Raw genomic sequence first — 60948 nt, 5'->3', positions numbered from 1 at the left:
ATGGAGATGACCTCCACCCATTGTCAAGAGGATGAAAACAGAAGAACACATAAGCCATAGGCACTCAATGAATTCTCCCACAAGGTGATGCCTGATATGCTCCCCGGTGACCTGGCCAAGCTCATCTTCCATCAGTGCCTCCCTTGCTCACTCTGCTCCAACCACATGCACCTCCTCTCTGTTCCTCCATGATACAAATATCATAAGTTCAATCTAACCCTTCACTTGGTTCTGACATCTGCCTGGACCATTCCTCCCCAAACTTCTCTTGCTTATGACTTTGCTTTCCGCCTCTGCTCATTGCCAAAATAGGCACTCAGTAATATTATTGAATTCATGAATAAATGGGTGGGTGATGGGAGGATGGATGGGTGGGGGTATGGATGATGAATGATGAGCAGATGGTAGGAGAGAGATGGGTGAACGGACGGATGGATGGATGGGTAGACGGATGGATGGATGGGTGGGGTGGGTAGGTGGATGAATGGATGGATGGGTGGGTAAAAGGATCAAAGGATGGGTAGATAGATGAATGGATGGATGGATGGATGGGTGGATGAGTGGATGAATGGGTCATTTGTGGGTAAGGGAACTGATTCAGTGCTGGAACTGAGACATCATAGACACCCAAATCTCTGGCCAGATCCCCATGCTCAGGGCTTCAGATTAAGATCATGTCAGGGAAGAGCCATCTCATCTCTGAGTCTGACTAGCACTGCCCTCTGCTGGCTGACTTTGAGTTTGCAAGCAACCCACCATCTCCCTGTAATGTAAAAACAAAGGCTGTTTGTTGTTGCTTAGGGGCTAAGTCAGGACACTCACCATCTCCTGAAACTTGCTCAAACTTACGACCATTGAGTTGATAATACCATCCAACCATCTTGTCCTCTGTCATTCCCTTCTTCTCCTGCCCTCAATCTTTCCCAGCATCAGGGTCTTTTCTAATAAGTCAGTTCTTCACATTAGGTGGCCAAAGTGTTGGAGCTTCAGCTTCAGCATCAGTCCTTCCAATGAATATTCAAGGTTGATTTCCTTTAGGATTGACTGGTTTGATCTCGTTGCGATCCAAGGGACTCTCAAGAGTCTTCTCCAACACCACAATTCAAAAGCATCAATTCTTTGATGCTCAGACTTCTTTATGGTCCAACTCTCACATCCGTACATGACTACTGGAAAAACCATAGCTTTGACCACACGGACCTTTGTTGGCAAAGTGATGACACTGTCTAGGTTTATCATAGCTTTTCTTTCAAGGAGCAATTGGCTTTTCATTTCATGGCTACAGTCACCACCTGAAATGATTTTGGAGCCCAAGAAAATAGTCTGTCACTGTTTCCATAGTTTCCCCATCTATTTGCCATGAAGTGATGGGACTGGATGCCAGGATCTTCGTTTTCTTAATGTTGAGTTTTAAGCTAGCTTTTTCACTCTCTTTCACCTTCATCAAGAGGCTCTTTAGTTCCTCTTCACTTTCTACCATAAGGGTGGTGTCGTCTGCATATCTGAGGTTATTGATCTCTCTCTCAGCAATCTTGATTTCAGTTTGTGCTTCATCCAGCTAGGCATTTTGCATGATATACTCTGCATATAAGTTACATAAGCAGGGTGACAATATACAACCTTGACATACTCCTTTCCCAATTTGGAAGCAGTCCATTGTTCCATGTCCGGTTCTTACTATTGCTTCTTGATCTGCATACAGGTTTCTCAGGAGGCAGGTAAGGTGGACTGGTATTCCCATGTGTTTAAGAATTTTCCCCAGTTGGTTGTGATTCAACAGTCAAAGCCTTTAACATAAGCAATGAAGCAGAAGTAGATGTTTTTCTGTAATTCTCTTGCTTTTTCTACGATTCAATGGATGTTGGCAATTTAATCTCTGGTTCCTCTGCCTTTTCTAGATCCAGCTTGAGCAAAAAAATAGGCTGTAATCAAAATTAATCTTTACCATCTTAACAAACATTTATGAAGCACCTCTTCACACAGCAAACAAAAAAACAAAGATCTCTATATCATAGAACTTGAGATCAGGATGGGAGAGGTGGTCAATACTGACTATAAACACAATGATAAAGTGAGAAAACTTCAGTGTTAGAAGATGATAAACTTTGTAGAGAAAAATTCAGCAGGAAAGGGAGCAGATATCATGGGGACTTCATTAAAAAAAAAACAAAACAGCTTTATTGAGGTATAACTGACATATGCACATTTAAATGCACAACTTTAAATTCCAGAATCTTATAAGTTTTGATGTAAATATACCCTGTGAAGGGCTTCCTTGGTGGCTCAGCAATAAAGAATCCAACTGCCAATGCAGGAGACGTGGGTTCAATCCCTGGATTGGGAAGATCCCCTGGAAAAGGAAATGGCAGCCCACTCCAGTTTTCTTGCCTGGGAAGTTCCATGGATAGAGGAGCCCGGCCAGCTAGAGTCCATGGGAGGGCGGTAATAAAGAGTCAGATGTAACTTAGCATCTAAACAACGAAAACACACTCTGTAAAAGTACGAGCACAATCAAACAGTGACTCTTCCTATTACTCTCAAAAGGTCCTTCGTGCCCTTCTGTGACCTCTCCTTCCCTCTCTCCCTGCTTCTGGGCCCCAGACAACCCCTGATCTACCTTCTGTTATTACAGGTCAGCATGCATGTTCTATGGCAGAGTTTTTCCATCTTGGTGCTTTTGACATTGGGGTTGAAAAGGTGAAACCAACTTAAGAAACTGGATTTTGGGGACTTCCCTGGTGGTCCAGTGGCTAAGACTCTGTGCTCCCAACGCAGGGGCCCAGGTTCGATTCCTGGTCAGGGAACTAGATCCTGCATGCTGCAACTGAGAGTTCATATGCCACCACGATGATCAAAGATCCTGCCAGCTGCAACTAAGACCTGGTGCAGCCAAATCAATGAATTTTTAAAATAGTGAAGGAAAAAAAAAAAGGTCACAGACTTATTGCAGAAGCGCTAAGGAAACTTGGAATGCTCTTCCTGAGCTACATATTTTGAAATTTGTGAAAGGACATGATGTCTGTAATGGTAGGTCTGTGGTTCTCAGCTGTGGGTGGGGATTCTGCCCCAAGGGGCCACCAGGCCACAACTGTGAGTGTCACCACTGGGGTGGGGGCTCCTGGCATTGAGTGGATGGGGCCAGCAATGCTGCTGAGCCCCTCACAGTGCTCAGGACGAACCCCTATAGAGAAGGACTCAGTCCCCATGTCAGCAGTGCTAGGGGAGAGACCTTGTTTAATTTAAACTGTCAAGACACATGAAACAATATAAACAGCCTTGTTGGTTTGTCCACATAATGTACTTTTAGCACACATGGGTCATCATAGGCGTTACCCATGGAAGCAGCTCTTGGGACTTCCCTGACCCAGTGGCTAAGACTCCATGTTCCCAAAGCAGGGGGCCTGGGTTCAATCCTTGGTCAGGGAACTAGATCCCATATGCCACAACTAAGAGTTCATATGCTGCAACTAAAGATCCTGAGGGCCGCAACTAAGACCAATCAAATAAATAAACAAAAATGGCTAAGACCAGCTGTGGTATGGGGGCTTCACTGGCGGCTCAGCAGTAAAGAGGCCGCTTACAGTGCAGGAGTTGTTCAATCGCTCAGCTGCATCTGACTCTCTGCGGCCCCATGGACTACAGCACGCCAGGCTTCTCTTTCCTTCACCACCTCCCGGAGTTTGCTCAAACTCATGTCCATTGAGTCAGTGATATTATCCAACCATCCCATCCTCTGTTGCCCCCTTCTCCTCTCAGTCTTTCCCAGAATCAGTCTTTTCCAACGAGTCGGCTCTTCGCATCAGGAGGGCAAAGTACTGAAACTTCAGCTTCAACATCAGTTCTTTCGATGAATATTCAGGGTTGATTTCCTTCAGGATTGACTGGATTGATCTTCCTGCTGTCCAAGGGACTCTCGAGAGTCTTCTCCAGCATCACAGTTTGAAAGCACCAGTCCTTCTGTGCTCAGCCTTCTTTATGGTCCAGAGGGAATGGCAACCCACTCCAGTATTCTTGCCTAGAGAATTCCATGGACAGAGGAGACTGGTGGGCTACAGTCTATGGGGTTGCAAAAAGTCGGACACAACACAACTGAGCGACTGAGCACATTTGGTTTTTAAAGAGAACAAATTATTATGGACTGAAGCCCACCAGTATGCAGACACCTGTTAGAGCAGCTGTGAAAAATTCAGTCCCCGAATATCCACACCCCTCACCCCATCTGATGATGTAAAGAAACCAGCTGCCCTGTGCTGGAGGGCAGGGGGGCTCAGCCTTCAAAGGCACATTCTAAAACCTGCAGCCAGCTGTTTGCAGCTGGAAATTGTGAGCCACTTCAGGATCCCTGAGAAGCAATGGGAAGTGGATTTTGTCAGTGACTCACCACCAGTGAAAGTCCTGAACACGTAAGCCCCCCTCCTACCCCAGGAGGTACTAGGAGACCTTCAGGGTGGAGGCTGGCACCCTCCTGCCCCTCCCACCTCCTTCAAAAACAACTCCTATTTCTATGCCTCGTGAAGCAGGAGAAACCGGACGTTTAGCAACATAGACAAGTTCAAAGAGCACAGTGTTTAAAACACCCACCTGCTCTTATTCAAAAACAGACATGGTTTAATATTCAAGGGTTCTTTCCTCGGATGTTTTTGCAACCTCATATTTCAATATTATTTACAGATTTATTTTCACAAGACTGGCATCATTAGTGAAGGTCTGAACATCTTATTTTGGAACTTACATTTTTTTTTCTTTTAAGAGTATATTATGGCTTGGCAGTTCCTCAAAAAGCTAAACATAGAGTCACCATATGACAGTGATTCCACTCCTACGTGTACACCCGAAGGAATAGAAAGCGAGGACTAGAATAGATATTTGTGAACGTATGTCCAGAGCAGTGTGATTCACAAAAGCCAAAAGATACAAATGACACAAACGTCCTTCGATAGATTAATGAGGAGATAAACACAGGTGTCCCTCCACACACTGGAGCATCACTCAGCCACAAAAATGGGAGAAACTCTGATGCTCGCTATCACATGGACCAACCCTAAGAACACGATGCTCAGTGGGAGAAGCAGGCACAGAAGGACACACAGGGTGTGGTTCTACCCATGGGAAACGTCCAGAACAGGCCAATCCATAGACACAGAGAGTGGGTTCATTTTTAACATCCTACTTTGAAATAATTCTAGGCTTGTAGAAGAAGGCAAAGACAGTCTCCAGAGTGGCTGTGTACCTTTCACCACCAGTTCCTAAGTATTGCTTTGAAACTTTTCATTGTGGGAAAATACATATCCTGTGAAATTTACCATCCTGTCCATTCTGGGATCATATCCAGGCGGGGGCCGTAGGCTGCTGCCTGATTCCTTCCAGGGTCACAGTGAAATCCAACAGGGTGGGGTGCTTGGATCACTCCAGGGAGGAGCACCCCTTGTGGGCCCCAGAAGGCCATCAGGCAAGAGGAAGAAATACACCTGGATTGTGGGAGTGGGATGCCATTAAATATTTCTATTGTAAAATACACATACCACAATCTGCTGTCTTGACCATTTCTAAGTCCACAGCTCAGTGGCATTAAGTACATTCACACTGTCCTGCAACCATCCCCACCATCATCTCCAGAACTTTCTCACCTTCCCAAACTGAAACTCTGTCCCCATGAAACTCTGACTCCTCATCCCTGGGGCTTGTCTGATGGCTCAGACAGGGAAATAATCTGCCTTCAATGCAGGAGACCTGGGTTCAATCCCTAGGTCAAGAAGATCCCCTGGAGAAGGGAATGGCTACCCACTCTAGTATCCTTGCCTGGAGAATCCCATGGACAGAGGAACCTGGCAGGCTACAGTCCACAGGGTTGCAAAGAGTTGGACACAACTGAGCAACTAAGACTTTCACTACTACTACTTTCCCCATCTCCTCCCCCCAGCCCCTGGCCCCACCATATACTTCCTGTCTCTGGATCTGATTCCTCTAGGACCTCTTGTGAATGGGATCAGACAGTGTGTATTCTTCTGTATCTGGCTTCTCTTACTGAGCATCACGTCCTCAAAGTTCATCCATGTAGTCAAAATCTCCTTCCTTTTTAAGGCTGAGTAATACTCCACTTACATGTGGATGGACCTCACTGTGTTCATCCATCATCCATCCATGGACACTTGGGGTGTCTCCATCTTTTGGGTGGCATGCATCAAGCTGCTGTGAACACGGAGGTACAAATATCTCTTCCAGTCCCTGTGCTCAGTTCTTTCCCGGAGGCACCCAGGTCATATGGTGATTCTGTGTTCAGCCATCCAGACTTTCCCACAGCAGCTGCACCATTTTCCGTCCTTCGCAGCAGCCATGCTCAAGCTTCCAGTTTCTCTGCGTCCTCGCTGCCTCTTGCCATTTTACATCTTTTTAATAACAGTCAGCTTAGTGGGTATGACGTGGCGTCTTACTGTGGTGAGCCCTTCCTGCTTTTTTGAAGACAAAAATTTTTTTAATTATGTACTTATTTATATTAAATTTTTTTGTTTTTCTTGGCTGCACCTCTCAGCATGAGGGACCTTAGTTCCCCAGGCCAGGGATAGAACCCACACCACCTACAGTGGAAGCCAACAGTCTTAACTGCTGGACCACCAGGAAGTCCTGAGCCCCTCCTGCCTTAAGCCGTTTTGTTTCTGCAGCAGACCCCAGTCTTCCTGACTAACATAAACACAGCAGAAAGAAAATCTCCCCCAGGAGGAGACTTCCCAACCCCACATGCAAGCATTCGCATGCAGATCAAGGCAACAAGTGTTGCAAGACCTTTTTTTTATGATAATACTTCCTATCAGTGAGGCTGTGGCAAAGCAGGCCTTCGCCTCTGCCGCTAGTGGGAGAGTAAATTCTTACAGCATTTCTAGAAGGTCTTAGGTAACAGCTGTTTGTTGCCCTAGAAATGCCACTTCTAGGAACTGATCCTAAGAAAATTATCTAGAATGCCACAAATATGTATACACTGAGGACCTTTGTGTAATCACCACAAAACTGGAAACTCTGAGCTTCCCTGGTGGTACAGGAGACAGGAATCTGCCTGACAATGCAGGGGACACAGGTTCGATCCCTGGTCCGGGACAATTCCACACGCCTTAGAGCAACTAAGCCCCTGTGCCACAGCCACTGAGCCTGCCCTCCAGAGCCTGGGAGCCACAACTGCTGAAACCCGTGCGCTCTGGAGCCCATGCTCTGCAGCATGAGAAGCGCTGCAACGAGAAGACTGAGCACTGTAACTCGAGAGTAGCCCCCGCTCACCACAACCAGAGGAAGCCCACGCACAGCAGCAGACTCGGTGCAGCCAAAAGTAAACACATAAGCAACTGGAAATTCCAAAACAGACAAATACCAAGGAACTATTGTATAGCACTGGACTTCTCCAATGGCTCACGTGGTAAAGAACCTGCCTGCAGTACAGGAGACCCAGGTTCAATCCCTGGGTCAGGAAGAGCCCCTGGAGAAGGGTATGGCTACCCACTTCAGTATTCTTGCCTGGAGAATCCCATGGACAGAGGAGCTAGAGGGCTATAGTGCATGGAGTCACAAAGAGTCAGTCATGACCGAGTGACTTCCACTTCAGCCTTCACTGTATAGCATAGGGAGCTATATTCAATATCCTGTAATAACCTATATGGGAAAAGAATCTGAAAAAGAATGTATATAAGTATGTGCGTGTGTGTGTGTAAAACTGATTCACTTTACTATACACTTGAAATTAACACAACATGGTAAATTAACTATACTTCAACTATATATATATATATATATATATATATATATATATGAGATAAAAAGTAGCCCAGAGTCTGAGATAAGCCTGCTCATCTCTGCCATCCCCCTCCAGCCCTCCAGTCCCTGGTGAGGGTGTTTTTATGGAGCTGGCATAATGCCAGGGTGCCTTGAGTTTTATCGCCAGTGACAGACGTGTGTGCGTGCGGATTTGTGGCCAAATCCAGCCTCTTCAGGCCTGTGCGAGGCGTAGGGAAAAGTGGTTGTTTTTTGTTTACTTCCCTTTTCTGGCTGTTTGTTCAAGAGTCCAGAGGACTCTGAATGGTTCTGTGTGGAGCGTAAGCTCAGGAGAGTGGGCGGGGCTTGAACAGGCCACTGAACGAGGAGAAAGGCATTTAGCTTCTTTTCCGCTGACTTTTCAGCATTTGATGAAGAAACTTTTCCAACGGAGGGAACTTGACAGGGAAGGCCCTTATTGCCACTGCCCAGAGGCTATACAAGTTGTATTTTGCTGTGTTTGCTTTGTCCAGTTACCCATCTTGTTTAGTTGCTCGGTCGTGTCTGACTCTCTTCGATCATATAGTCTGGGGCCTGCCAGGTTCCTCCATCTATGGGATTTCCCAGACAAGAATACCAGAGTGGGCTGCCTTTTCCTTCTCTGGGGTGGGGGTGGGCGGGGGGAGAGGCGATCTTCCTGAGGGATCCAATGCCAGTCTCCCGCATTGCAGGTGGATTCTTTATCACAGAGCCACCAGGGAAGCCCCTTACCCATCTTACTTTTTAAATTTTTTGGCCACACCATGCAGCTTTTGGGATCTTAGTTCCCCGAGTGATGGTTGACCGGTGCCAGTGAGTGTGGAAACCTAACCACTGGACTCGCCATACTGATTCTAGTGGGACCCTGGGCATGGGGCCTCCAACATCCATGTCTTCTCCTTTCCGTTCCTAGCAGCTCTGCTCTCACCACCTTCAGGAAGCCCTCCCTGATGCCCCTCTTTTCCTCCCTGCAGTCCAAGGGCCTTCACCTCTCACAGACTCCCTACCCCCAGTGAGGCACCTCCCCTCTGATTTCTTGCTTTTTCTTTTTTTGTCCTTTTAAAAAATTGTTTTGATTTTATTTTATTGAATTAGAGGACCCTGGAGGTCTACAGTCCATAGCATCGCAAAGTCAGACATGACTGAAATGACTTAGCAGGCACACACACATAGTTGATTTACAATATTGTGTTAATTTCCTCTGTACAGCAAAATGACTCAGTTATACTTACATGTACATTCTTCTTCATATTCATCTTCTCCCACTGTGTATATGTATTTATTTTTGGTGGTGCTGGGCCTTTCTTGCTGTGCAGGGCCTTTCTCTAGTTGTGGTGAGCGGAGGCTACCCTCTAGTTACTCGGTGCGTGGCCTTCTCATTGTGGCGGCTTCTCTTGTTGCTGAGCACGGGCTCTAGAGCACAGACTCAGTAGCTGTGGTGCACGGGCTTAGCTTTCCTCCACATGTGGGATCTTCCTGGACCAGGGATTAAACCCATGTCCCCTGCATTGGAAGGCGGATTCTTTACCACTGAGCCACCAGGGAAGCCCTCTTTTTCATATTCTTTTCCATTACGGCTTATCATAGAACATTGAATATACTTTCCTGTGCTATATAGTAAGACCCTGTTGTTTATCCATTCTATGTATAAGATATAGGGACTTCCCTGGTAGTTCAGTGGTTAAGAATTCACTGGGCAACGTAGGAGATGTGGGTTTGATTGCTGGTCAGAGAACTAAAATCCCACATGCCTTGGGGCAACTAAGCCTGCTCACCACAAGCAGAGAATCTGTGAGCCTTGAAGAAAGATCTTGCATGCCACAACTAAGACCAGATAAAGCCAAATAAATAATACATTGAGCTAATATGTAGGCTGCATCTGCCAATCCTACACTGTCACTCCTTCCCTTCCCCACCTGGGTGTCCCCAGATTACATGAAGAAAGAAGGAGAAAGTGACAGTGGAGGAAGACTGGATGAGTCGGGGGAGTCCTGTGATTGTCATGCTGGTGCCTGTCACTCCTGGCATCCAGTGGGTGGGGCCTGGGAGGCTGCTCCACAGCCCACAGCGCCCAGGATGCCCCGAAAGTGGAGAGTGGGAATTCATTTCTCCCTCAAGAACTCCACCCTGGGACTTCCCTGGTGGTGCAGTGGCTAAGAATCTGCCTGCTGATGCAGGGGACGCAGATCTGGTCCCTGGTCCAGGAAGGTTCAACATGCTGAGGAGCAACTAAAGCCATGTGCCACAACTCCTAAAGCCTGCGCTCCAGGACCTGTGCTCTGCAACAAGAGAACTCACCGCAGGGAGAAGCCTGAGCAGCACAACTAGAGAGTAGCCCCCACTCGCTGCAACTAGAGAAAAGCCTGCATGCAGCAAGAAAGACCCAGCTCAGACCAAACTTAAGTAATGATAATAATAGAACACCCAACCCTGACTGAGTTTCAAGAGGGAGATGTGACAGCAAGCAACGTTTCTGGTGCTGGAAGAATCTGGGGGAGAGTTTGGTCCTATTCCATGTTTACCATCTTAGTGGCAGGTGCCTTGGTGCCCCTGATGGGCACCCACAGTGATAGAACAGAGGTATCATCTTGTACATCACTTCCACCTCCCCCACAGCAGGCTGAGGGAGCTGCCTCCAGAACCGGAGTACACTCTCCCCACCAGGATGACAGGACACTGCTCACATCTCTGCCCAGAGTTAGGAGCCCTCTGACACCCGGCTCCTCCATGGCCACTTTCCCAGACACATCCCACTGTAACCCTACAAGCACCCATTTTCCCCTCCACCCCTGCTTTTCTCCAAGCTGCTGCAGTTTTTCGTTTGTTTTTTTGCCAGTGTGTGCTCAGTCGCTCTGTCATGTCTGACTCTCTGTGATTTCATGGACTCCAGGTTCCTCTGTCCATGGGATTCTCCAGGCCAGAATGCTAGAGTGGGCTGCCATTTTCTCCTCCAGGGAATCTTCCTGACCCAGGGATCGAAACTTCGTCTCGAATCTCCTGCATTGCAGGCAGATTATTTTACCACTAGTACCACCTAGGAAGCCCAAACCAGGCTGTATTTTCGCCCCTTTCCATCCACGGTGATTCCAAATTAAAGCGTGCTTTGGCCTGCAAAGGCTTGGGGCCAGCCACTGAGGAAGGAAACTCCTGACCCCGAGTTTTGAATCCAGAGGCTCCTGATGGCTCCTTGTGGACAGCAGAGACCTGGACGACATCCCCTAGACCCTGGCCTGGCAGGTGAGAACTTCTTGGAGACACCTCCCTGACCAGGTTCTGTATGCTGGGGGCTCAGCTCGGAGCCTGGTTGCTGTCTGCCCTCAGTCATGGGGGGTAAACACAGCTCAACCCAACTGCCCACTGCCATGGGCAGTTCTGGGTCCTGGCATTCTTAGCCCAGAATCGCTCATCTGTGTAACACATTAGAGAGTTGCCACGTGGCAAAGACCCAGATTTGGAAACCCAGAGGCTCTTCTGCCGCTGCTGCTGCTGCTAAGTCGCTTCAGTAGTGTCTGTCTCTGTGCGACCCCATGGACTGCAGCCCACCAGGCTCCTCCATCCATGGGTTTTTCCAGGCAAGAGTACTGGAGTGGGATGCCATTGCCTTCTCCGAGAGGCTCTTCTAGCCTCAAGAAATCAGAGTCTAGGACTTCCCTGGTAGTCTAGTGGTTAAGAATCTGCCTGTCAATGCAGGGGACACCAGTTTGATCTCTGGTCTGGGAAGATCCCACACAGTGCGGGGCAACTAAGCCCATGAGCTACAACAACTGAATCTGCACACCCCAGAGCTCGTCTTGGCCACAAGAGAAGCCACCATAAATGAGAAGCCTGAGCATGGCAACTAGAGAAAGCCCTTGATAGCAACAAAGACCCAGTGCAGCCATAAATAAATAAATGACATTTTTTAAAAAAAGAAAACTCTTTAAAAAAAGTTTAAATAATGACATACTGGCCCCACAAATAGTGAGGACCCTTAAGTGGTACCCTAAGATGGGTGATTTTCGTTTCTTGAATGTTGAGTTTTAAGCTAGCGTTTTCTCTCCTCTTTCACCTTCATCAAGAGGCTCTTTAGTTCTTCTTCGCTTTCTGCCATAAGGGTGGTGTCATCCTGCTTATCTGAAGTTATTGATATTTCTCCCAGCAATCTTGATTCCAGCTTGTGCTTCATCCAGCCCAGCATTTCACACGATGTACTCTGCATATAAGTTAAATAAGCAGGGTGACAATATACAGCCTTGACCTACTCTTTTCCCAATTTGGAACCAGCCCATTGTTCCATGTCCAGTTCTAACTGTTGCTTCTTGACCTGCATACAGGTTTCTCAGGAGGCAGATAAGGTGGTCAGACATTCCCATGTGTTTAAAAATTTTCTGCAGTTTGTTGTGATCCACACAAAGGCTTTGCTGTAGTCCATGAAGCAGAAGTGGATGTTTTTCTGGAACTCTCTTGCTTTTTCGATGTTGGCTTAAAACTCAACATTCAGAAAATAAAGATCATGACTGACATCCGGTCCCATCACTTCATGGCAAATAGATGGGGAAACAATGGAAACAGTGACAGACTTTATTTTGGGGGGCTCCCAAATCACTGCAGATGGTGACTGTAGCCATGAAATCAAAAGATGCTCGCTCCTTGGGAGAAAGCTATGACCAACCTAGACAGCATATTAAAAAGAAGAGACATTACTTTGCCAACAAAGGTCCATCTACTCAAAGCTATGGCTTTTCCAGTGGTCATGTATGGATATGAGAGTTGGACTATAAAGCAAGCTGAGTACCAAAGAACTGACACTTTTGAATTGTGGTGTTGGAGAAGACTCTTGAGAGTCCCTTGGATTGCAAGGAGATCAAACCAATCAATCCTCAAGGAAATCAACCTTGAATATTCATTGGAAGGACTGATGCTGAAGCTGAAGCTCCAATACTTTGGCCACCTGATACGAAGAACTGACTCACGGGAAAAGACCCTGATGCTGGGAAAGATTGAAGGTAGAAGGAGAAGACGACAACAGGGGGGAGATGGTTAGATCAATGACTTGATCACTGACTTGATGGACATGAGTTTGAGCAAGCTCCGGGAGTTGGTTATGGACAGGGAAGTCTGGTGTGCTGCAGTCCGTGGGGTTGCAAAGAGTTGGGCATGACTGAGTGACTGAACTGAACTAAGATGGGTGAGTGACAGCAAACCCTGGAAATAAAAGAAATATTGAAAGCAATTATAAAGTTAAGTACAAATTCATCTGCTTTTTGTCTTCACAATGTGACAATTCTAAACAATATCATTGATTAAATATTCTTCCCCTGAGAAATCTCTTCGGTTGGCCTAACACTTGTTATTATTACAGTCTTTGTTGAGTTTTACTTAAAAAAAAAAAGATTTTAAAAGAATTTATTTATTTATTTTTGGCTGTGCTGCGATTCATGGGGTTGCAGAGAGTCGGACATGACTGAGCAACTGAACTGAACTGAATTGAGGTCTTCATTGCTGCAAGCAGGCTTTTAAAAGATTCGGCAAGCCCGAGACTACTCTTTAGTTGAGGTGCACAGACTTCTCATTGTGGTGGCTTTTTTGTTTCGGAGCACAGGCTCTAGGGTGCACAGGCTTCAGTAGTTTTGGAGAGTAGGCTCAGTAGTTATAACACATGGGCTTAGTTGCCCTGTGGCATGTGGAATCTTTCCTGACTAGGGGTCAAACCCATGTCCCCTGCACTGGCAGGTGAATTCTTACCCAGTGGACCATCAGGGAAGTCCTAAGTAATTTTCGATGTGGACCACTTTTTAAAAGTCTTTATTGAGTTTATCCTTACATTGCTTCTGTTCTATGTGTTGGTTGTTTGGCCCTGAGGCATGTGGGCTCTTAACTACATGACCGGGGTTGGAACCTGTACCCTGTGCATTGGAAGGTGAAGCCTTAAGCACTGAACTGCCAGGGCAATTCCTCTGTTCAGTCTTAATAATTGTACATAGGGATGCTGAAAATTAGATGTTTGTATTACAAATGCTGTGTAAGTAAATAATAAAGTCTTCATTCAACAGAAAAGGGAATTTGAAAACACACAGGGACTCAGCCATATGCTTTGAAGAGTAAATTTCTATCAGTTTTGTATATTTCAAGATCCCTTTGTGGAAAGTTTTTGTCTCTAACCCCAGTGGACACAGCACTGTAGATTGGAAATAAAAACGAGATAAAACTGAGAGTCAAGGATTGTAAAGACAAAGAAGCAAGTAGCTACTTCATTCCGTGTAACTCTTTGGAGACTCTATGTGTGCCTAAAACATAAAAACATGAAACAAAGTGGGGCCTGAAAGAATAATACTTTTGCTTGGGGCAAAATTTAATTCAAACGTGAAATATCTCTGTCATTTTATCCACAAGCAAAAGCATTTTTGCTGAAGTCCAAATGGTACATGAAATATTTTACTAAATTTGAATATTACCTTTACCATTTAAATTTCTTTTTTAACTGTAAATTGTTTCAACATGTGAAAGATAGGATCCAGGTAATCATTATTAAGATCGATAAATATCAGGTTACTAAAAATTATTCTTTCCTATAAGAGGACGGGGTGCTAGGACGCCTCCTCTAAATATCCGTGGCCTTTGTCGCCCAGAGCCGGCTCCAGGAGAAGGGACCCTGACTAGGGCGACGTGGACCACGGTGGAGACGTGGCCCGCGTAAGATTCCGACCCCCCCCCACCTCCACCCTAAAAGCCGGCGCAGAGGTGGGCCGCTGGTCGCTAGGCCCTGCTGCGGGGGGCGGGGCGAGGTGCGCGCGCCGCGCGTTCCCGACGCCACGGCTGCCCCGCCCCCTCCGCGCGTCCGCAGAGCTTGGCAACGGAACGGGGCGGGACCCGAAGCATTCTTCCAATCCAAGGCGCGGCCCCAACTCGTGTACCTCGCCGCTTGCCAATCAGACGCCGAGAGGGGCGGGCGCGCCTGGGTTTCCCTGTGGCTCCGCACCCTCGTGCGGCCGCGTTCCCGCGGCGTGGGGGCGTGGCCTGAGCGCGTGTCTATAAAGGTGGGCGGCGACGGCGGCGCCATTTTGCGAACGGCGAGCAGCGGCGGCGGCGCGGAGAAGCGCAGCGGAGGTTTTGCTGGTTTCGGACCCCAGCGGCCGGATGGTGAAATCCTCCCTGCAGCGGATCCTCAACAGCCACTGCTTCGCCAGAGAGAAGGAAGGGGATAAACCCAGCGCCACCGTCCACGCCACCCGCACCATGCCGCTCCTTAGCCTGCACAGCCGCGGAGGCCGCAGCAGCGAGAGGTAAGCGCCCCGCCCCCGCCCGAAGCTTCCAGAAGCGGCGCCGCGCAGGCCCGCAGGGGGCAGGCCTCGGGGCGCCGCGGAAGTCCGGGGAGCGCGAGGTCCGCCCCTTTGTCGAGGCCACAATCGCACCGGGCGCGGGGTGGGGGCGGGTTGGGCCCGAAGCGGGCGGAGGGGCCTCTGATTGGATTGAGGGGCTTCCAGGGTACCTGGTCGAATTGAGGTGTGGGGCGGGGGGAAACACGGCGGTTTCCGTTTGGATTGGGGGAAGCTTCCAGGGTCCCTGGTTGGGTTTGGGAGACACCAGAGTTCACGGCCCGTTTTAGAGGCGCGGGGGTCGGGTTTGGGAGGCGGCTAAACTCGAGGGGCGAGGTCAGGCCCACGGGTCCGGGGAATGTAGACTTTGTGGGCGGACGAGCCCAGCGGAGTAGCCTTTCCCACGGGACGGCGGCCGCCCTGGCGATTTCTTTATAGCCCCGAGGACGCGCGGAGTCGGACAGCGCCACGTAGACGGCGCCCGGGGCCCTTATCAGGGTGAATGCCGGATCGCCCTTTCCACGGAGGACTGCTGTGCCAGGAGTGGTCGTAGCCAGGGACGGGGGTCCAGGGGGTCCGCGCTTGGCGCGGAGCGCGAGCTCTTTGATGAAGGGGACCCCGGATGGGAGCCGAGGAAAATGGAGGCGACTTTGGGGCTTGTTTACAATGCTCAGCAAATGGCTGCTGGCATTGCCGGCTGCGCGATTGTGAAAATCTCCCCCGGGGCCGAGGGCCCTTTGCCGAGATGACGCAACCGGAGGCCGCGGGGAGCGCGCGGGAGGGCGTCTCCGCGGGCCGGGCCTCGCAGCACCGGCGGGGGCGCTGATCGGGCCGCACGTCTCTGGGCGAGCGAAGGGACCGCCGCAGGGACAGTGTCTGCGGACGGACTGGTCAGATCCCTAAGGAAAGCCTGCTGGAGCTTCAGGTCGGCTGCAGACCGCACAGTGGGAAAGGGGAAGCTGGAGCGCTGGGCTTAGAAATGGGAAGTAGAACTTGACGCAGAATTGGGTGGGGCGGCACTTAGTGCCAGTCATGAGATGGGTAAAGGGCAAAAGCGCCCCCGCCCCCGGGGACGGGTGGGTCTTTAAGCAGCGTATCACCCGAGGCGTCTGGTTTGAATGGCCACTTGTTTCTGTGATTGTTTAGCTGCCCCGCCGCCCGATGTTGATTTTTGCGCTCAGTGTGAACATCGCCCTTGGAAAAGGGAGGCAGGGTCCCTGGTGGACTTGAGCTCTGGAAGGCCTTGACCTTCAGTTTGTCCATATTGGGACCCCAGGCCCTGTTGGCAAAGGCCGCGGGGTCTCCTCCCAGTGCTGCTCACCTGCTGTCTCCTCCAGTTCCAGGGTCTCCATCAACTGCTGTAGTAACCTGGGTCCAGGGCCTCGGTGGTGCTCCTGATGTCCCTCACCCACCCCTGAAGATCCCAGGTGGGCGAGGGAATAGTCAGAGGGATCACAATCTTTCAGCTAATTTATTTTACTCTGTAAGTATGCTCCTTCCTCTGGACTCCTGGGGACCTGAGCTGGGGGGGATGTGGTCAGACCCACAGTGCCTGCCTCTCAGCAGACAGCAATCATCTGTGCACTTGTCGTGTGCTGGGAGCGCTCCTCCTGGTTTTACCCAGTGCTCTGAGCCCCAGATACAAGGAACAAAGGTGCGAGCCACTGCCCAGGCTTTGCCTGAACCTCTAGTCGTCGTTGGCAGCTCCTGATAGCACTTTAGCCTGGGGCGCTCTGTGGTCTTGGGCAGAGCTGCTCAGAGGCCTCAGTAGCCAACATCAGCAGTGGGTGGTGGTGTGTGAGAGGTCATTTTGGTGCTTTTCTGGGTTGTCAGGGTAGCCAAAGGAAAGATCCCCAACCTGTGAAGGTTGGTGTTTATGGTTGAATGTGATTTTTTTCCCCTGCAGGATAATCGGCTGAATGTAACAGAGGAACTAACGTCTAATAACAAGACGAGGATTTTTAATGTCCAGTCCAGGCTCACAGAGGCCAAACATATTAACTGGAGAGCGGTGCTGAGCAACAGCTGCCTCTACATCGAGATCCCTGGCGGCGCTCTGCCCGAGGGGAGCAAGGACAGGTGAGGGCCCGCCTGTGTGCAAGGAGGAAGGAAGCCTGAGTCAGAAGACAGATGGGTTGTTCATGTTCTGGAATGGGGGTTCCCCTTTGAGGCTGTGGACCAGCAGTTACCACCCAAGGGATGAGGGGAGGGGGTGTTACTGTTGGTCTCAGGTAGGTGGGGCCAGGGGCACCCCACAGTGTCTAGGAATGTCCCCTTGAGTGACCTGGCTCCAGTGTCAGCAGTGCTGGAGGTGACCCTGGATTAGACCTGGGAGAAATTGGGGTTCAGACAGAAGTGGAAGAATCAGGCTGGGGCCCCGGTGGGATATGGGCGGGCAGCTCCTGATGTTGGAACTTCAGCTTCGCAGTTCTTCTTGAGTTTGCTGAAGAGCAACTCCATGTTGACCACGTCTTCATTTGCTTCCACAAGAACCGCGATGATCGAGGTAGGTTGACTGCCTTCCCCAGATTCTCCAGGGGTGGGGGGCAGGCAAGGAGGTGGAGCTCATGGAGTCCAGGACTCAGGCCTTGGTCTCCAGACCTGAGCCCGGATTGTGGACAGGAGTTCTGACTTGTCTCTCTTCGTGTCTCTCCTGCAGCCGCCTTGCTCCGTACCTTCAGCTTTTTGGGCTTTGAGATTGTGAGACCGGGGCATCCCCTTGTCCCCAAGAGACCTGACGCTTGCTTCATGGCCTACACGTTTGAGAGAGAGTCCTCGGGTGAGGAGGAGTAGTGTGACGACCCTGGGGCCACTCGGGCCTCAGTTGCAGTCCCTTGCGTGTGTGCTTTGCGCCGTGCCTGGTGCGGGTGGTGTGATCAACTGCGCTGACCAGCGTCAGCCTGCTCACCTGCTGGTTTGTCCGCATGTTGTAATTGTGCAAATAAACGCTCACTCCAAATTAGCCGTGTATTTCTTGAAGTTTAATATTGTGTTTGTGATACTGAAGTATTTGCTTTAATTCTAAATAAAAGTTTATATTTTACTTTTTTATTGCTGGTTTAAGATGATTCAGATTATCCTTGTACTTTGAGGAGTTTCTTATTTGAAAGTCTTTTTGGAACAGTCTTAGGTCTCTTAACTTGGAAAGATAGGTATTAATCTACCGTTCTATTGCTCTCAGAAATCCAAATAAAAGTGATTATCCCTCTTAAGACCTGTGTTGGCTTGATGGTGTTGATGGGCTCTGGGGCCAAGGGAATAGGGGCCTTGGGCTTGCCAGGGGCTGAGGGAGCTGCGCCAGCAAGAGTCGTGAGCCAAGTAAGGGCCTGGTGTCACCTTTGGCCACAGCCAGCTCAACCTGGAGCTCCACCTGGCTACCTCCATACCTCATCTTCCTGCTACCTGTGGGCAGGTGGTAGCCCTTCCCACCCTACCTGCCACTCCCCTTTCCCCAGATCCCTTCCCTGGGGTGACTGAGGCAGGCTGGAGTGGCCTGGTTCCAGGCTGAAGCTATTTACTGGGCCTTGAGAAGTGGAGCAGGGCCTGAGTGGGGCTTTCCTGGGGGGGAAGGGGAAGGAAGGGGTGGGTGTTTGGCCGTGGGCATCCTCAGCCCTCTTATGTTGTCTTGCTGGGGAGGGAGCTTTGCTGGTGGGTGTTCTGGCCAGAGCAGAGGTGGAGTCTGAAGCAGTCAGAAGGCAGACTTCATTGGTTGGGGTGCTGTGCTTAGTTGCCCAGTTGTCATGGGGTACATCTCTGTGACCCCATGGGAGACTCTCTGTTAGGCTTTTCTGTCCATAGGGATTCTCCAGGCAAGAATACTGGAGTAGGTTGCCATGCCCTTCTCCAAGGGATTTTCCCCACCCAGGGACTGAACCGAGGTTCCCCACATTGTGGGCAGATTCTTTACCATCTGAGCCACCAGAGAAGAGTGGAGGTAAGTGGGTGGCTGAAGGCCGAAGACAGCAGTCCTGCAGTGCCACCTGCTGGCTGCATCTGGGGTTGTGCCCTGCAGATTGACAAATAGGTTGCAAAGCAGGTATCTTAAAGGAGTTCAGAGAGATTCAAGTATATCTGGGGGTTGGGTGGGATATTTGGTTACCTGATTGACGATGGAGTCGGCTTTCAAAGGTCTGGAGAGAGGGCTGGACATACTCCAGTCTGTGTGGGTAGGGCATGGGCAGAGAAAGGGCTTTGGGATTGGGGTGCTGGAGGATGTACAGGAGTCTGAAGCAGAGCATAGTGGGGAGGTATATCAGCATAATAATGGGTAAGGTCTGGAGGCTAGATAGCGCCTACATAGAAAGGTGATGTGGCAGGAGAGGGCCGGACAACATGCAGAGCCTCTAGATGAACCCCTTGTGTTTTGAAGGTACTAGGGAGCCATGGGGGAGGTTTGAGCAGGAGAGGGACGGAGTCATACCTGGGGGTTAGAAAGTTCCCCCCAGCATCGCCATGGCTGGTGAAGGGGCATGACTGGAGATCCCAGACAAGGGCATTGACACCCCTCAGGGCTCCTGTATCTACTTTTCAGAGGTATAAACTGAGACTTCCTCCTCATCCTCTCCCTCAGGTTCCTGATGAGTCTGTAAACAACTTTGTTTATTCTATCATTCTGTGCTATTAAACACTTGCTGTGTGTTAAGTATGGGCAGGGCCTCAGAACTCAACCTGATGGGTGAGATGAACAGGTGACAAAGAGATAAACAAATGCAGGTGGTTCAAGTGCTTTGGTGGGAAGCAGGGCCAGGAGCTGGAGAGGGCCCAGGAGGGTCAACTTTATTTGCTTAAAAGAGGTGAGATTCAGCAAGTCCGGCAGAGGAAACAGCCAGTGCAAAGACTTGGTGGCTGGACAGAATTTAGTGTCACAGAGGGGAGCAAGGAGGCCACAGTGGGTGGAGGGAGTTGGGGGGTGGGCATGGGAACCAGGGGAGCATGTGGGCAGGTGAGCTCAGACCCTGCTGGGGTGGGCTGGCTGTCTCAGGTTCCAGAAACCTCTCTCCCCATGGAAGCCCCCAGCAGTTCTTGACAAGTTGTTGACAGTTCACACCACCAGCCTCAGCGCAAGGGCAGGCTCCAGGGCCTTTGGGAGGAGTGTCCCCATTGCCATGGACACAGTGACCATGAGACCATAGTACCGCAAGGGCACCTGGTTTCTACTGGAAGGTGGTGGGAGGGGTTCCAATCACTGGGAGAGGCATGAACTGGCAGTGGTTGCACACCCGGATGGGCTGCTCTGAAAGCGTCTACGAGCACTGGCCATTAGGTTCCAGCCCTGGAAGGGGGCAACTGCATTCTTGGGGGTAGTAGGGGGGATTGGGCCTAATTTTCCAACTGCATTCTCTGCTGTCCTGTTGGTCCCTTCTGAAAAGGGGCATCCACCCTATGATGGATTCACCAGCCACCAGTTCCAGCCCTGGGAGGTTGAGGGGGGCCTGCCACTTGGAGGGGCCCTGGAACAGGTGCGTCACTCACGGGCAGGGTCAGTCCCACAGCAGACTGAGGGCGAGGTCCACTGAGGCTGCTGTGGCCTCCGTCAGGTATTCACAGCAGAGCCAGTCCTCCAGACCGGGTACCTCCCCACCCACGGCCCGCTCAGCCAGGTGCAGGACCAGCATGGTTCGGCGCACCCGCAGCCAGGACCCCAGTGGGGCTCCGTGGCTGCGCAGCTCTGGTCCAGGCCCCCAGAGCAGCGCCTGCAGTGCGCTGCGTGTCCGGGCCGCTGACGGCCACACACGGGTCAGCTGGGCCGCCAGGCGCTCCAGGCCTGTGGCCACGGGTGTGGCCAAGGGCACTCCCGGGCCAAGCAGCTCTCGGAACAGGCGGCCCAGCTGCCGTGCGTGGATGCCAGGGGTGCCGGGAGGCCGCGGGCGAACGTGTCCGAAGTCCGCCAGCAGCAGGCGTGGGGGCCCAGTGGCCATGCAGCCCCGAGGCGCCACCAGCAGTAGGTTCTCCAGCCGAAGCTCGGCCAGGGCCGCGCCCTGTGCCTCCAGGCGCTCTAGGGCGGCGCTCAGCTGCAGCAGCAGCAGGGCCACGGTCTTCGTGAACTCCTCCGGTGGCTGAGCACCTGCCTCCACAAGCCACTGGGCCACAGTGAGCTCTGGCACCTCAGCCACCAGCGCCACGCAGCCACTCCAGGGCGCCTCAGGCAGTGCACCCTCGGGCAACAGGCCACACAGCCCCTGGAGGTTGAAATGTGGGAGCAGAGAGACCTGTAGCTCCAGGCCCCAGGGGTGGGGCTCCTCAGCTCCTGGCTTGGGCACCTGTGGGACAGAGGGGGCCTTCAGAGCCTGACCACTGAGCCCCTCCACCCTGAAAACCAGCATAGCTTGCCTAGAGGCTCTACCTGTTCTGAAACCTTCCCACCCACCACAACTTGCCCCACTATCACTGATCACTCCAGAAGCAAGGTTCTTGTTAATTCAGATATTATTCACCAACATGATTTAAGGAAAACCACCTGGGAGGATGGTGCTATGGGTCCTCCCTGGTAGCTCAGATGGTAAAGAATCTGCCTGCAATGCGGGAGACTCAGGTTTGATACCTGGGTCAGGGAAGATTCCCTGGAGAATGGAATGGCTACCCACTCCAGTATTCTTGTCTGGAGATTCCCATGGACAGAGGAGCCTGGTGGGCTACAGTCCATGGGTTTTCAAAGAGTCAAACACGACTGAGTGACTAACACTAACAGTACACCAGGGAGGAGGTGTTTAAGGGTTAAAGTTTCCAGCCTGCCAAAGGGTGTCCATCATTTGTGCTTGCCACTTGGTAAAGAGGAAGATGACAGCAAAGGTGCTGGAGCACAGACCACAGTGTAATTCAAAATTTCCAGTAGCCACGTTTTAAAAAGTGAAAAGAAACAGGTGAAAGTAACTTTCTTTCTTCTTCCTCTTCTTTTTAATATTCACTAGTTTAATTTTTTAGATTCTACATATAATTGAAAACATACAGGATTTGTCTTTTGTTTCACTAAGTATAATACCCTCTTGTGGTATTGGAGAAGACTCTTGAGAGTCCCTTGGACAGCAAGATCAAACCAGTCAATCCTAAAGGAAATCAATCCTGAATATTCATTGAAAGGATTGATGCTGATGCTGAAGCTCCAATACCTTGGCCAACCTGATTCGAAGAACTGACTCATGAAAAAGACCCTGATGCTGGGAAAGATTAAAGGCAGGAGGAGAAGGAGACGACAGAGGATGAGATGGTTGGATGGCATCACTGACTTGGTGGATATGAGTGTGAGCAAGCTCCAGGAGTTGGTGACGAACAGGGAAGTCTGGCATGATGTAGTTCACGGATGGGGTCACAAAGAGTCAGACACAACTGAGCGACTGAACTGAACTGATAATACCCTCCAGGTTCATCTATGTTGCAAATGGCAAAATTATATTCTTTTTTATGGCAGATTAGTAGTTGTCCATTGTTTTATCTATTCCACATCTTCTGTTGATAGACAGTTAGGTTGCTTCCATGTCTTGGCTATTGTAAACAATGTTGCTGTGAACATTGGGGGCACATATATATTTTCTAATGAGTGTGTTTTTTTTCAGGATTAGAGTTGTTGGATTATATGCAGTTCTATTTTTAGTTTTCTGAGGAACTTCTAAACTGTTTTCCACAGTGGCTACATCATTTTACATTCCCACCAGCAGTGTACAGGATTCTCTTTTCTCCACATCCTTGCCAACATTTGTTATCTGTGGTCTTTTTGATGATGGTCATTCTGACAGGTGTGAGGTGATACCTCCTTATGGTGTTGCTTTATATTTCTCTGATTAGTGATGTTGAGCATCTTTTCATTTGCTTGTTGACTGTCTGTATGTTTTCTTTGGAAAAATGTCTCTTCAGGTCTTCTGCCTAATTTTTCATTAGCTTTTTTTTTTTTTAATTGAGTTGTATGAGCTTGAAAATAACTTTCATAATCTATTTTATTTAATCCAACATACCCAGAATATTCTCATTCAACAGGTCATCAATGAAAAAAATATCAGTGAGATGTTTTTACACGATTGTTATTGATACTAAATCTTTGAGACCTGGTGTATATTTGGCACTCAGAGCACATCTCAGTCAGTACCAGCCCCATTTCAAGTGCTCAGAAGTCGCCCATGGCCAGCAGCTGCAGTACTGGTCAGCAAAGCTCTTTCTAGAAAGTAGGAGAACATCAACTCCGGAGATTACATTTGAATCACTCTGGGACAGGGGTTAAAAAGCACAGGTGCTGAGGTGGGGCACTGGGAGTGTGTATTTTAAAAATAAAGACTTCTCTGGTGGTCCAGTGGTGAGGACTCCAAGCTTCCAGTGCGGGTTCAGTTCCTGGTTGGGGAACTAAGATCCCCCATGCCATGTGGCACGGCCAAAAAACCCCCAGAACAACCAACACAACAACTCCCCAGGGGCCTGTGAGATGGAATCAGGATCAAGCTGTCAACAAAAGAACTCACAGCCAGCAACAACTTACTCCCTCCACACTCCCATCTGTAAAATGGGTTCATAATAGCACAGTCTGTCAAATGGATGCGGTTCCTCCAAAATGGTGACGTGTCTGACTCTTGGTGGTCACACTTATTTGACCGGAATCTTTTTTTTTTTTTTTTCCCCCTTGGTGATGCATAAAACAGAAGCACCTTATAATAAAATATGGTAATGCTTGCATGAGGATTAGCTGAATGAAAGTGTTTAAATCTCATTAGAACAGCAAGCACAGGACACGAAGGAACAGCGCTCAGTACATTTTGTTGAAGATGTTGATGATGGAAAGTGGTATCTATCAGCTGACAGTGGTCAGAATTTACTGAGGAGTGAGTTCAAAGGCAGACTACTGGGGACTTCCCAAGAGGTCCAGTGTTCAAGACTCCTAGCTTCTACTACAGGGGGTGCGGGTTCAATCCCTGGTTGGGGAACTAAGATCCCACATGCCCCGTGGCAGGAAATTTAAAAAAGCAGACTCCTGAGTCCCAGAGAGGCTTGGGGAGATTTTAACAAGACTCCCAGGTGACTCGAATGTAGGTGGCCCCACACCTTAGAAACGTGATTCCTAGGACTGACGGTGTTAGTTGCAAAATAAGCAATTAGGCCCGAGAAGAAAGGGTTATGCCTTGGAGGGGAAACTGGGGAAACCTCCAAGGGGCGGGGCGGGCAGAGCTCACCTTGGCAGCCAGGAGGTGCCACGCCTCCTCATGCACGCGCACCAGGCGGTAGTAGAGGGCGTCCCCGCTCTCCACACAGGGCGAGCTGTCCAGGAGGCGGAAGCCGTGGTCTGGCCGGCAGGGGCCCGGGCGGCCCCCCAGAAGCCGGGTGTGCAGCCGGGCGTGCACGGCGCGGAGACCCTCCAGCTGCCGGGCCTCCAGAGCTGCGTGCACGGCCTCCGGGTGGTGCAAATCTTGGAGGGAGAGGCCCAGTTCCGTGTCCAGCGAGCTGAAGGGCGGCTCTGCAGGCGACTGGGCTGACCCCGCCCTGTCGTCGCCTGCCTGGCTCTCATCCACACTGCGGGACCCCACAAGGGGCTTCCGAGGCGGCCTTGCTCGAGTGAGGCTGGGGCTGGAGGCGTTGTGGGTGGGCAGCGAGTGGGTCCTGGTGAGGGTCTTCTTGGGCAGGGGTGGGGGCAGGGGCTGCGGGTCAGTCGCGGGGGGCTCAGATGTCCGTGGGCGGCAGGCCTTGGAGGGCAGCAGGTGGGTGCGGACCTCACCTGGACGGGGGGAAGCAGTGGGGGAAGGGCGTGAGGACAGGGGGAGTGGATGCCCGGGACTCTACCCTAGGTGGTAATTCCTGCCTCTCTAAAACGGAAAAAATGGGGACTTCTCTGGTGGTGCAGTGGTTAAGACTCCGTGTTGCCCCTGCAGGGGGCGCTGGTTCCATCCCTGAGCAGGGAGATAAGATCCCACATGCCACGGAAGTGGGGTGGGGTACCCCAACAAACTTTTTTGACTGGAAAAAAATAGGGAGTTCCTAGGTGGTCCAGCAGTTAGGACTCAGCGCTCTCACTGCTGGGGCCGGGGTTCAATCCCTGGTCAGGGAACTGAGATCCCACAAAACCGCACTGCACCGCCAAAAAAAGAAGATACCAACGCTCAACTACCTTGTGCCCTACGAGTTAAGGATGCCATCTCCAATTTGCAAATAAGGAAACAATGCTTCAGAGGAGTGACAAGTCAGTGGCAGAGAAACATCCGGCCCCCACTTTCCTGTGTGGTTCTGGGCAGGTGACTGAGCCTCTCTGAGCTCGTTTCCTCATTTTTAGAAGCTGGCGATCCAGCTTTTTTTTAGAAAAAAAAACAAAGAGTTTTATTAAAATACTTAAAAAGCTGCTATAGGGGACTTCCCTGGTGGTCCAGTGGCTAAGACTCTGCTCCCAATGCAGGGGGCCCAGAACTAGCCAGGGAACTAGCTCCCACATGTCACAACTACAACCCAGCACAACCAAATAAATAAGTATTTTTAAAAAGCTGCTATAATTGAGTTAAATGATTCAGTTAATGAAAGACCCAACCTTCCTGTTCTGGCTGCCTTACTGGCCACCTGTGCCACCGCCCACCCAGGACCCCTCCCAGGCTCTCACCAAGGTTGCTGTAGGTGTGCTGTGCTGAACAGGTGGGGGTGTTGGCCCCAGGCATCTTGGTGGGTGGCTCCAGGTTGCTCATCCTGCTGGGGGAAGATCAGAGTGGATGGCATGTGTGTGAGGGCCCTCCCTGCTGTGTGGCCCTTGGGAGGGTTGCTTGACCTCTCTGGGTGAATGTCGCCCATCAACCTTTCAGGGCTACAGGAAGGAACTTGTACTCTTGTGATAGAGACGAAATGTCCAGCTGGGAGGGCAAGGCATCTAGGGGGCAGGGGTAGCATCTGGGGGCCGGTGACAATACCCAAAGACCAGTACTTAGGCCTTGTCCGCAGAACTCAGCCCCCTCAAGCGGTTACCAACAGCAGCCTGACCCCTAGCCCTGCCCCACCTAGATTCTAGGTCACCCCAGCCTTGAAAAGTGGCTTCTTCCTCCCAGCCCCAACCTCAGCCCCCCTCCAGGAGCGCCCTACCTTCAGGACTGGCTTGACCTCGGGGCAGGAGGCCCTTGAGGACCAACTCCCAATAGCTGCAGCTCCTGGCCTCCCGGACTGTCTGACCCGGTCCCTGCAGTGAACCGGAAACGCCAGGGCAACTGTTAGACCACAGGCCCAGACGGGAGGGGGCCTTTCTGCAGTACTTCCCCATGAAGGCTGATGGGCTCCAGGGCTGCAAGCTGATGGGAGGAGAAGGGAAGACGGGCCGAGGTCCCGAAAGTTACACAAGGTGGGCGGCCGAGAGGATCGAGCCCTGAGAGGTTGGGGGGAATCGAGGCTTTTAAGACTCCCCCACCTTTGGGGAAGCAGGGAACCTCAGAAGTGAAGGTTCAAGGAGAAATTCAGCCAGGTGACCTTTCCTCTGTGGTTTTCACTTCCTCCGAAGCCACTTCCCCTTCTTCAGGATCATCTGAGAAGCCCCCAGAACGCATGCCCCCACTCCCCCCCCATCCCAGGACCCTTGGCACGTACTGCTCCATTTGAGCCCCAGTTCTGTGACTTGCTCTGTGACTTTGGGCCAGTTACCACTCCTTCCGTGTTCCAGCAAATACAGAAAAATGGCTCCTGTTTGCTGTCTCCAGGCACACTAGTTGGATTTGTTTTTTTAATTTAATCAACTCGCTTCCCTTTCCCTCCACTACCTTAATGCATTGATTTAGAAAAAGAGATTTGATAATAGAATTACCATACATGGAAAATCAAGAAATGGTGAAAATCCAGGGAAAGCCAGACAGTGTGAAATTTTAGCTTAAGTACATGCTGTCTAAACTGTCTGGGGGCCTGAGGCTTACCTTACCTGCAAGGAGGCGTGAGTGGCATCTCTCTGAAACCCAGCCTCTTCCCCTCTGTAGAGGAAGAACCAAGAAGTCACTGCAGTTGAGAAGATGCAAAGACATTTTTGTTTTGTAGTCTGAGCATCTTCCATGCTGAGTTTCTCCTGCCCCATCTCATTTCCCTTAGAGGGCTGGAGTCCACGCAAGGTCACACAGCAGGTCCAGGATGGGCTGAGAGGTCTACAGGCCGTTACTGGGTGCCCCCTGGGTGTGGGGAAGGAGAGAAATCCATCTCATGGAGTCCCCCACATTTTGGGCCGCTCTGACTTGCTGACCCTCAGCATTTCCAGTGTGAGGGTCTTCCAGTGTGAGGGTCCGTAACTTGATTCAACATTTTTTCTGTACTGGCACTCAGCTTCTGTAATTCACAGAATGGATATTCTCTGTCTTTAATCCATGGGGCAGCCTGTGATTTGGGTGGATTTCAGAATCATGCAGTGGGAGGACCGTGAGCTTGCGGAAGGGTCTGTGAATTATGCTGGACAAGGATTCCACAAATCCCAGACTGTTTCAGGCGGATCAGAAGGGACCAGGGGTACTGAGGAAATGGCCTCCTCACTGCCCAAACCCCTGCTGATTACCAATTCTTATTCTTCTCTTCATAAGACCCTGGGGCGGAGGGGAGGGGTAGTTACCCAGCCAGGCTATGGCTCCAATCCAGGATTAATTAGGGTGAGGCAAGCAAGACACTCACTTCAGGCACAGAATTTAAGGTGATGCCAACAAAACAAAACACCCCAGTAATCAAGATAAATAACATTTTTGCTGTTGCTGTTCGTTACTAAGTCGGGTCTGACTCTTTGCAACCCCATGGACTGCAGCACGCCAGGTTTCCCTGTCCTTCACTATCTCCCTGATGTTGCTCAGATTCATGTCCATTGAGTTGGTGATGCTATCTAAACATCTTGTCCTGTCACTTCCTTCTCCTCCTGCCTTCAGTCTTTCCCAGCATCAGGGTCTTTTCCAATGAATCTGCTCTTCCCATCAGGTGGCCAAAGTATTGGAGCTTCGGCTTCTGCAGCGGTCCTTCCAATGAATATTCAGGGTTGATTTCCTTTAGGATTGCCTGGTTTGACCTCTGTGTTGTCCAAGGGACTCTCAACAATCTTTTTCAGCACCACAATTCAAAGGCATAAGTTCTTTGGTGCTCAGCCTTCTTTATGGTCCAGCTCTCACATCCATACATGACTACTGGAAAAACCATAGCTTTGACTACAGGCACTTTTGTTGGCAGAGTGATGTCTTAAATAACATTGTAATATAATATTAAAAAAAAACTTATTTGCAAACTGTGGCCCTTGGGCTGGTGGCTGTTTTTGTAAATAAAGTTTTGTTGGAATGAGGGCCAGCATTAGGGTGTGGGGAGTGAGGCAGGGTCATGCCAAGGCAGAGTGGATCTTTATTTAAAAGGTTGGTATTCTATCCATTGTGGACTTGGGGCATGAATTGATTCCATTTGTTGATTATTGATCTTTCAAAAAACTTCTTTTTATTTTTAAATTTTACTTGGCTGAGTCAGGTCTTAGTTGCAGCACATGGATCTTTATCGCTTGATGGTGGGTCTTTTCTTGGGGCTCATGGACTCTCTAGTTGTGATGTTCACGTTCAATAGTCTCTGAGTTCAGGCTTAGCTACCCTGTGGCATGTGGGATTTTAGTTCCCTGACCAGGGATGGAACCTGCATCCCCTGCATTGCAAGGTAGATTCTTAACCACTGAACCACCAGAGAAAGCCCTAGACTACTGATCTTGATGACTGAGATCTGGGCACCCCCTTAAATTTTATGCTCAGGGTCAGTGCCTCACTCGCCTCACCCTGGGGTCGGGTAGGGGAAGGCCGGCAGAGGGGCCAGGGTAGAACAAGCAGTGACATCCCCGGGGACTTCTCCACTCAGGACAGGCAGGGCTGAGGGGAACTAGTGTCTGGGACCGCCTCAAGATGGCCCCCCGTTGGAGTGGGTAGGGGGCTGCATGGTGAAGGAGAGCAGTCGCCTGCTAACATCTGTTCAGCACCCGAACATGCCCAGCACCCCGTCGAGCCCCAGCGGACAGTCCTCCCCTTCAGCCTAGAAATCGGGAATGCCTGCCTCAGCTCACCCACAGACGTGACCTCCGTGTGTGTGACCCCTGCAGTGGCCCCGTCTAGCTACCCCAGCTCGGGGTCAGGCCCTCTGCAGATCTTAAAGCTGTTCTTTTATTTGAAGAGTATTTTTGGAGCACTGCGGGAGCTGAGGCCAAGCTCCCTGCATCCCTGGCATTACCCAGAGCAGGGTTCCCAATGCCAGATGCTCCCGAATTTTCCATGACTTGGCATTTCTGAGAAAAATGCCTCAGTTTTGGTGGCAGGCAGGGTTACAGTCCCCAAAGGCGTCCATCTCCAGGACCTGTGAAAATGTTATGTGGCATGACAGGGGGAAATGAAGTTTGCAGATTAGATGAGGATGAGTGACCCTGGATTCCTCGGGGGTCCTTATAAGAGGGAGGGGGAGGGTCAGAGGCAGAGAGAGACGGGAGATGCTGTGTTGTTGGCTGTGAGGATGGAGGAAGAGGCTGTGAGCCAGGGATGCGGTGCCTCTAGAAGCTGGAAAAGGCAGGAGCCTCTGCAAGGAACCAACTCCAATCCATTTTAGACTTCTGAGCCCCAGAGCTGTTGAATGACGAATCTCGGTTGTTGTAAGCCATTAAGTTTTGTTACAGCGGCTGTAGGAAGCTCATTCAGTTCCCTGCATGAAAGAGGACCACAATCCTCCAGTTTATGGATGTGCACACTGCACAGAGAGGGGGCCTGACTTCCCAGAGGGCACATAGCACTCAGGCCACAGACACCCATCTGAGGGGCCCCGCCTTGGGTTTCTGGCCACCAACTGGATGGGACCCCTTCTGCTGTCCTTGGACACCTGAGGAAGGAGTACCCCTCAGCTGCATCCCAAAGATAAGACAGGATTCAGGAAATCCTGGATCTTGTACCTGGTTTGAACCAGGGACTCAGGTGGCCCCTGTGGATGAGGAAACTGAGGCACAGGAGGAGGCAATCTTTCACCTGCCTTTACTACAGCACGATAGGGGAGCTGAGGTCCCAAGGGAGGGTCCTACGGCCCAGTCTGCCCACTCCCACCTGACTTCTTGGAAATCGGGCTTGGTGGGGTTGCCCCAGAGTGCCCCCCACATCCCCTTTTCTGTTTCTGTCTCCTGCAGGGTAGGAAGGCGGTTTCATCCCATGTTCAAATGAAGCAAGTGAGGTCCTGGGACTGTTCTGTTGGTCCAGTGGCTAAGACTCTGTGCTCCCAATGCAGGGGACCCAGGTTCAATCCCTGGTCAGGGAACTAGATCCCATATGCTGCAACTAAAGGTCTCGCTTGCTGCAATGAAGATGGAAGATCCCGCGTGCTGCCACCAAGACCTGGTGCAGCCCAATAAGTAAATATTTCAAAAAAGAAAGAAACTGAGGCCCAGAGAGTGACCCTGGGGTGTGAGAGGCTGCCTTTGGCCATGGTTTCTACTGGGTGCCCTCAGGCCACCTCCTTCCAGAAATATTAATGGCAGAGGCCTCCAGGGCCCAGCAGGGTTTGAGCCCTGACATCAAGCTCTGTGTTGTGCTGTCCTCATCCAACAGCACAACACAGAGGGGGTGGGAGAGACTCTCCAGCCCCAGGGCAGGAAGCCGCCAGCTCCAGAGTCACAGCGGGGAGGGCATAAGTCTGCACCTCCTTTCTCCTTTCCTCCCAGCCGCTTGGCTCTTCCCCTGGATCCAGCTCAGGGCAGGAGTTTCCCTGGACAGCTTGGTCTCACTGGCCCCTCTCAGCACCCTACTTATCCCTGGCTGGGGACTCTGGGTAGGCTTGACCCTCCCTTTGCCCATCTGTAAAATGGGGTTATAATCTTCCCTTATAACTCAATCAGTAAAGAATCTGCCTGCAAGGCAGGTGACCCAGGTTTGATTTCTAGGTCAGGAAGATTCCTTGGAGAAGGCAATGGCAACCCACTCCAGTACTCTTGCCTGGAAAATCCCAGGGATGGGGGAGCCTGGTAGGCTGCAGTCCATGGGGTTGCTAAGAGTCAGAAACGACTGAGCAACTTCACTTTCACTTTTCACTTTCATGCATTGGAGAAGGAAATGGCAACCCACTCCCATATTCTTGCCTGGAGAATCCCAGGGACGGGGGAGCCTCGTGGGCTGCCATCTATGGGGTCGCACAGAGTTGGACACAACTGAAGCGACTTAGCAGCAGCAGCCAGTATTCTTGCCTGGAGAATCCCATGGACAGAGGAGCCTGGCAGGCTAGAGTCTATGGGGTTGCAAGAGTCAGCCATGACTTAGCTACTAAACCAACCACCACCAAAATGGAGTCAGAGCAGTACCCAGCAGTACCAGTACCCAGGGGAGTGAACACAGGCAGTGCTGGGAACTGCAGGAGCACTCCTGAAGTGTGACCTCCAACCTCATCACAGGGTTCATTCTCCACAAACACCCTGTTACTCAGGGTCAGCTTTGGTGCTGAAGCCAGGCAGCTCCCCAAGTGACCCCAGAAACCCCTACTTCCTCTCCTTGCTCTTCCCATAAAAAGAAAGCTCCAATGTTTGCTATTAAATTGGTTTCATCTTTATTGGATTCCAACCAAATACAGCAGGGTAGGGGTGGGAGGGGACAAGGGGTGTTGGTTCATGTTGGGATGGGGGCAGGCAGAGGGGGGCTGGGAGATCCCGATAACACTGACGTTCTATGAGTCCTAACACTGTCCTAACACTGTGAAGAACATACTCCCTCTCGTCATGATGATGCTAAAGGCACTTGGATGTCATTTTTTGAGGGACCCTCAGGGTTGTCATGGCAACCAAGGTCAGGCGGATGCTAAGGGGAAAAAAAAAACTAGTCCATTCTGTTCGACTCTGTATGGGGCTGCTGGACACCCCATTCGGCTCTCACTCACGTCCTGCCATGAACGGTGTTGGGGTGGGGTCCCCACCTGGACTGGCTATGGCCAGTAGCCTGCCACTCTGTCCTATTGGCCCACTAACACAATATGGGGGCAGGACCAGGGCCTCCTAATGTTTCTAGCCCAGGAAGAACGGCCAGTGTCCATTCCCAAGTTCTGTCTGAATCCTTTGCTCAAAATTGCCAGGGTAGACATGTGTGAGCAGAAAGAACTTGAGGAATCCAGAAAACAAGTCAATCATCAAACTTGTCCATGGGCCTGGCCTCTATGTATGGAGCAATAGGTTTGACCATCAGACTGATTTTATAGACGTGGACATCAATGGCCTTCAGTTGCCAAGCAAGATTACACAGCTGGGTGAAAACAGAGCCTTCTTACAAAGTCCGTGAGAATACTGTCTAACCTCCTGATCAGTAGCCAAGCTCCTCTCTGGCTGAGGTCTGGCCCCACAACACTTCCTGTGCCCCTTTCCCCCAACTGTTTGTCTGGCCGAGGTAGAAAGAGTCGGGGCAAGGACCAGGCTAAGGGAGGCAGGGTCATGTATGGCTCCTGTTTGGTATCTGAATGCTTATGCAAAACCTCAGCTCCTGCTGCACATCTCCAGTGACAGGGAACTCACTACCTGTAGAGCAACAGGCAATGACCTTGGGGCACTGACCTTCTTTCACCTGAGTGACAGTCTTCCTGTGACTCTCCACTCTTTGGCCCTAGATCTGCCCCAGTGTTGCAGAGACAAATGTGCCTCTGTCATCTAATGTCCCAGGTTTGGACTTCCTTGTGGCTTGAACCTCTGTCCCATCCTTGCTCCCTGTCACTGCCCCTACGGTGCACGTGACAAGGACCCTCAGAACCATCCAGACACGTCTTCTTCCCAAGGTGAGCAGTGGTCAACAGGGTAGGGGTGGTGCAGACTCAAGACCGAAGGTCTCACCATCTGGCCTGCTGGAAAGGGACACCCTGGAAGCAATGCTCCTGGACCAGGGGCCAGGACAGCTGTCCCTCCGAGGTGGTGAGGGCACAGGAAGCAAGCAGCAGCTGAAGGATGGTGGGAGGAACTGGAGGAATGGCTTCTCCTAGCTGGCAGCGCGTCTTGCTGGCCTGACAGGTCCTGGTGGGAGAGAGTCTGGGTACAGGTACTTGGGCCATCAGGTCAGGGGCCATCCAGTGTGCTGGACCCCTTCAAGGGGTCCACCCCTTGCCTGATCAGCAAGACCTTAGCTCAGCACCTGAGGTCTGCATCAAGTGGCCAGCTGAGAGGGAGCTGGGGGTCAGTGAACGCCTGGGTGTGTGTGAGCAGAAATGGGTCTCAGGTGTGAGCTGCCTGGCCGAGGTAGGGACTGGTCTCTACCAAGAGCCCAAAGCGCCCGTGGTGATCTCGGGGCACCTGCTTAGTGTCAGCTGGGTATGAGGGCTGTGTGTAGGTGTGTGTGTGTTCCCCTCTGGATCTGTGCATCATTGTTGTATGTCCTGGGTGTAAGTATGTGCTCTGGTGTTGTTGGAGGTGGGTATCCAGGTGTGAACAGAGTGGGCTTTCTCATGCTCTGACCCGGAGGCAGACTGCCTTCCCTGGGATCCCAGGTGTAGACCATCTCCACCAGGTGTGAATTGTTTTGTGTTGAGGACCCTGGATCTCTGAGCTCCCATCCCACCCTCTCCCAGCTGAGCAACCACTCCAGGGGCAGGAAGACAGGGTGAAACCCTTAGAAAAAAACGCTTGAGAAACTCTGCAAAAGACGCATCCTGATGAAAAAACAGTCCTGTGGTTGGGTCCCTACAAAAAAAGGGGGAAGTTCTGCCAGGAGCCGGCTCGCGGCCGCCCCCTATGGGAGATGCATAGGTGGTCGTCAGATGGGCCAGCCGCCGGCCGGCGTGGGCTCGGACGCAGACGGAGGCGCGGCTTCCGGCGCAGGCGCCGCGGCGAGGCCCGCGGGCGGTGGGCCCCGGGGCCTCTCATATCATCTTCATGTTGAACTTGCGGGCGCCCCCCTGGCCCGCCGCGGCGGCGGGCCCGTCCACCTTGCGGAAGGAGTACTCCACCGAGAAGTTGTTCTTGTGCTGCCCGCGGCCGCGGCTCCACACAAAGAGCAGCAGGAAGCAGAAGAGGACGACGCCCAGGAAGGTGATGCAGCCCATGGCGGTGGACACCAGGATAGTGGTGAGGTCGAGCGGGAAGCGCGCGGCCACCTGCGTGTCGTTGCGGCCCTCGCCCGGGGTCCGGTTGACGGCCGGCTCGGGCTGCACGCTCAGGGTGGCGAAGTAGGTGTCGTTGCCGCCCGCGTTGCTGGCCACGCACGTGTAGGTGCCGCTGTCCCCCGGCCGTGCGTCCCGGATGTGCAGCGTGCCGCCCGGCAGCACGCGCGCCCGGCCGGCGCTGGCGGCGGTCACCGTGCGGTGGCGCGGGGTCACCCAGGCTACGGTGGGCGCCGGCTCGCCCTCGGCGCGGCACTGGAAGCGCACGTCGGCGCCCGCGGCCGCTGTGATGCGCTGCAGCCGCCGCTCGCGGATCTTGGGCTTGCGGCACACGAAGTACTCGAAGAGCGCCGAGTCTGGCAGGCTGCGCAGCGCGTCGCCGCGGACCTCGGCCGGGGTGGCACAGGCCGGCGGGCGGCCGTCGAAGTTGAGGGTTTTGCGGCGTTGCACGACCCACAGCAGGCGGCAGTCGCAGGCCAGCGGGTTCCCGTCCACGCGCAGCGTCTCCAGCGTGTTGATTGAGTGGAAGGTGCTCTCCTCCAGCGTGGACAGCAGGTTGTTGGAGAGGTTGAGCAGGCGAATCTGCCGCAGCCCCAGGAAGGCCTGCGGCTCCACCACGGCCAATAGGGCCCCAGCCAGGTGCAGCTCTCGCAGGCGCACCAGGTCTCGGAAGGACCCGCGTGGCACCGTGCTGATGGGGTTGTGCGACAGGTTGAGGCAGGTGAGGTGAGCCTGGTGGCGCAGGGCGGCGGCGGGCACGGCGGTGATGTTGGTGTGTGTGACGGACAGCGAGGTCAAGTTGAGCCCCCGCAGGCTGCCGGCGGCCACCTCCTCCAGCAGCGGCCAGTTGTCGATCTCCAAGTGCAGCAGGCCAGGGAGCCGCTGGAAGTTCTGGTCCTCTAGGGCGGCGATGGCCAGGTGGCGCAGCCGCAGGGCGCCCAAGCCCCGCAGGTGGCCCAGCGACTCCCCCGACAGCGCTGTCAGGTTGCAGCGCTCCAGGGTGAGCTCCTCCAGAGCCAGCAGCCCGGCAAAGGCTCGGCGCGAGATGAACACCAGGTCGTTGTCGCCCACCTCCAGCCGGCGGAGGCTGCGCAGATCCTGGAAAGTGTAGTCCAGGAGGATGACCAGCTTGTTCTCGCTCAGGTCCAGCAGCGTGAGGTTGTCCAGGCGTGTGAAGACGCCGGGCGGGATGAGCTTGAGCAGGTTACCGCGGAGGCGCAGCACTCGCAGGCGCGGCAGGTTGGCGAAGGCACCCGGCTCCACGTGCGCGATCACGTTCTCGCTCAGGTCCAGCTCTTCCAGCAGCGGCAGGGCGGCCAGGTCGCCCGGGTTCAGGCAGCGGATGCGGTTGCGGCTGAGCTCCAGCAAGCGTGTCTCGGCCGGGATGCCGTCGGGCACCGCGGTCAACCGGCGCCGGGGACAGGCTACCGCTCGCGTCTGCGCCGTACACTCGCAGCGGGCCGGGCAGCCCCCTGCGGGGGGCAGGGCCGCGGGCAGGAGCAGGAGCTGCAGGCTTAGCACCCACAGCCAGCAGGTCATGGTGTGGAGCCTGGGCCTAGGGCCACACCACCATCCTCGTGGGCACCTGTGGGCAGGGTCAGCATTAGTACCCGCACTCCAGGCTTGTCCCATCCCATCCTAGCAGTGCGCTCAGGAAGCAATTGTCTACTGTGGGACCCGGAATCCCACTCCTGGGCATCTACCCAAGGGCTGTGAGGGGAGCAGCCTGGATGGATGATTAGGGTGGACAGAGGGGTAACTTCAGATCAGGACAGGTGACATTTGTGCTGAGACCCTGTACAGGGTTCATTTGTGTTCTCCCTAAAAGAACCTTCCCAGATGGCACTGGTGGTAGACAGTCTGCGTGCCAATGCAGGAGACATAAGAGATGTGGGTTCAATCCCTGGGTCAAGAAGATCCCCTGGACAGGAAATGGCTACTCACTCCAGTATTCATGCCTGGAGAATCCCACGGAGACAGGAGCCTGGCAGGCTACAGTCTATGAGGTTGCAAAGAATTGGTCATGACTGAACACACACACAGACACAGACAGACACACACACAGTACACACTGAAGTCCCCCGATTCATTGTAAGGGGCCTCCTTTGAAAATAGGTTCTTTGCAGATAGGATGAATTGAGACGAATTTATACTGGATTCAGTTGGCCCTGAATCAAATGACTGATGTCCTTGTAACAAAACGGCAGTTTGGATGCACACAGAGACGCACACAGAGGGAATAAGGCCATGTGAAGACAGAGGCAGAGGCTGGAGGGATGTGTCTATATAAGTTGGGGGTGGCTGGGGTCCCCAGAAGCTGGGAGAGGCATGAAGGACCCTCCCTTGGAGCCTTTGGAGGGAAATGGCCCTACAACACCTGAATTTCAGACTCGTGGCCTCCAGAAGCCAGAGCGCATAGACTTCTGTTGTTTTAAGTCACTCAGTTTGCAGTACTTTGTTTTGGCCACCGGAAGCTCATGCAAATCCATAGGAGGACAAGGAAAGGGCCGTGCGTGTTAGGGAAAGCTGGTTCCAGGCCGGAGGAATGGCTAGTGCAAAGGCCCTGAGGCAGCAGGAGCAAGTGGAGTGAATTGGGGTGGGGAACCAGGAGATGCACTGGAGGGGCCACAGAGGCCGATGATGTGACCGGGAAGGACCAGAGGAACAGATGCCAAACGCCTGGGCCTCTGCACCTGTGCCTTCCGAGTTGCTCCATTTCTCCAGGCAGCCAGCTGGCCCTCCATCCCCCATCTCCCCCATGCTCTGCTGGGCTGCAGCCCAGATCCCAGGGCCAAGGTGGGTGGGGGTGGGGAAGGAGCAGCCAGATGGCAGCTGGAGGGAGCTGCTCTGTTGGCTGGGCAGCTATTTTCAGCATCTGAGCAGCCGAAGCCCCCAGGCTTCCCCTGAATGCCCCCCCTCCTGGCACATCCCTACTGCCTCTTTCCTCACTGTTCCCACAGGCCTGACCCAGCAAGACCCAGGCTCTAGATCCTCACCCATGAGGTCAGCTCCTGCCTGCCTGGACCCTTTTGAGAATTTTAGGTGAAAACGAATAGACAACAGAGCCCGGAGTAACTGTTGGCTTAATGCTAGAGGCGAATCATACGTCACTAGGGGGAGAGTTTGTATTTTGCAGGTGTCATCAAACTAAGATGAGGTCATGCCAGAGTAGGGTGGGGCCTGATCCAATGACGGGTGTCCTTATGAAAGGGGGAAATCTGGATGCAGACATGCAGGAATGATGGCCATGTGATGATGGAGGCAGAGGTTGGAGAGATACATTTATAAGCCAAGAGACACCAGGGTTGCCAGTAAGCACCAGAAGCTGCAAGAAACAAAGGAGGATCCACCCCTCGAGTCTCTGCAGGGAGCACAGCCCTGCTGACACCTTGACTTTGAATGTCTGGTCTCTAGAACAGAGAGAGTAACTTTCTGTTGTTTAAGGCCACCCTGTTTGTGGCCTTTCATTACGGCAGCTACTGGATACTAATACAAGACCTTCATGAGTAGCCACATATCCATTAAAAAAAAACTCACACACGAGAGCAGAGTGGCATCAACAAGGAGGTTTGCTGCAGCGTCGTTTGGAAAACCAAAAAACTGGAACTAACCTAGATACCCATCTACAGGGGATCCAGGAAATGAATTGTGGTCCATGCCTGGTGTGGAACACAGGGAGGCTTTTATGTACCAATGAAGAAAGACAGTGGAGGTGCATGTATACGGGGGGATAAAACCCCCAGAACTAATCTCAGTGTCCATCAATGGGTGCTTAGTCGTGTCCAGCTCTTTGCGACCCCATGGACTGTAGCCATCCAGGCTCCTCTGCCCATGGAATTTTCTAGGCAAGAATATTGCAGTGGGGTGCCATTTTGTACTCAAGGGGATCTTCCTGATCCAGGGATTGAATCCTCGTCTCACATCTCCTGCATTGGTAAGTGGATTCTTTCCCACTAGCACCACCTGGGAAGCCGGTTCATCAATAGGATATTGGTTAAATAAGCTAGGGTCTGTGCCTGCTGTGGAATTGAGGAGATTCGTGTGTACTTAGTAGAGAAAGAAAGCCGAGATTTAATTATATGGAGGAAAAATGGAACTAACCTAGGCGCCCATCAATAGGGGATCAAAGAAGCCATAATGCATGGTTATTGTGGAATGCTGGGAGATTTGAATGCACCCACAAGGAAAGATGGCTGAGTTGTAGTTCCAAAAGAGGCTGGAGGAATCGAGGTTACCAAACAATCACAGACAGCACAAACCTATTCATCAGGAAGTAAAATCAAACACCAAACTCAATTCCTGATTTGGGTGTGCACATAAACACATGCAGGTGCTCCAGAATGCCCGGGGATTCACACACTGTGTGAACAGCACTGTGAGTAGCAGGGATGGAGCTGCAGTCACGGAGAGCGTGGTCACACCATGAGGAGACCAAGGCACCCCTGGTCTCCAGGAGGCCATGGGTCTTAGCTCTCTAACCCTGGCTGGGGAACCCAGTGGGGAGGCGGACAGAGGGAGTGGGAAGCATCTGGTTCTGCTTTCCCACTGCAACTGTCCTTAATCCCAACCCGCGTATCGCAGGGATCACAATCCTTCCCTGAGGCAAGCTGCCTTCCCAGGCTCTCTTTCTAGGTCATTCTCTTCCATGTTGTTGCCCTGGACAGCAAGCAGAGGGGCCATGTCCCACAAGGGGACAAGACAGTCAGAAACAATGGTCCCCTATTCACCCATCTCTTTCTACCTTAAACTGGCTCTGCAGTCACTCCTAGGTCGGGCTGCTCCTTGTGGTCAAGGGGTCACTGTCTGTCACCCAGGGATAGGGGACAACTCCTCAGTGGTCTGCTTCGGAGCAGCCAGGCCCCGCCAGCCCTGCCCCCAGAAGGAAATGACTGGTGTCGTTCAGTGCCCCAAACAGACTCCTCGTAGGGGTGGGGGCAGAGCGGCCTGCTCTTTTCTTTCTGCAGGAGAGAATTCACACCCCAGTCCCCTCCCCGCCCTCCCCTCCTCCCTCTCTCCCTCTCCGCTCCAGATGCACAGGCCTCCTCACTGCCCCTCCAACACACCTGGTGTGGTCCCGCCCCAGGGCCTTTGCACATGTTAGGCAATACCCAGACCATCATCCCTACAAGGCTCTCTCCCTGACTTTATTTGGATCTGGCCCTCAGTGTCACTTGCTTGGTGACTTTTAGTACTCCAGTACCCTCCCAGTCTCTCTTATATGCCACTTAAACCCCTGTTCAAAGCTGGTCATTGTCTTCATCCACATGGCAAACACTGCAGCAGCCACTGCTCTGGGCTATCTGAATGGGTCCATTTAAGTCCCACAACATCCTCGTTGGGAGAGGGAAGCCCCACTGTCACCCTCATTTTACAGATGGGAACACTGAGGCACAAAGCAACTTAAGTCACCAGCTCAGGTACACATAGGGCTTCCCAGGTGGCAGCAGTGGTAAAAAAATCCGCCAATGCAGGAGATACAAGAGAGGTGGGTTGGACTCCTGGGATGAAAAGATCTGGAGAAGGAAATGGCAACCCACTTCAGTATTCTTGCCTGGGAAACCCCATGGACAGAGGAACCAGGCAGGCTGTAGCCCATGGGGTTGCAGAGAGTTAGACATGTCTTAGCACAGGTTCACATAGCGCATCAGAGGTGGCAGGGGATAGTCTCAGGGAGAGGCTGGTGGTGCTCAATCCTGTAACTCTCTCTCTCTTTTTTAAACAGGCAAGAGAGAGTCTTGGCAGTTCATCCAGCTAGGATTCAAAACACAGCGCTGTTTTCACTGGCCCTGCAATGCTCGTCTCCTCTCATTCATCGATTCCGTCCACCTGTCAGTCAACAAACATCTACCATGCCAGGCATCTTCCAAGTGCTGGGGACCCAGAGTGCCTGAGACAAACAGGTCAGCTTTCTGGGAGCCGACAGATAATAAAAGAGGTAAATACATGCTCTTCCACCTCCGGTGGCCATGAATGAAGAGGAATAAATCAGGAAGATGACAGCGGGGTGTCGAGGGTATTGTAATCATCATCATCATCAATTTACTGAGGAAAGATGGTTGTGCAAAGAGTTAGGGAGGAAGAGAAGGGGCCTAGCAGATGGGGGGCAGCAGGACCGGGCCGGTCAGCGCAGGAGGCTGGGAGCAGGCACTGTGGAGACAGGAAGGTGGACTGACAGGGAGGCCTGGCGTGCTGCGATTCATGGGGTCGCAAAGAGTCAGACAAGACTGAGCAACTGAACTGAATTTAAAAAATATTAAAAAAATTTTTTTAAAGTTTTTATTTATTTGGTTGTGCCAGGTCTTACTTGCAGCATGTGGGATTTAGTTGCCTGCCCAGGGATCAAACCCAGGGTCCCTGCATTGGGAGCACAGAGTCCTAACCACTGGACCACCAGGGAAGTCTCCCCCTCAAATTTTTTAAGTTGGAAAGAATAAAAAAAAATCGTTGTCGCAGAGGCAGCTAGGAACAATGTCAGGAAGGAAGTACTCAATTCGAGAGGTCAGGACAGCTAGGGCACAGCCAGTGTGATACAGTTTCTTGGAAAGGCCTGCGGAGACCTTGGTTCTGATGAGCTGTGTAACCTCCAATGAAAAACGTGCCCTCTGTGAACCTCGCCTGCCAAAGGCAGCGAAACCTCGGTGTCCTCAGAGCTCTCGTGCTGTAATTGCTCCCAGGATGAGAGGACAGCTGGTCCTTTGGTGCCCAGCAGGGGCCACTCCAGCTGTGACCTAGTTTGTGAACTCCAGCCTCTCCCAACGCAGGGTGGGCCTGTCATCTTCTCTGCAGGGGGTGGGCGGACTCACAACTGGGCTGCCACTTCCAATGCCTCCGGGACTAGGGTTCTGGCCCCTCCATGGTGGGAAGGGATTCTGGGACCTTGACAGCCTCCAGTAGCTGCGTTCACTCACATTCCTGGATGTTGTGGCTGGGAAGTGGGAGAGCTCGAGGGAGGGCTGAGGGTGACAGAACTGAGCTGAGATGCCCAAATGCCCTGCAACCCTGCCGCTCTTGGATAATCAAGGGCCGGGTACCCTGAGCAAGTGAGTCACCCTCTCTGGGCCTGTTTCCTCACCTGGAGGCCTGGGCCTTGCAATGGGGTTAGAAGGCCAGGTTCCCAGGCCCTGATTAGGGTGCTCACGCTCAGTCACGTCTGACTCTTTGCGACCTCGCGTCTGCAGCCCGCCAGGCTCCTCTGTCCATGGGATTATCCCAGGCAAGAATACTGGAGTGGGTTCCTAGTCCCTTCTCCAGGGGATCTTCCTGACCCAGGGATCAAACCTGAATCTCCTGCATTGGCAGGTGGATTCTTTACCGCTGAGCCACCAGGGAAGCCCCCCAGTTAGGCTGGGAGTCTAATTCTAGTCTCGCTTCCACTGCTAAGTTTTCAGGGCATCAGGCCCACTTCCTGAAAGGCGGTGAGAACACCAGCTGTGGATGGTGGTGGGAAGGGCAGGCTGGGCAGGGAGGACAGGATGGGCAAAGGCTGTGGAGTAGGGGCCACGCTAGATGGCAAAGTGAGGCTGTGTGGACAGGCTGCTGTTGAGCCCACACTTTCTCTGCCCCTTCCCTCCTCCGTGAGGCCGTGGCCTTGGGGGAGGTGACCCCCCACAGGGCTGTCAAGGTCTCCACCTGCCCTCCAGACCCTCCATTTCCCCCCAGGGACCCGCCTCCCACCTGAGGTCTCGCCTCCCGTCTGCTCAGAACTAGACACCATCTGTTCACTGATGACTCCCAGTCCTGTGTCTCTTCTGAGCTCCAGCCCCAGGGACTGACGCCACATCCCTGACATCACCCGGAGGCCCTGCAGCATCCCAACTTCAGCCTCCCCTGGCAGCTCCTTGCTCACACCCCCGGCCCATCCGTCACCAGGTGCAGTCAGCTTCACCTCCAAATATATCCCAGATCCACCTTGTTCTGCAGCTCTGCCACCGCCAGGCCCCCGCCTGCCAGCATGGGCTCCAGCTCACTCCCCAGCGTTCAGCAGACACCCTGCCTTCTCAGGCTTCAGTGTTCCTGCCTGCAGAATGGACTGGAGTTGTGTGAGGGTCTCTTGATCCTGCTGACCTTGGGGCCAGGTCATTCTTTGTGTGTGTGTGGGGTGCTGTCCTGGGTGCTGTAGGGTGTGGAGCAGCCTCCCTGGCCCCCACTCCCTTGACACCAGGAGCCCCGTAGTCGTTGACAACCACAGATGTCTCTAGACATCACCCAGGTAAGATCCATGTTGTAGAAGGTACTGGACACAGAGCAGGCATCCAGCTGATGCCCCAAGAAGAAACAGGCTGATTATCTGTTTGTGTTATCAGTGAGGAAGCAGAGGCCTGGGGAGGGGAAGTAACTCACCCAAGAGGAGAGAAGTACATGTGAGATTCAAACCCAAGGCTTCATACCCTCTTCTCCCATGGCTCTCTCTGGGTCAGGGCGAGGGGACCCCCACCTCCGTGGAACCCTGACTTCTGCCAGCTCTGCAGACCCAGGAGCTGCCCCGTGTCAGTCGGCCAGAACCAAGACGCCCCAGGGCTGCCTAAGAGCCTGGCTCCCTTCTCCCATGTTATGGAGGCTTCGGCGTCAGTGAGCACATGACCTGTGGCCAGGGGTGGAGGAGGCCCTGGGTCCAGCCTGGCCATTCCTGGGTCCCCTGCCCCAGTGTGGCTGCCAATGTCAGAAAAACTCCTCACCACAAGATCGAACACTGCTCATGCTGAGTATGGTTAGACCAGATCCCCTGAATACTCAGGCCCCTATGCAGAGCCCTCATTTTCCAGACTTGGGATCCAGAGCCTGGGGGTTGGTGGCTGATAACCTACCCATCTCGTTCCCCAGCAAGGGGCAGGTCCCATGGGGGCAGGGCTCTACCAGCCACAGTCCAAACCTCTGTCTGTCCCTCTAAACCCCAGCAGGCCAAGCATGGGTGCTGGGGGCGCAGCGGCACCCCAGCTTTTCTCGGCACTTTTTTTTCCTATTTCAAGTGTTCAGTGGTTTTTTGGTGTGTTCACAAGTGTGTGTAGTCATCACCACTACCTAATTCCAGAACATCCCATCCCCCAAAAGAAGCCCTGTCCCCATCAGCAGTCATGCCCTCCCAGCCCCTGCCAACAGGAACCCACTCTCTGTGTCTGTGGAGCTGGCTATTGTGGACGTTTCCCATCAGTGGAGTCACACCCTATGTGTGCTTCTGTGTCTGCTTTTCTCACTGAGCATCGTGTGAGGCAGGCAAGCAGCAAGAGATGCAAACACAGCCGTGAAGTTCATCGTTTGGGAGAAGCAGGGGTCTGCTATGGTCTGATGCTTTGTCCAGCATGGCTGGAAAGGTGTGTCTGAGTTGAGTCTTGAATGGAGGTGGGTGGGCAGGAGTGAGCCTGGAGGAAGGCTGGGAGATGGTGTTTTGGGTGGAGGGGCCCGCCAGGGGAAGGTCCTGAGGTGGGGGGGAAGGGCTGGTGATGGGAGGACAGAAGCGGGGATGACTGGAGGCTGAGGGCACATCTGAGTTTGGGGCTGGGAGTTGGGGTTGGTAAGGGTGGAACCATGCAGGGTGCTGAACCCACAGTGAGGTGTAGGGACTTGATTCTGAGAGCGATGGGGAGGTTTGAGAAGGAACATGATAGAGCTGAGTTGGCATCTGAAGATCCATCTGGGTTTGTGTGTTCTGGGCCTGTCACCCTACATCACATGAACCCGGACAGTCAGCCTCCTGGACAGTGCTGTCCTGAGGGGGGGACCACGTCAGTCCCTTCTCTACCCCCCACCACCAGCATGCACAGAGCTGGGTGCTCCGTGGACCAGTGAGGGAAGCAGAGAGGTTCCAGCAACAGGATGAGATCTCCAGAGTCCCCACGGGAGCCTGCCCCTGACTACCTTGGAAGAAACTTGTGAAGCACTGAACCAGCTTCCTGTTCTGCAAAAGGGACTCAGGTGACCAACACTGCCCTCCGGGCGCTGACTGAGTAGCAGGTGAGAACTCAGAGAGAGAAGGTACTTTATAACCTGGGGCCTTCGGAAAAGACTCCACTGGGTGCCAGCTGGGGTCAGGTGCCCTGAGTCCTAGGCCTTGTTCTGCTCTCAGCCATTCATTCCACATGCATTTAATGGGCACCTTCTGTGTACCACGCACTGTTCTAGTTCTTAAGGGAAACAGCTTTGAAAAATACAGGTGGAATCCCTGCCAGTCATCCACAGGTGATAAAGAGAAGAAAGAGTACCGGAGGCCATTTGTGGATGGTGCAACAGAGAATAATGGGGAGGGGGCCTGTGGTCGGCCAAAGAACAGCCCCTCCAAAGATGCCCACAGCCTGACCCCTGGAACCTGCAAATGTTACTTTACGTGGCAAAGAGAGATGAAATTAAGGATGCTGATCGGTTCACCCTGAGGTGGGGACAATCCTGGATTTCCCGGGGGCCAAGTGACATCACAGTGTCCTTATAAGAGGAAGGCGGGAGGGTCAGAGGCACAGAGAGATGGGAGATGCTGGGCTGCTGACTGTGAGCACGGAGGGAGGGGCCATGAGCCAGGGATGAGGCGCCTCTAGAAGCTAGAAAAGACAGGAGCCGGTGCTTCCCAGGAGCCTCCGGAAGGACCAGCCCTGCCCACGCCTGGGTTTAGCCGTGTGAGGCCTGAGCTGGACTCCTGATCTGCAGGATTGTGAGAGAATCAATGTGTGTGGTTTGAGCACTAGGTTTGTGGCAATCTGTGGCAGCACCCCTGGGAGCCCTGCGCAGGGTCTTTGCAGATTTGAAGAGGAGGTGGGCGGAGGCCTCTGTGGAGCTGTGTGCCCGCTCTGGGGGCTGGAAGGGGGAGGGGGCCCTGCTCCCCGCAGTATCTGCCATCAGTATCAGCGGCAGTGCAGGAAGCTATCTGGGGGAGGAACCCAAAATCTGTCTGTCCAGGGCAACAGACAGAGAGAGAACCTCTTCTCCAGAGCCCCTAGCAGGCCTTACCTCAAATTTACCATGAAGTTCTTAACCCAGGCGGTGGGGTGGTGGCTGGGGTTGCTGGGGCCCCTTCCCAGGATCAGAGGCAGCCCAACTCCTCCCTGCCCCACCCCATGGAGAGAGCTTTGCCCCCACAGACACATGGGACAAGTCGTCCCGTTCCCTCCCAGGCTGGGGGATGCTGAACACTGCTTTGGGTGAGACTGAGCCAAGCCCCCTGAAGGAAGCAGCTAAACCCATAGGAGGACAGGGAGGGGGGTGAATAGATGCAGCTGGCAGCTGGTCCCTCTGTCCCCTCCCCCTACTCCACCACAGCTGGGGCCAGAGGGACTCAGGGCAGTGTTGTTTGGTGGGCCCTCAAAGTGTTCCCTGTTCAGGCTTCCAGATGGACTTGGGAGGTGGGGCCCGGCCCCAAGCAGCACGCAGCCCTCTGAGGCCCGTTTTTGGGGACATACTGCCGACCCCTTCAGGACTGGTGTATCCTTCGTCCTAGATCTGGCCCTTCCGGGACTTTCATCCACGACAATTCATTAAGCCCTAATTAGTCTCTGTCAGCCATTAGTCCCTTTTAACCCTTCAGGGGACTGGGGGGCCTCCCGACCCACTTTCCTTGGCTGCCTTCGGCAGGTGAGGCCTCTAGAACCACATTTTAAATGTGTACCATCTACTACAGCCACTCAGCCACTAGCCCAGCCCAGCCCAGCCCCGCAGGTGGGAACAGTGAAGCCCACTTGGAGAAAACGAGACTGAGGGTCAGAGTGGTCCCCAGTTCACCTGGCAGCACTCAGCTTGAGAGTCAACATTTGAACCCTGGTCCAATGCCAGCTCCCTTTCGCTGAGTCCCAGAACCCTATTGGAAGGTCCTCTTCAAAGGCCCAGGATTGACATGTGGTGGTGGGCAGCTCGCCCTGGGCCCACCAGGAACGAGCTTTGCTTGGAGAGTTCTCTGAGAGGCTCTCTACCTGGTGAGTAGGTGATGACTCAGGGGCACCCGAGAATGACAGCCTTGTGGGAAGAGAAATCAAGCTGATGCCTGAGATCTGCTTTATGTTCCCACTCAGCAAGGTACCTTCGGATCCTGGGCGGCCTGTGGGGGTGGCTGGGAGCAGCCACCCCCATTCTACAGATGAACACACTGAGGCCGAGCTGCTATGTTAACAGTGGGGATGATCATGGCTGCCCTGCCATCACACAATATCTAGCTCATGGCAGCCCCATGCTGGGGGCGCAATGCACCTGCATTTCTTACACCCTGCATTGATGTCCATCTCAAAACTGGAGCTCACAGAAGGGCTGTCTTTTGTCAGAAGTCACCAGCGAGGCTGGGGAACAGAGAGGCAGGCTGAGGAAGTCTGGCTTTAGCCCTTTCGAGCCCTCATCCCATGGTGGGCAGCCCCTTCCCACCACTCCATGCCATCCAGGTAGAAGGAGGAGAAGTTGCAACACCTGTGGGGGAAGCCTATGGGGTCTCCCAACTCAGATCCTGTCTCAGATGGCTGCCACTCTGGCACAGAGGAGGAATGGAGCAAGGCAGGACACTCACAGCCCAATGGCTCCAGACCTCTCCCACCTGCCTGCACCTGGCTTCCATCAACCTCACCCACAGAAACCCCATGTCCTCTGCCTCTGGGTACTCATACACCACAGCCTTCCCAGCGTCCACACCTCCTCGAGGGAGCCCTCCTGTGTTGCTCCAGGTTTTAGAGCCCTACTCTCCCTGAAAGTCCCACCCCCCCCCCAGCCCCGATCAAACCCCAGATGGTCCCTCTGTCTGCTGCCATGCTGCCACAAACACCCCCTCCCCACGCCCCCGCCAGAAGCAAGAGGTTCTCAACCATCTCTGTACAAACGTGGATTCACCGGGGACTGCTTGTTAACAAGGCAGGCTCCTGGGCACAAACCCCAGAAGTCCTGATTCCTCAGAACTGGGGGGCTGGGGTGCCTGTACTGTTAGTTCTGGGGCACGTGGTCTGGAAAATAAGGACCAGGTCTTTTCCTGCACTGGGATCAGGGCACAAGGTGCTGCCCTCCCCAACTTGTTGAATGGGGCTCAGTGGCCTCCCGGGCCAGGCCCTGGGAGGCACCTATGCCAAGCTTCAGGGCACAGAGAGAAGCCCCCACCCCACCCTTGCTGCTGACTGGACACAGGCCCGCGGGGCAGGGGACCTGGCCCTGCGCTCCCCAGTCCTCCCACCTGGCTGGACTGTCCCCAGCCCAGCGATGCAGCAGGTCCTAGTGTTAACGCCTCCTGCACCTTCCTGGCGCAGCCCCCCAGGCTGGACCAGACCTCACCGGAAGGGAGGGCGGAAAGGCTCCGGACCCAACCGTCCTCGATTCCCAGACCCAGCCAGTGCCCTATCCTAACCCCCTTTGGAGGGGAGCGCATTCCTCCAGGCGTCCCCACTGCCTCCAGAGAGACGACCACCGGGCTCTTTGCTCCTCGGCGCCCTGGGAAGGGACAGGGGGACCTCAGCATGGCGAGTGGCCCCCCAAAGTTTCCAGGGGGAGCGCTGGGGGCCTGACGAGGAGCCACGCACCCGGGAGGGACGCTCAGGGAGAGTGGCCCCCCAGGCGAGGATGGGGGGCGCGCGTGGGGGCTACGGCGCGCAGGTGGTGTGGGGTCACCGGGCCCAGCGCGGACACTCACCTGGGCGGCTCCGCCGTGGACACGGCGCGGGCTGCGGCGCGGGGGCAGCCCGGAGCCGACAGGAGCCGCCGCCACCGCCGCCTCCCGGGTCCGCCGTGCGCGCCCCCACCGGCGCGTGCCCGCCGCCGCCCTCCTCGGCGCGCGGGACTGCGCTCCGCCGTGCGCGCGGCCCGCCGGCCGGGGTGCGCGGCGTCCCAACCGCAGGTGTGCGGGGCTGCAGGAAGCCAGGACACGTGCGCGCAGGTGCCGGGACGCGCGCCAGGGCGGCGGGCGGGGGCAGGGCGTCCAGGCTCTGGGAGCGTGTGCTGCCCCGTGCACACCCGCCCGCGGACCCGGGCCTTTGTGGACCTGCAGAGGCTGCGGTGCGGGAAACGCAGGGCTCCCCATCTGCGCTTGTCTGGCCTCTGCCCCTCCTCGCTGCCCCCACTCCGGGTCTCCAGCACCTGATACCTGGACCCCTGCCCCAGCCTCTTCCGCTCCTGCCAGCCCTTCAGGTCCATTCCCCGTGCAGGTCGCAGAGGCTGCTTAACCACTGGCCTCTGGAATTGACTATGGCTCCCTATTGAACCTGGATTCATGTCTAAACGCGGTGTATGTTTCCGGGTTTTCGGTGCCCCTGCCTTCCTCCCGCCGCCTCGCTCGTGCCTCACTCCTTCCCTGGAAGGTCCCCTTGCTCCTCTCTGAACGCACCAAGAGGGCCCTGCCGGCTCAGGGCCTTTCCCCTTACTGTTCCCTCTGCCTTTCCCTGCATCCTCCTTGGCCAGTGTGTAATTACTTGTGTTTATGCAGCAGCCTGCTCAGTGGATGTTAGTGGAAAGAATGACTCTTGCTTTTACATACTGTGACATATGTAGTTTCCTGATCCCCCGGTACTGGGCCTGCCCGGGGTCGGCCCCGTTTAGGGATCTTATGCTGTGGAGTCTGGGGTGGGAGGTAGATGGTACTACAATGTAGGGGGGCGTAGGGGCAGAGGAGGGGGCACCCAACCCCCCCAACCATCATGCTAAGACATGATTAGTAGCAAGATTACTGAATGCTCACTATATGCTGGGCTCTTTTTTTTAAATGTTTATTTTGTGTTTATTTGGCTGCACTGGGTCTTAGTTATAGCATGTGGGATCTAGTTCCCTGACCAGGAATCGAACCAGGGCTTCCTGCATCAGTAGTGTGGAGTCTTAGCCACTGGACCACCAGGGAAGTCCCTGAGCTCTGTTCTTAACATGAGCCCTCTGGTGCTTGCTGTAGCCCCACCGTTACAGGTGGAGGCTAATTATCCCCATTTCACAGATCAGCAAGTTGAGGCTCAAAGATGCCATCTTTCCCAAGCAAGGGGCTCCAGGTGGGCCTGGCTGCTCCAGGAGGCTAGGTATGTAACCTTGCAAGATCCCACTCCCAGCCCTTCCCACCCGCTGTGCCGTCCTAGCTGCTCCCATGGTGGCTTGGCGTCAACTCAGCCACCTGTGACTCAAGCAGGCTCCGTTCCCAGACTGTCGCATTGGCCCGAGGCCCAGAAACTGCATCCTGGGAGGCTGCAGGCCAGGTGCCCAAGGGACAAGAGGACGGATCCCTTCCTGGCTTGCAGAGGTCCAAGAGGAGGACATGGGGTCCCCTCCCTGGTAGTTCTCCATCCCCACGGGCAGCCCAGCCCCCACACAGAGGAATCACTGCTGTAGAGGCTGTGTAATCTCGGGGTAGTCACTTTCCCTCTCTGAGCTTCTGTCTCCTGTGAAATGAGGTTCTGGTAACTGCCACCCAGGGGCTCTTAGAGGAAAGTGTTTATTGAGTACCTACTGTGTACCAGGTCAAGCACCGGAAGGAGAAGATGCGGCAGGGGGCTCGCCATGGTCCTGGGGGAGCAGACCAGTGAGACAGCCACGAAAGGGTGTGGTGGAAAACTCAGCAGAGAGCCGGTACCCAATCTAGGGTGGGAGTCAGTGATGCTTTTCCAAGGAAGGGGCTCTTGAGATGAGTCCTGCAGGCAGCAGGGGTAACTGATGTGGTAGCCAGGATTGGAACCCACTTCCAAGCTGTGGAACTGTGGGAGATTCCCCTCCAGCCTCAGTTTCCACATCTGTAAAATGGGAACTCAAACTGTAGACCCATCTTCTAGGATAGCAAGGACTCCACTCTGACACAGGGGAAAACCAGGGCTCTCAATGGCCCTGCCCAGCTCTCATTCATTGCTCCAGAAGCCTGGTTGAAGGGCAGGATGAGGCCTTGGATGCTGCCCGCCTCAGGACCTTTGCATGGCTCTTCCCTCCAAGGCAGCACCTTTCTCCCAGCCACCAGCCCAGCTCACCCCTTCCTGACTCATGTCTCCACCCCTTGCCTCCTCTGTCCCCTCCCTGCCTCCTCGGCACTCTCCTCACTTAAGACACCATGTAATTTACTGATTTATCCTGTTAATCATGGGCTTTTCCTTCTTTCCTGCTGTGGAACGGCTCCAGTAGACACAGAGTAGGTGTCCAGTAAGCGCTGGCTGAATAAACAAATGGGCCAGTGATGCTGAAGGCTGTAGGTTTTGCCCCTGGAAGTGGGGGTTCTAGGGGGGTCTGAGTGGGGAAGTGTCTGTTGCTGCCTGGAACCACTGTCTTATCATCTCTCCATTCTTGGTCAGTGTCAGCCTGCTCCGTATACCAAAAGGAAGCCTGGGAGCATGTAGTAGGCCCTCAGTGACCAGCAAGAATGTGCACATTGGCACTGCTGTCCTATCACATTTAGCAGGGACATGGAGGTGGGCTCAGCCACCGAATGGCCTCTCTGGGCCCAGCATCCCCAGTGGGATGCTGCCGTGAGGGCAGAGGTGGGTGTGGGAACGGGGTGTAGCTAGGGATTCCAGCCTCCCAGGTGGTGGGGTGGCAGTACCTGGTTGCCAAGGTTACGAACACCTGCGATGGGGATGTTGCCATGGAGACAGACCCCTGGGAGGAGAGGGCAGCTCCAGATGGGGGAGCTGTAGGTTGGGCAGGGGCCCTGGAGGTGGCTGCCAGCCCCAGGGGCTTCCCTAGTACCCCGTGTACTGCCCCCCCAGCTGTGAGTGCAGCAGGGCCCTGACTCTCCCCATCCTGTGTCCTCGTACCTGGGAAAGCCTGCAGGAGCCCTTAGGCAGCAGTAATGATTTCTAAAATTAAAGACCTTCTCTTCTCTCCTTTCTCTGGTGAGATGTGTAGGACTGGCAGTTGGGGCCGGGGAAAGCAGGGGTCACGCGGCCTGGGAAGCTCAGCTGTGGCCTCGGACAAGTGGCTTTCCCACTGTAATAGGAGTGGAATCCTGGGTTTCTGGGAGACAAGAGTGCAGAGGGATTGAGGCCTTGGACTCCAGACCCCAGGGGCTACCCCAGGCAGGTCCCTGCTGGGACCTCCATGAGGTTGATATGGGCCTGTGTTGTTTACAGGTCTGCCCGACCCGCAATAAACGGTGGTGTTATTTACTTAGTCAACATTTCCTCAGGCTGTACCTGGGGATGCTCCTGCTTAACAAAGGGGCCCAAAGCTAGCACGACAAGCTCTCAGGGTTGCAGAGGGTGGGAACGGCCCAACAGCGGAGAACCCAGTGAAGGCACAGGCTGGAGGGCTTCTCAGACATGGCACTGGGGCTTCTGCAGCTTTTCTGTGTGGCCACATAGTGGCCTCAAACTGACACTAACTCCTGAGTAAGATGGGCCCTCGATGGCAGCCCCCAAGTCCCAAGTAAGCATAGGTCCCTGATATGGTTATGATAAACAGTCCACTCAGGGCCTCCATGCATGTGCCCCATGGAGCTTACCAAAACCCAGCTCTTTTTTGGTTGAATTGACCTATCTGACTGCAGCCAAGGGAACCTGCAGCAGGCACCATCATGATCTAGCTGCAGGGTCCTGGGGCCTGAATCGCTTGCAAGGATTTTCAGCAAGGATGTCTTGCAGTAGTAAGCAGTTTCAGATTTTGCAAATAAGCCCGTCTTAGTTCCTCCTTTCTTCTTCTTTTTTTTAAAAAATATGTATTTGGCTGTGCTGGGTCTTAGTTGTGGCTCATGTTCCTTGAGCAGGGATGGAACCCAGCCTCCCTGCATTGGGAGCATGGAGTCTTAACCCCTGGACCACCAGGGAATTTCCTTAGCCCTTCCTTTCTGATATTTATCATTAATTTCATTTTCCTGTCCTTTCATACTGTTTAGGCTAGTAGAATGTCCAAGACGACAATGGACATCCTTTCCTTGCTCCTGGTCTTAGGGGGAAAGCTATCAGTTTTTCACCATTTATGGTGATGTCAGCTGTCAGTTTTTTACAGATGACCTTTATCAGTTTGAGGAAATTCCCTTTTTCTATTTGCCAAGATTTCAACCTGAATTGAGTGTTGAATTTTGTCAGATGCTTCTTCTGCAGGTACGAAAAAAAACGGTCATAGCGTTTTTCTCCTTTCTTGTGTCAATGAGGTGAATCCCATTCACAGATTTTCCAGTGTTAAACCAACCTGTCATTCCTGGCGTTGGCCATACTCTGTGGTCATGATGTACAATCCTTGGGATCCAATCTACTGATGTTTTGTGAAAGATTCTTGCATCTGTATTTTTTTAATTATTTATTTTTAATGGAAGGATAATTGCTTTACGATATTGCTTTGATTTCTGCCATACATCGACATGAATCAGTCATAGGTACACATATGTTCCCTCCCTCTTGAACCTCACTCCCACCTCCCATCCCTTCCCACCCCTCTAGGTTGTTACAGAGCCCTGGTTTGGGTTCCCTGAGTCATACAGCAAATTCCCATTGGCTGTCTGTTTTGCATCAGTTCAGTCGCTCAGTCGTATCCGACTCTTTGCGACCCCATGAATCGCAGCACGCCAGGCCTCCCTGTTCATCACCAACTCCCAGAGTTCACTCAGATTCATGTCCATCGAATCCGTGATGCCATCCAGCCATGTCATCCTCTGTCGTCCCCTTCTCCTCCTGCCCCCAATCCCTCCCAGCATCAGTCTTTTCCAATGAATCAACTCTTCTCATGAGGTGGCCAAAGTACTGGAGTTTCAGCTTTAGCATCATTCCTTCCAAAGAAATCCCAGGGTTGATCTCCTTCAGAATGGACTGGTTGGATCTCCTTGCAGTCCAAGGGACTCTCAAGAGTCTTCTCCAACAGCACAGTTCAAAGGCATCAATTCTTCGGCGCTCAGCCTTCTTCACAGTCCCACTTTCACATCCATACATGACCACAGGAAAAACCATAGCCTTGACTAGATGGACCTTAGTTGGCAAAGTAATGTCTCTGCATTTGAATATACTATCTAGGTTGGTCATAACTTTTCTTCCAAGGAGTAAGCATCTTTTAATTTCATGGCTGAAATCACCATCTGCAGTGATTTTGGAGCCCCCAAAAATAAAGTCTGACACTGTTTCCACTGTTTCCCCATCTATTTGCCATGAAGTGATGGGACCAGGTGCCATGATCTTCATTTTCTGAATGTTGAGCTTTAAGCCAACTTTTTCGCTCTCCTCTTTCACTTTCATCAAGAGGCTTTTTAGCTCCTCTTCACTTTCTGCCATAAGGGTGGTGTCATCTGCCTATCTGAGGTTATTGATATTTCTCCTGGCAAATCTTGATTCCAGCTTGTGTTTCTTCCAGTCCAGTGTTTCTCATGATGTACTCTGCATATAAGTTAAATAAGCAGGGTGACAAAATACAGCCTTGACGTACTCCTTTTCCTACTTGGAACCAGTCTGTTGTTCCATGTCCAGTTCTAACTGTTGCTTCCTGACCTGCATACAGATTTCTCAAGAGGCAGGTCAGGTGGTCTGGTATTCCCATCTCTCTCAGAATTTTCCACAGTTTATTGTGATCCACACAGTCAGGTGGTGTATATGTTTCTGTGCTACTCTCTCCGTCCCCTCCTCTCCTTCCTCCCACCCTCCTGTGTCCATAGGTCTGTTCTCTATGCCTGCATCTCCATTTTGTGCTAAGACATTTCAGCCATGTCTGACTCTTTGGGACCCCATGGATTGTAGCCCATTAGGCTCCTCTGTCCATGGAGTTCTCCAGGCAAGAATACTGGAGTGGGCTGCCATGACCTCCTCCGGGAGATCCTCCTGACCCAGGGATTGAATCTGCGTCTCCTGCATTGGCAGGCGGGTTTCTTACCACTAGCACCATCTGGAAAGCCCCTGGGTCTCCATGGCTGCCCTGCAAATAGCTCATCAGTGTCATCTTTCTAGATTTCGTATGTATTGCATCTGTATTCGCAACGGGTATTGGTTTGTGGCTTTCTTTTTCCGCAGTGTTTTTTGACAGATTTTGCTTATGCTGCCCTCCTGTAGCAGTTAGGGAGTGTTCCTTCCTCCCCAGGTTTCTGAAGCTGGATTAGCGTAATTTGTTCCTGAAAAGCTTTGGGATCAATTCTGAAGCAGAGTTGTCAGTACTTGTCAAGGGTGAGCCCAGGGTGTTTTGGACCTGGACTATTCAAGGAGTTGTGGGGACGAATCTTGGGGTGGGGATAGCTGTGGAGGCAGCCGGAGGAAGGGGGAGTGTCAGCTTGGGGCACGTTAATTTGGGGTTCCTCTAAGACATGCAGTAGGTGTGGATGTGTACTTTGGGGGCGATGGGGGCCAGGAAAGGTCAGAAGTTCCCAGCGACAAGGTGGAGTCCAAAGGCATATCTGCCCTGATTCCAGGCTCCTGGTCAGCCTCCCCCACACCCTTATTTCCCTGCCCCTCCACCCCACCCCCCCAACACACACACAGACTCCTACAAGCCAGGAATGTTGTTTTCTGTCTGGGCTCTTCATTCCTAGGTAAGCCCTGACCCCTGCTGGTCAGCATGGCTGGGGACAGGGTGGGTGGGTGCTGGTTGAGGGTGGGGAGACAGGGAGTTGATCTGGGCCCTGAACATAAGCAGGAAGCATGAGAAGACATGTGCTCACCAGCAGAGGACATTTATTGAGCATCAGAGCCCACCCCCACGAAGCTCCCAGTCTGAGGAGGGGGTGGCAGGGGGACCTATTTGTGCAGATAGTGGAGGCTCCGGGTCGGATTGGAGCTGCAGGGGGATGTGGGAAGTGGGAGGGCCACACCCCCGGGTCAGGGGCATCGTCAGTCTCCCCTGGGCCAGCCTGAGCTCACACCAACAGCCCCAGGATTGAAGATCCCTTCTCCACCCCACCCCCCATTTGCAAAGTTGACCAAAACTTCTTATTTTTACATCCATGTCCACGCGGAACTGGAGTCCTCTCCTGCATCACTGGCTGGAAACCTGAGGGTGGCCAGCCATGCCTGGATCGCCCTGGGGGACTGCAGGGCTCTGCGGTGTCCCTGGTGCTCCGGGTTGGAGTGAGGGCTCCAGGGGCTGTGGGTGGCTGACCTGCATTGTGAGAGCAGGGGAGTCTGTTTCTTCCCAATCCTGGGACTCGGTGGGCAGGCAGCGCCTTCCCCTCCCAACATGTGCCCCTCTTTATGCGTCCAGTGCTTTCCCCTCCCAATGTGTGCCCCCCACACACACACACATCCAGCTTCGGGTCTTACTTTCTGCACCCACATGATGGGCTTCAGAACACAGGAGGGATGTGGGGGGCAGACGATGCTGGAGGCAGCCCACCCCCTGGACTAGAATCCCGGCTCTGTGACCCAGGACACATTGGTTGACCTCTCTGGACCTTAGCTTCCTTGTCTGTGAATGGGGATAGTGAAGGGGTTTGGGATTGGTGGGGAGCTGAGTGAACCAGGTACACATCAGCCCATCCTGTCACTAAAGCCATTCAGGGGACAAGGCAGTGAGGGAGGGGCAGCGCTGACCGTCAGCAGGGTCAAGATCCTGTCCACCTTCGAGAGATTCTGGAATCTGCCATGGGGCGGGGTCCTGAGAATTTCGGGTTGGTCCAGGCTCCAGCTGGGGTCTGCAGGGGTCTCTGGTGATGTCCCCCAGAGTGGGGCCTCGGCAGACAGCACCTGGGGCCTCTGGGCCAGCACCTGGAATCCGTAGGCTGCGGTGACCGTGGGCACGTGGGGCAGGGCAGGTCCCCCCTCTGATGGCTGCAGCCCCCGGCTGTTGCTCCGAAGGCGCTGACCGTGGGCTGGGAGCTGGAAGGGCGGGATCTGGGCCGGGGTCAGCGGGCTGCCTCTTGAGAGCATGGTGGGCTGGCAGGCTGGCTGGCTGGCCACTGGGGATTTATACCAGGGTGGCGGGGGAGGGGAGGGCAATATCAGTGTCGCCAGCCAGGCTGCTGTGTCCTCATTTCTCCCTGTCCCTGCTCTAGTCTCTGCCTCTGTATCTGCCTTTCCTTGTCTCCCTCAGTCTCTCTCTGTACCTCCCTATCTGCTTCTGGCCATCTCTTTCTCAAATTCCTTGTAAAATATTAAAATTTCAATATAACACTCAGTGTAAAATATTAAATATTAAATTTCTCCTTGTGAAATATTAAAACATTAAGGACAGTCTAACATCCATCTCTGATCATCATCTTCAATCCTGGGTCAGCAGGATCTCTCTAGCTCCTTCTTTCTATAAAAATTTAAAGCATAGAAACATAAGATTTTCTTAAAAAGGATCATCTTGACTAAGTGGTGTTACACCACCTGCATGCTGCGCTTGTATGTCAGCAAGTCCCAGTGACCTATCCACTGCGTAACAAACATCCCCCAACATAGGGGCATAAAACGTATTAATCCTCGTGATTCTGTAGGTTGGCAATGAAATTATTCTGCTGGTATCACCTGGGTTAACTCAGGGAATTTGTGGTTATATTTAACCCACCTCTGCACAGACAGCTCTGCCTCTCTGTAATACGTCACTTTGTGTGTGGCTGGAGGAACCTGAGTCTCTACAGCAGATTCCCCAGTGATGGGCAGCTAGGTTATTAAAAACAAGGTTAAAGTGACTCTCCAGGGTGCATGTGGTTCAGTGAACAGGCTCATTTCATCTGCCTTTCTGGAGCGTTCTGCCTGAGCCCCCAGGAGGTCGGGGTCTCCCTCTCTTGGCCCCCACAGCATTGTTCCCATCCTTAGATTTGAGGGCAAACACCTGTACTCTTAACCAACTGGGCAGGGTCCCAGTGCCCGGCTGCAGAGTGGATGGATATTCGATGGCTTTTCCTGAGCTTAAGAGGGAAGGAACGAGACCTCAGAGAGGTTGGGACACTTGCTGTCAGTCACACAGCAAGTGGGGGAAGGAGAACTGGAGCCTTGGACTTTGTGGCCACAGAGAACTTGTCTGTTCAGCTGGGAGGGAAGGGGTGGGTGGAGAGTGGTCTGAAGCCTGGGGGACTGCTGTGTGGGGGCAGAGGGTCCAGAGACAAGCTTTGCTGGGGCTGGAAAAATCAGGCGTTCTTGAGTTTCTGTCCTGGCCCTCGGCTACCTCGGGGGCTCTAAAGAGGTCTGATTAGCCTCCAGGCCTCGCTGTTCCCCTACCCCACTCCCACCCCACCCTGGGGCCCAGGCCCCTGGGCTCTCTGACCCTGAGTTCTGGGTCTCCGCCTCTGTATCTTGGTCTCAGACAGCGCAGGCTGCGCAGGTGCGGAACAGAGGTCCCGGTGCCTGGGTCCTCGGTCCCTCCACTGCGAGGCCCCTGCCTGAGTCCCAAGCATCAGCTGTCGATTGCTCCCCAAGACCAGAGCACAGGGGTTGGATGTTTGCAGGCTGGGTGTGCGCAGGTTCTAGGTCACAGCCTTCCCCGGGGCTGTGACCCCAGCTTGCCCAGGGCCCCCACCCGCTGGCCAGGGGACGGGAGGAGGCAGGGCCGCCAGATGGCAGGGAAGTGGGGCAGAGGGAGGAGGAGCATGTGGGATTGGCTAGCGGCCCCACAGCTAATTCCCGGCAGCAGGGGCTAATGCTGCTGGGCCATGGCAGAGCTCAGATCTCTGAGATAAGCCAGCTGCTCTCCCTTTATTTGGTGGCGACAAGGGATGACAGGTAGCGAGCGAGTCATCCAGCCTGATCTCCTTCTGTAGCCGCTTCCAGTGTGTCCCCAGGTGTTGGTGGAGGGACCCCAGTTTAAACTTTCTGCCAGCACAACTCATGCTTACTCTCGGCCTCCCCGTCCACCCTCATCAGTGCTCCAGACTGACAAATGAGAGACGAGCCTGCTATCAGCAGGGATGGCCCCATGGGGGCAGGGTCCTAACAAGGACACTGGGTTTATGGAACGAGGCCAGGAGAAAGCCCTGCTCCTGAGGACAGGGACTGGGGACGTTCATGATGATGGCCTCGGGTTGCCGGCTGAGGGGCAGGGGTGGGCTTGTCCTCTGAGATGAGCGGGGAAGAGGTTTAGATCACCTCTGGGGTCGTGGGCCAGGTGGACAGCAAGGCTCCATCTAGTCTGTTCTTTGTGGGGTCATGGCTGTGCTTTGTGGGGACATGACAGAGTGGACCCGGCTCTGCAGGACCCCTCGGGCCAGAGCATAAAGGCACTGAAAGGATAGGACCTGCCGCTGAGAAGGCTGGCTGGGTGTGCACAGAGGCGGTGATCCCTGGGGGGGTCTCTGCAGAGGCAAAACCCATTCCCCCGCCTGCACTATGCATGCTTAGTCACCACCAAGTCCCCGGCCAGCGCTCAAGCTCTGCCAGATGAACCAAATCCCCAGGTCTGGGTTTTGCCAGAACACCAAAGCTGAAAGGAAAATTCCAGGGCTCCTGGACACTTGAGGTTTGCAATTTTATTAAGAAAACAAAAATGTAAGTTATACAAAAAAGAGTTCCATTCGGACGGGTGGCCAAGTCAGGGGAGCAGTGGCCTGGCTGCTAGGCATCCTGCTGCTGGATGAAGGGGTTGGGGATGGCCTCCATGCCATCCTGCGGGCAGATGAGCACCACCGAAGTGCCCCTGCACACCACCAGGCCCAGCTGCCGCGTGTCCTCTGTGAGCTTGTACTGATCGTCGGGGTCTGTGGGAGAAGAGGGGTGGCAATGAGGCAGTGTGGGAAGGTGCCCAGAGATGTGCCTGGGTGGGAAGAAGTGGGGTGTGGGGGCTGGGGGGAGGGAAGGCAGGCCAAGCTCCCACCCCCCACCTCCGCTTCCCCCAGCCCATTGGCAGCTTCTCTGGAGATGGATGGAGAGGCTCAGGAAAAGCTCTGAAACAGCCCTGTGCAGCCTGCCCTCCTTCCACAATGAGAACACAGCCCTGGGGAGATGGACCGAGTGCTCAGAGGGGTGGTGGGAGAAGAAAAACCCATCTGCAGGATCTGGGAGTTCCTAGAGGGTCACCATTCACCCTCACACCAGCGGGCTGTTCCCAGTGGAGGGAAGTGACAGCGCATGGAGGCGAGCTTACTCTCAGAGATTACTGCGTGATGGGAGAGGCTGAGTTGGGGTGCCACTCCCCACTCCCAGGCCCTGCAGGACGACAGTTGTCCGAGCCTGCCCATTCCCTCCTGGAGCTGCCGGGATGGGTCTGGCTGGCTCTGGGCCTGGGGCTGTTCTTGGGTGAGGAGAGGGCAAAAAGTCGCTGGACCAGCAAGCCAGGACCCCATGTAAGTGCATGGCACACACCAGCTCATGTGGTTCTCCCAGCAGCCCCACGGGGGTGAGGCTGTCCTTTTTCAGAATGTCATCTGCCTGAGGAGGCTGGGCCAGGACCCCAGCAGCAGGACTCTGGGTAAACCCCGAGGGAAGAGAGAAAACAAGGGCAGGCAAAAGGCCCTACAGGGTTGCTCCTCCCACAAAGAGGGCCTCTGCCTGGTGGCTTCTGACACTTGTGTGTGGCCGCATTTACTCTGCACCAGAGTAATGTGTACTTCAACATCGACAGTCCCTGGAGGAGTGAGACCCCCTTCTCTCCTGAACCTGGGGGCTCCGTCGTGCAGCACTCAGGCTGAGCTGGTGGGTCTGGGGACTTGTGGAGACGGGGACGGGAAAGGAAGGGGAGGGGACCCTTTGTCAGCAGCAGGGAGTAGACAAATAGAGACAGCAGGAGAGAGGGGGCAGGATGAGGCCCCTGGAAGCCAGCTTTATTGTGGCAGGTGCAGCACCCTTCTAGCCCCACCAGGCAGACTTCAACTCCAGCAAGTGCTGAGGGTCGGTGACGAGTGAATCCGGAGAACACTCTACCCTTGAAGTCCTGAGGTGACAGTGTACTGAGCCCCACCAGGACAGTGGCAAAGCAAACACACTTGTCAGCAGTCTGACCCACTAGGCGCCACATTCACGGTGGCTCAGCATGTGGGCGGCGGCCTAGGAACAGTAAAGAAGGCCTTACTGCTCGGAAGGATGCTTCCGAGCCCTGCAGCTGCACTCACCTCGCATGTACTCGATGGTGCCGTCCAGCACGAGGTTGAGCAGCGGGTCGAACCCTTTCAGGATTCCACTGGCTTATCGGAATCACCAAGCAGAGAAGAGAGATGGACAAGCATAAGATCAATGGTCATTCTGGGTAAAGTGCGAGCTGCACGAGGGTGTCAGCACATGAAATTGGGGTGCCCTCACTGGTGAGGGACCACCCCCCAGCCAGACGCAGGCGTGGCAGCAGCCTCTTCAGGGACAGGACAGATGCAGGACCAAAGGGGGAGCAAGGGAAGGGCTCCCAGGAGACGAGCAGTGACAGCTGACCCCACACCATTGCCACTGCAACAGTCGGCAAATCCGCCTGTGCCTGTTTTGTAAACAGTTTAACTGGAGCCCGGCCACGCTCATTTGGTAAATGTCGCTGTGGCAGCTCAGCTGCTGCAATGGTGGAGTTGAGGAGCTGCGACAGAGACCGTCTGGCCAGCACAGCTGAAAATGTTCCCTGTCTGGTCTTCTGCAGAACAAGTCTGCCAGGCCTGCCTGAGTGCGAGGCCCTGGCTCTGCTTCCTCTGCTGTTGACAGCCCTCCTCAACCCTGTGACGGCGCTCACCAAGTGGGGTGATGGAGAGTGACAAATCCCAGAATCCATCTGGGCACTTGGCCCCGGGTTGGGTAGTGAGCCCACACCTGTGGATCCTCCCTTCTTACTGGGGGAGGTGCCGCAGCAGGTGGGTGGGATTTTCAGATGAATCCAGCATTCCCCCACCCCTCCCTCTGATGTGAGATGGGACCCTCGATCAGACGTCAGTCTGTGGTCAGGCTGTAACAGAGGGCTTTGTGGATGTGATCAAGGTCCATGAGTCAGTCCACTCTTAGTGGATCTAAAGAGAGGCTATGCTGGGTGGGCCTGACCTACAGGTGAGCCATTAAAAGGATGGGCCCTTTCTGAAAAGAGAAGTTGAAAAAATTAGATTTTTCTGCTAGCCTTGAAGGAGTCAACTGCCATGCTGTGGTCAGTGTCTGTGGCAGAGGCAGTGGGCAGCCTCTAGGAGCCCAGAGGGTCCCTGGCCAACACTTGCCAGAAAACGAGGACCCCGGGCCTGAGATACAGGCTCCCAGAG

General features: G+C 53.6%; 4 protein-coding genes and 1 non-coding gene across 6 annotated transcripts in view; 2 read left to right on the top strand and 3 right to left on the bottom strand.

The window, feature by feature from the left end:
- The first annotated feature begins 2732 nt into the window (after positions 1–2732).
- Positions 2733–2804, top strand: TRNAG-CCC (transfer RNA glycine (anticodon CCC)). Its single transcript has one exon. It is a non-coding gene; the product is annotated as a tRNA-Gly (tRNA).
- Positions 2805–14804: 12000 nt separating this feature from the next.
- Positions 14805–18030, top strand: OAZ1 (ornithine decarboxylase antizyme 1). Its single transcript, XM_069591476.1, is given in 6 exon segments — positions 14805–15035; positions 16406–16463; positions 16465–16551; positions 16975–17147; positions 17489–17574; positions 17728–18030. Coding segments are annotated over 6 exon segments (684 nt in total). The 5' UTR covers positions 14805–14889; the 3' UTR covers positions 17862–18030.
- A 1764-nt stretch (positions 18031–19794) lies between these two features.
- Positions 19795–26443, bottom strand: PEAK3 (PEAK family member 3). Of its 2 annotated transcripts, none has more exons than XM_069591474.1 (4): positions 26097–26443; positions 25627–25712; positions 24218–24756; positions 19795–21328 (listed from the first exon to the last, which is right to left on the bottom strand). In XM_069591474.1, the coding sequence occupies exons 2-4, from the start codon at positions 25706–25708 to the stop codon at positions 20549–20551; spliced, it is 1401 nt and encodes a 466-aa protein (XP_069447575.1). In that variant the 5' UTR covers positions 25709–25712; positions 26097–26443; the 3' UTR covers positions 19795–20548. The 2 variants fall into 2 exon arrangements, with proteins under 2 accessions (XP_069447575.1, XP_069447576.1); XM_069591475.1 differs by having other exon boundaries at positions 25627–25709.
- Positions 26444–31596: 5153 nt separating this feature from the next.
- On the bottom strand, positions 31597–35615 carry LINGO3 (leucine rich repeat and Ig domain containing 3). Its single transcript, XM_069591473.1, has one exon. The coding sequence runs from the start codon at positions 35613–35615 to the stop codon at positions 33837–33839; it is 1779 nt and encodes a 592-aa protein (XP_069447574.1). The 3' UTR covers positions 31597–33836.
- Positions 35616–58248: 22633 nt separating this feature from the next.
- LSM7 (LSM7 homolog, U6 small nuclear RNA and mRNA degradation associated) overlaps positions 58249–60948 on the bottom strand; it is a 4500-nt gene continuing 1800 nt past the window's right edge. The window contains exons 3-4 of the mRNA XM_069589503.1: positions 59842–59913; positions 58249–58491 (exon numbers count right to left, since the gene is read on the bottom strand). Coding sequence (XP_069445604.1) covers positions 58349–58491; positions 59842–59913 — 215 coding nt within the window. The 3' untranslated portion in view covers positions 58249–58348. The remainder of the gene's footprint in view (positions 58492–59841; positions 59914–60948) is intronic.

This window comes from Ovis canadensis, chromosome 5 (assembly GCF_042477335.2).
Source record: "Ovis canadensis isolate MfBH-ARS-UI-01 breed Bighorn chromosome 5, ARS-UI_OviCan_v2, whole genome shotgun sequence".
In the NCBI taxonomy this organism is placed as follows: Eukaryota; Metazoa; Chordata; class Mammalia; order Artiodactyla; family Bovidae; genus Ovis; species Ovis canadensis.
The sequence above is the reverse complement of the archived record's forward strand: the minus strand, read 5'-3'. Positions and strand labels throughout refer to the sequence as shown.

Coding starts and splice junctions, on each gene's coding strand:
- PEAK3 (XM_069591474.1), bottom strand. CDS start 25,708: ATGAGCAACCTGGAGCCACCCACCAAGATGCCTGGGGCCAACACCCCC. Junction 24,757..25,626: donor GCACACCTACAGCAACCTTG/GTGAGAGCCTGG, acceptor CCCCCCGTCCAG/GTGAGGTCCGCACCCACCTG. Junction 21,329..24,217: donor GGCACCTCCTGGCTGCCAAG/GTGAGCTCTGCC, acceptor TCTGTCCCACAG/GTGCCCAAGCCAGGAGCTGA.
- LINGO3 (XM_069591473.1), bottom strand. CDS start 35,615: ATGACCTGCTGGCTGTGGGTGCTAAGCCTGCAGCTCCTGCTCCTGCCC.